A 72,089-nucleotide genomic window follows, 5' to 3' on the forward strand; every position below is an offset into this window, starting at 1 on the left:
ATCTCTTAAGAACCTCAGATAAATTGGACAAGCACCGCTCGAATGAATCACCAACCACAGAAAAATCATCCATAAAAACCTCTATAGTATCCTCCACCATGTTAGAAAATATTGACATCATCCATTTCTGAAAGGTTGCGGGTGCATTGCACAACCCAAACGACATTCTTCTGAATGCAAAAGTCCCGTATGGACAAGTCAAAGTGGTTTTCTCTTGATCTTCTGGTGCAATAGAAATCTGATTATACCCCGAATACCCATCAAGAAAACAATACCACCCTTTTCCGGCAAGTCTATCCAACATCAGATCCATCAAGGGCATAGGAAAATAGTCTTTTTCAGTCTATGAGTTCAGTTTACGGTAATCCATGCAAACCCTCCATCCAGTAACCGGTCTCATTGGAACAAGTTCATTCTTTTCGTTGGGGACCACAGTCATTCCCCCTTTCTTAGGTACACACTGAACCAGGCATACCCAACTACTATCGGCGATTGGATAGATTACTCCAGCATCCAACCACTTGATAATTTCCTTCTTCACAACTTCTTGCATAGGAGGATTCAAGCATCTCTGCTGCTCAATACTCGGCTTATGATCAGGCATGAGTTGGATTTTATGAGAGCAAATACCAGGAGGGATCCCAATAATGTCCGCAATGGTCCACCCAATAGCTCTTTTGAACCTTTTTAGTACCTTCACCAAACTCTGAACATGTTGTTCATCCAGGTCTGATGCAATGATTACCGGCAAAGTGTCACCATTTCCTTAGAATTCATACCTAAGATGAGGTGGGAGAGCTTTTAATTCAACTTTTGGAGCTTCCACTATAGATGGTTTAGCGGGTGGGGACTCGCGATTCTTCATATCAAGCTCAAATTTCTTCGGTTTAAACCGAACATCACCTCGGTCAAGAGCTGCGACTAATGACTCATATTCTTCAATGCAATCGCTATCAAAGTTCATTATCACTGTTGCTAATACTTCGACACCTATACGTTCTTCTATTTGTGTCTCTAATGTCTCACCCATGTTGTAGGATATAGCAGATGCCGATTGGAGCTCACCACTCTGCCTCATGGACCTACAAATATTAAAGGTCACTTCCTCACTGTTTAACCAAAATTTCATCTGCCCCTTTTTCATGTATACTAAGGCTTTCCCGTTGCTAGGAATGGCCTCCCAAGGATAATAGGCACTTCAAAATCAACCTCACAATCAAGAATAACAAAATCGGACGGAATGATGAATGACTCCACTTTTACTAGCACATCATAAAGTATCCTTATGGGCCGTTTTATTGTTCAATCAGCCATCAGTAGCCGCATCGCAGTGGGCCTTGGGTCACCCAAACCCAAGTTCTTGTAAATCGAGAGGGGCATGAGATTTATGTTTGCCCCTATATCACATAATGCTTTCGCAAAGTGTAATAGCCCGATTGTACAAGGAATAGTGAACGCACTCGGATCTTCTTTCTTTTGGACCAGAGATCTTGTAGCAATAGCACTACAATGCTGCATTCTATCATCATCCTCAAAAGTAATCGATCTTTTCTTTGTGACCAAATCTTTCATAAACTTGGCGTAACCGGGCATTTGGTCTAAAGCTTCTACCAAAGGGACATTGATAGAAAGTTGCTTCAACATTGTTATAAAACGCCGATATTTGCCATCCTCAGTCTTTTTCACTAATCTTTGAGGAAATGGGGGTGGTGGCCTAGGCATGAGAGTTACCTTTTTAGGCACTTCAGCATCTTCTGCAATGTTATCCTCTAAATTAGCATCAACATTTACCACGTTATCAGTGTCTTTTGTCGCCTCATTCTCATTAGATTGCATAGGTGGGTCAATGGTTTGCTTGCCACCGCGAGTAGTAATTGCCATACAATGTCCATCATTTTTCGGATTTTGGACAGTGTTGCTATGAAGAGTGCCCGCTTGCCGAGTGTTCACAGTTGCAGATAATTGGGCCAATTGTAACTCAAGTTGCTTAATCGATATTGCATGTGTATGAAATTTTTGCCCAATACCCGCTAAATCATTCCTCAACTCTTTATTGTGCTCATCACTAGCATCGAACCTCGTCATCATTTTATCCAACATATCCTCAACTCGCGACAAACTACCTCCACCATCCGTAGGAGTAACTTCACGATTTTGAGGTGGAAAATAGGGTCCATTCCTGTCATTTCTATTACCATAGTTACCCCTGTTGAAGTTTTTGTCGCGATTGTAGTTTCCATCTCGGACATAATGACCCTCACGATTGTAGTTACCATAGTTCCGACCTTGGTTCCCTTGACCTTGGCGCCAATTCTCCTGATTAGAGTCTTGGTCACTTGGTCGGAAACCCCCCATCTGTTCATTTACTGCATATGAATCCTCCTCATAATAACACTCATCGATTGGAGGTGGTGGTTTAGCCAAGTAGTTGACTGCATTAATCTTTTCTTCACCCAAGTGACATGTTTTAGTACCAACCCAAGCTCAGTTCTCATCTGAGCCATTTCTTCACAAATATCATCTCTGGCTGGGTTGTGAGTGGACTGCACTGCGAAGGTGTTTCTCCCTGTATCGGACTTCCTAGTACTCCAAGCTTTGTTGTTACAGGAGATTTTCTCTAATTTCTCAGCGATCTCAGCATAAGGGCATTCTCCATAAGATCCACCTGCTATAGTGTCCAACACCGCTTTATTGTTATCATCCCGTCCCCGATAGAAGTATTCCTTTAGTGACTCATCATCAATACGGTGATTTGGAACACTTCTCAAGAATGAGGTGAATCTATCCCAAGAACTACTAATTGACTCTTCAGGTAGTGCCACAATGTTATTCGCCCTGTCTTTGTGGTTTAATTTCTTGGAGACCGGATAGTAGCGTGCTAAGAAGACATCCCGTAGTTGGTTCCAAGTGAAGATGGAGTTGTATGGGAGCTCAGTAAACCACATAGCAGCCTCTCCCGTCAGTGAGAGAGGAAACACTCTGAGACCTATTACATCTAGATCCAAATCAGGCCTCCCCACACAACTTTTACACACTGCCCTTACCTTAGCTATATAGGCATGTGGATCCTCAGAAGGTAGCCGTGAAAACAAACCTCTGGCAGTGAGCATTTTCATCAGACTACTAGTTACCGTAAAAGTGTGGCCTGTGGGTAGAGGAGGCAAAACCAGTGGCCCATCCGAATATTCTATGTTATCATAGCCTCTGTAGTATGCTTGGGGCCGTGGAGCGGGATTCTGTTTCCTCTGTTGATGTTCACCCGGAGCATCGGGTAACATCTGACCGTGAACATCAGCCGGAGCTAGGATGTTCTGGTTTGGATCCTCATCATTGATTCCCAAATTACGATTCATGTTTCGCAGTGTACGCTCTAGGTCGTGATCGTAGGGAAACAACGGTTCTCTTCCTCTCCGTGTTTTTGGCATACAAGGAGGATAGTTCTGAAAAGAAATCAAAAACAATTTATTTTTTGAAATATGGGTTGAGGCTGTGCACCTCATTTAGCCCCCCCCCCCCTCCCCCGCGTTTCCATGTCAAGTATGTTTTTCTACATGATTGCTATAGTTCGCGCAACAACCACCAAATTCCTGGACGTTTTGATTCTAAGACTTCTTTAATGACCTATATTTATTATAATTGAATTATAAACAATTTTAAAACTATGAAACTCTCATGTTAGGCTCTTGATTAGGATTTAGACATTCGGAGTATTACATTATCCCTTCCTTGGGAACATTTTTCTCCGAATGACGCTAAAATTCTTTAAAAGGAAGGAAAACACTCAAAACTAGGTTCCTAACAAACAACAACATATCAAAATATGACTCGATAAAAATCAACATATCCACATGGACTTTTACACAATGCAACTCAAAACATCATTTTCATCTCATAGGAGTTCAACAGTCATTTCATGCTTATTAATTATGCCAAGGCTTTATTCAACACATATGGACATAGTAAATACAATTCATTAATGAACAATATACCAAAATTCATAACATAAACTAAACACAAGTAAAAAGAAAAATTATCATTTTCTAGGCATAAAGTTCTATGTCATTCACTGTTACATGCACCTCTTTGCACAACTTGATCAAAAATAAAGGAAATTTCAAATAAAAACATTATTTTCACTACAAATATGAATAACTAACGTTAGTTATATAATAAATTAGGGTAGCAGTTGTCACGGCCCGGATTCTTGAATACCAATTGTAACAGGCGTTGTTGACCTCTCAAAGGTCACAAACAATCCTCCTCTTTCATTCATCACATTCATCTAGTTCAATTTGTGGAAAATTTAAAACGTTTTAAACTAATGAATTATACATAGACTTCATATACTTCTTACATAGATACATCATATACTAAGTTAAAGGTAAAGGACAACCATCTAACAATTGCAGAATGAATTCAAATCCATGTCCTAGTAGTTTGCCAAAATGGCCATACTACAAAGAACCGAATAAATGTATGAAAAAAAATCTAGGGAAAACATCCAATTATGTCTACTACTAGGCTAGACTAAAACATTAGCATCCTCAAAATCAAGAGGACCTACCAAAATGGTCTAGAGAACGCTGATGTCCAAACCGCTGCAATGAGTCTTCAATCTTCTCTTTGACCTGCACCTTAAAAAATAGTAAATTCTATAGTATTAGTAAACCATTTGTACTAAGTATAGGTGTATGCACACATACACATAGGGGTATGCATGATAAAGGAAAACTCTTCCTAAAAAACATGCCATTTCTGGAAACTGCAATCATTAGACTTTCCTAATTCCTTAGTTGTTAATTGTGGTATGAATGTGATGTATTTTAATGTATCCAAATCACACAACTCATTTTCTATATTATTACAATACTTTGGTATCATTAACATAATTTTAGAAAATTCAAGTGAAGTTTTGAGATTCTGATCATGCCGAACCCGAGAACTCCTTTTTGGGGACATAGTTTATTTTTAAGTCTTTTTCTTCTTCTTGTTGTGTAGCTAAACAATTCCTTTGGTCATATGTTTTACCTACAATTTAAATGATTCATTGTTGTTTCATTCCCACAATGAATTTATGTAAGTAACCCAAGGATTGAGGAATGATTTCACTATCTTACAGTGAGTCATTCATTACTTTATGTATTCATTAACTTTTCATCAACCAGTCTCTATTGATTATACCACTTATTCATCATTTTCATATCTGGGAAGTTATGAAATTTTGAGTTACTATTATGTTTCTACTCCCCTTTATTGGTACCATATAAGATGTCATTGTAAGTCATTCTAGTTTGGCTTTGCCCGTTATTTTCTAAAACTTCATTAATCTGATATTGGCAATTTGACATTGTTAAGCTATTATTTATGGCTAACTTTGAACATATGTTCCATCATCAGCATCCTTTCTTACTTTTATAGAGACATAATTAGGAATAAGATCATGAAAACTTAACATGAAATCCAGTGTCTTCCCCACACTAAAAAGAGATGTTTCTCCGTTCTAAATAAATCTAGATCATGTGAGTTACTCATTAAATGTAGTGTCTGACCCACACAGAAAAGGGATGATTCCTGTCTAAGGCGAATCGATCTCAATGTTCACTCCACACAGAAAGGAGCATCGCACGACTATAGTGAACGAAGAACATATCGTGAGAATTAACCGATATAGATCATGTGAGCTAAACATAAAATTCATTGTATTCCCCACGTCGAAAAGAGGTGGAATCATTGCCCAAATTAAACCGGACATACCTAGCCCGCTTAGTTGGAAACCACCGGTTAGTTTCTTTTTTGGCTAGACATAGTTTTGATATTAGGGACTTGATGAGACTACTTATCCACCATTGCAATAACCTTGTATCATGAGACTTACACATGCAAGCACATTCTCAAACTAGTCTATCGGTGCTGTGCTAACTTTAATTATCTCTTAGAGTTGACTCAATCATTATGGAATCTCACTTCTATTTTGAGATTTACTTACTCTTTTGATGACATGTCATCCTTACTTTACATTGATGAAATGTGAATTGCCGTTACATAACATACTTTCTTTATATTGATTAAATCTAAATTCTCCTTACATAACATCTGTAGGTGCTAATGATACTAGTCTAACACATTATAACACCTTCATTCATGAGTATTCTTTTAACGTAATAGCTTAGGTGTACGTAATACTTGTCTCACTTACTTTAACACCCCATTATGGTCACTTAACTAATTTATACCACTTTAAATATGTTATAACTCATGTTAATTCTTTACTTTAGTGTAGTCGCTTTATATCACCTTTTATGGACGATGAACACTTTTTTCAATGAGTTACATATGTTCATAGTTCATTCTTTTAGAGCAAGTGGGAGCTATCCCAATGAATGGCACGCCCTTGGTTATGGATTCATTTAATTACATTAGAAGTTCTTATAATATATTTGATACTCTTACTACATAAGACTGACATATGATAGTATTGGCATAAACATTTGGTTATATATTACATAACAATTTTTGTTGGCATAGGCAAATTTTAAAATCTTTTATACTTGGTTGAATATATATTATTCATCATCCTATATTTTAATTATTAAAATATATTATTTCCATTTTCATGCTCCCTTTAGGACAATATATTGTTAACCACTTTATTGGAATAAGCCAAAGAATCAGTTAAATTATGATTTCAAAGAGATCTTTTTATCCAACCATATAACATAGTTTTAGGCATAACATTTTAAACATATTGAAAAACATAATATGATTATTTAACTAACACAACATCATCAACAAGGCACATTTACTGTCATGACCAGAATCTAGACCCCAGACGAGACCGGCGTCGTTGACCTCTCGCAGATTGCAGACAAGCCTACTTATGTCATTTTTACATAATCTAGGTTAATTTTAGAAAAAAATTTGAAATTTTTATTTTCTTATTTCATGATAAACATTTTAAAATTAACATTATAGACGTTCATAAATCAACCATCTAATATAGAAATAATTTAATGAAACAAACAATTCATAGTTTCATGAGATGTATTCTTGCCAAAAAGGCATTAATACAATGTCTGAACAATAATTGAAAGAAACAATAGTGGAACATCTCCATTTGATATAGCCTAAATCTAAGATACATAATAACGGTAGACATCCACGAAATCACAGGGCATGCCAAGTCCGGATGTAAGCGCCACGTTCGGATAGCTGCAACGACAACCTGTAAGCTCTAGCGCCCATTTGTGTCTGCACCTAAAATTCTAGAATTTTATAGGATTAGTAAACACTTGTAAAAAGTATGGGTATATGAAAGAACACACCAAGGACATGCATAAGTATGAACACCTATTTCTTAACAACATGATTATGGAAAGTCAAGTCAGTGGACTTGCCAAACTGGGATTAGGAATGTTAGTGAACTTTCCAAATTTTGATTAGAAAAGTTATGCCATGAGAGTAACATGCATCATCATACTTATCATATTGCACACATCATATAACATCTTACACATAGCACATAACATATTTCATATAACACCTAACATCTTTCATATCATTCATTCATATGCCATGAGACCTTGGAATCAGGGACTTGACATTAAGACTTTCAAAAATAACGGCTTAACATATGGGACCTCAACTGGGGAGCCTTCTTTAGCAAACACAGAGTCTTCTTCAGTCATTCATACATACTTTATTTCATTTCTTTCATAGGCTAGTGTAAACAACAGCTATACCTAAGATGTAGTTTAAGACTTTCATCGGGTTCGTTGTGAAATGATCAAGAATGAACTTGTGTCATTACTTAAGTCTACCTCAACTCTTGATCATCCTATCCTAACACCTTTGGTATCATTCATTTAGTTAATAGCGTCATTTGAGGCCGGCCTCATTCATTTATTGGGAACTTAAACTTTACCCTACATAGATCATGTGAGCATCATAAAATCCAGTGTCTCCCCCACAATGAAAAGAGATAGAATCACCGACCAAAGTAACCCAAAACATACTAGCGTACATGGGAATTTAAACCCGCAACATCCCTCGTAAATATAAGGAGACCCATACCTGGCATGACGGACAGTCTAATCTCATAAGAGATATGTGAACCTCCGCCCTTCCCAAAAGAAGGCATAACCGCTCATAGCTAATCTATCGGTGATCAGTATAAAATTCCAATACATTCACTCATGCTTCATGGAAGCTGTCTTCTAGTATGAGGACATCATATCTAAATATGTAATTTTTCATCTCCTCATTAGTATTAATTGTGTTAATCTCAATACTTTTATTAGAGTGTTCATAGAGACTTGTCTCTTCATCAACTTTACACTCTCATAGGTGAGTATGTTTTGTTAACATTTACCTAGGCTCATTTAAGATTGCTGTCATCTTTTACATTAGCCTCATATAATATTTTCACCACATTCATTAACATTAGCACATTTCCTCTTCATAATTACTCACACCATTTTACGTGAATGTTCATTTCATCATATGCAAATTCACTTGGCCATTTAGCGTGTTTCACACTCTTACTTAACCCTTCTAGGGTTTCATCATTTCATTGTTCATTTCATCATTTTATTGTTTATTTCATTATTTGATTGTTTATTTCGTCATGTGCCAATGAACTTTGGCATTTATTTGTTGTACACTCTTACTTAACCTTTCTGGTTACATCATTTCGTTACATATATTTAGGTTCACTTATTTTTAAACGTATGCTAGACTTATGGGTCTATACATACAAGCCATGCATCTTCGTTCATAGTTTGTTTAAGAGATTCATTTCTTCCTAAGATTATGTGGTACAAGTCTTATGCATCTTGTATCTATGTCAAGATCTCGATTTCGATCTAAGTAGACAACGTTATTCTTGAATATTTTATTCATGTATGACTTATGTGTCAATACGGAATTTGAGCAAGGGAACCCGGTTTGAAATCCCTTGGACAACACTTACATTTTTCCTTTATTTTATTTTTATCCACACAGCATCAGGACCCAAGATCAAGCCCAAACGTCTTCATTTTCTTTTAATTCTTTTGTTTACATTTTCTATTTCTTGGCCGAGGGGTTGTGGGATCAAATCCCCACAGCCCTTCTAATTTAAATTTCTTTTTCCATGGCTTCTTCGAGTTGACCATGTGGTGTGGGATTGAACCCCCACAACCTCACTTTATTTTTTATTTGAATCCCCTTTTCCGCCTAGAGGTAGTGGGTTCGAGTGCTACACCTCACTCTTATTCTTTTTTAATTTTTCCTTAAACTTGACCGGGAGGGTGTGGGCTCCAATCCTACTCCTCTCATTTCTTATTTTCATACTTTATTTTCCAGCTAAGACCGTGGTTTGAATCCCTTTCACCACATTCCTTTTTACTTCATTATTTTCATTTTTTTTAACATGGTGAAGTCACGGGTTCAATCCTCCATGACCTCACTTGTTTTAATTCATTTTTCACAACATCTTGAACCTTCTTAACTAGACCGAAACTCATCATTTGAAACTGGAAAATTTTCTAGTTTCTCTTCAGCATCTTTTTATTAAGTTACACATTAGTTCTTAGGGAATTTCACAGTTCATTTAGAACGTTTAAGGTGCATATACGTGGATTCGATTAGCCAAGACTTTGTCACTCAATTCAGCCACATTACACTTCATATGAACATCACAATTTACATATGTTTGTGCACGTAAGATATCATACATAACATTACAATTTTTGAGCCTTAACCCGAGAACCCCTAGTCACGGTCACATTTTTGCACAAACATGCACATAACTTCGGAACACATTGGTTTTTAATTCGTACGATTTCAAACACACAATCATGAACATATTCGATGACACGCCTAATATCCTAGAAAACATACCCAAACTACGAATTATTGGGAGCTAGTGATAGGGACATGCAACGGGGAAACAACACTAGTTTTCAGACGGAATATACTGCATCTTAAGAGGTCTCTCGGGAAAGGGACCAAGCGAGAAGAGAACCATACCTTTTTGATGTTCAAACCTCTATTTTCTGCCCAAAAACTTCTCCAAACACACGTCCAACACCGAATGTTCAACACCCCACTTGATGGAAAACCTTTTCTTTGCCTACATGGTTGATTAACTTTTTTTTCTTATATTTTCATGTGAGTTCTTCATGTGTGAAGAACCTTGGTAAATTTTCTATTCTTGAATGTTATTAAGCATAGAGAAATGTTAATGAGAGAAGATAGATTGAACGTGAATGGTGAGATAGACGTGAGAGAGTGAGAGTTTATTAGGCTTATTAGTCTAGTTTAGGACTTAGTCAAATAAGGTTTTATTAAATGACAAAAAAATGATTTCCCTTTTATTTTAAATAATCAATTAAATAATAAATATTAACTAATTACATTAATTTACAAACATAAATTAAAACAAATTTAATTCATTGCTTCCACCTAGGTCGAACCCGGGTGGAGCAAGACTTCAGTCTAAGAGCCAATTTTTGGCCGTCTCTCTCCAAAATACCCCTCAAACATATTAATTAATTAATTAGTTATATATTTTGAGTAATTACAATACTACCCTTAGACTGCAAAAAAGACCATTTTACACCTAGACCCTCCAAACTTAATATTTGCCCTTTTTAAGTCCAGTAAAGACTCATCAAGGTAAATCTTCATATTCGAGAGCCCTATATTGTTGGACCCAACCTTTCCTAGATAAAATAACTCCCCAAGTTAGATGTCTTGGATTGTGTAAGGGTTAAGAGGTTTGGTTCTATGCGCATCAACCCTTGTGAATTCGATCTAATCATAGGAAATCTAAACACATTAAGAATTACTTAGCATATCCATTTTTAGGGTTGTTATATTATCCTACCCTTACGAATATTCATCCTCGAATGACACTACTAAATATCTAGGGTAATGCCAGTCACATCATAACATAGTTACTATACATAATCAAGCAATAGAAACAAAAAATGGAGAGATAAGGAAACTTAGACTTAAGAGTATGAAGTCTAACCTAAAGAGCTGAAAAGATGGGGGTAGCGGGATCTCATATCGGCCTTGGACTCCCATGTAGCACCCTAAAAAAGATCATTCCTCCACAATACCGTCACTGTTGAAATCTCCTCGTTCTTCATCCACTTGACCTGTTTGTATAAAATCTCAACATGTACCTCCTCATATTACAAATTTTCATCAACCACCAAACATTTAAAAGGTAGAATCAATAATGGATTGCCTAGACACTTCTTCAAGATAGACACATGAAAGACTGGATGAACAAAAGGTAGTTCTGTAGGCAATTCATAGGCTACCTTTCCCACATGCTGTAGAATCTCATATGTCTCAACATACCTCGAACTCAACTTCCCCTTCCTTCCAAAACTCATCACCATTCATAGGTGATATTTTCAAATAAACATGGTCACCAACATCAAACTCTAAAGGTCATTTTCTATTGTCTGCATACGACTTGTGCCGACTGTAAGTAGTAGCGAACCTGTCCCAAATCACTCTGACCTTCTCTAAGGTATCATTAATTATATTTGGCCCAAAATGAATGACTCTCCAACCTCAAACCAACCCGTGTGAACCTGTTTTAATCGTAGGCATTCTCGATACATTGAGAATTACAAAGCATATCCATTTTAAGGGTTGTTACATTTAAAGTAGGTATATACCACAAACCGTAATCATCTTCATACATAACAATTTCTAACACATCTTAACATAGTATCATTCTCTTAACCAATCTTGGTCCATGACTTTAGTGTGACATTCTCAAGACAGATTAGACAATATCATGTTAATATTTAATGAATTTAACACCTTCATAACGTCACAATAGCAGCAATGCAACATTTGTACAAACACATCAACACGTAAAACAATTACAGATGTAATAAATACGTTGTTGATTCATGATTCACGTTTTAAGCACTTAACTCTATACAATCACAACTTAATGGGTTAATCAAAATTCATAATTAAATAACATTACATATAAGTCAGCCAACACCACATACAACCAACATGATCTCTAACCTATTCAACATGGAATTGAAAAGGATACTAGGGACAAAGGATTTCAACGAGAACAAGGGAACAACCCTAGTTTCCAATATCTTTGAATCATTTAAAAGAAAGTTCTCTTGAAGAAAGAAGTCCAGGAGAGATTAAGTAGAACTTAATCTACGAAGACCACCTTGAACAAAAACGTGGAGAAACCTTGAATTAACCTAGGAGAATCAATGGAATTTTCTATTATTCTTTGGCTCGCTTGCTTACTGTTTTGCGTCATGTATTTGTTTAAGTTTGAAAATGATTCTAAGCCTTAGGAACTGATATTGACTCCTTCAACCTAGGGTTTAATAAGTTACATAAATAAAATAATTAATTAATTAAAAGGCTAAATTAATTAATTAATGGACCTAGTTTAATTACTAAAGTACCCCTAAGTCATTAGAACCATGACTAACTATTTTGGGACATCCTAGGTTAAGTACTAGGATATTCTTGAATTATACTAGAATAGTTTAAGAATTTCGGTTTGAAAAATTTAATTTAATTAATTAAATTTGACAATTTATTTAATTAAGTGACCTACGGTAATTAACAAAGTACACTTAAGTCGTTATAACAATAACTAACCCTTTGGACCATCCTAGGTTAGATACTAGGATGTTTCTTGAACTAGTTACTAGGTTAGTGTAAGGATTTCGTTTTGACAATTTAAATTTATTAATTATTCTGGAAATTGCTTTGTAATTTCGGTTTTATCCATTTAAATGAATTAATTAAGATTCTAAATAAATTAATTAAGCAACCTAATGTAATTACTAAAGTATCCCTATGTTTTTTGGACCGTAACCAACCTTTTGGACCATCCTAGGTTAGGTACTAGGTTGTCTCTTCGACTAGTTTCTAGGTTAGTGTCACCCGGTTAAGTCTTAGTTGGTCGGTTGAACTAATTAGTTTATTTCATTTGGTTGTTTAATAGGCATGTAGTTTTCTGGAATGTCGGCCTTGTCCTCCCATGTTGCACCCTTAACTAGGTGATTCTCCCATAACACCTTTACGGAAACCACCTCTTTATACATTATCCTCTTCACTTCTCTATCAGGGATTTGAACCAGAACCTCCTCATAAGAGAGGTTCACTGTAACACCTAGACCTTCAATAGGAAGAATGGACTCGGGATTACCTATACACTTCTTAAGCATGGAAACGTGGAATACCGGATGAACCAAAGCAAATTCACTAGTCAACTTCACCTCATATGCAACCTTGCCAATCTTTTGCAAATTTTCATAGGGACCTACATAACGAGGACACAACTTCCTATTCTTGCCAAATCTAACCACCTCTTTCATAGACGATATTTTTAGATACACCTTTTCTACTTCTTTAAACTAGAATTCTCTTCTCCTATGGTCAACATAAGACTTTTGCTATCTATAGGCTGTTTTCATGCGATTCCTTATAATATGAACCTTATCCAAAGTCTTATAAATAAATTTGGGACCCAAAACTGAAGACTCACAAGCTTAAAACCATCCAATTTGAGATCTACATCTGCTAAAATACATGGCTTTATAAGGAGCCATAAAAATAGATGAATGGTAGCTAATGTTGTAAGAAAACTCAACCAAAGGCAAGTGTTTATCCATATTTACCTTGAAATCAATAATAAAATCTCTAAACATATCCTCAAGGGCTTGAATAGTACGCTTCGCTTGACCATCCGTTTGAGGATGAAAAGCGGTGATTGACTCTACCTTAATACCCAACCCCTTTTGGAATGACCTCCATAACCTAGATGTGAATTGTTCATCCTTATCTTATATAATTGATAAAGGAATAACATGGAGACAAACAATCTCATCTATGAAAATCTTTGCATAATCCTCCACCAAGTAAGTAGACTTGACGGGAATAAAATGAGCGGATTCGGTCAACCTATCCATTGCAACCTATAAAGAGTCATATTGCTTTTGTGTCAAAGGCATACCTACCTCAAAATCCATATTAATGTCTTCCCACTTCAAAGTAGGAACTTGGATTTCTTGAAGTAAACCACACCGACTTTTGGTGTTCGGCTTTCAGTTGTTGGATATTTGGACACTTTGCAACAAATTCCTCTTTGTCCTTCTCCACACCTTCCCCCCAAAACACCTACCTAAGTTCATTGTAAGTGTTTGTCAAACCCGGATGAATGGAGTAACGGGATCTATGATTTTTCTCAAGAATCTGGTTCCTCAAGCCATCTGCATTAGGAAAACACAACCTTCCTTGATACCTCAAGTCATCATCCCCCACCTAGGGGAATGACTCAATAAACTTACCAATTATCTTCGACTTCAACTACATCAATGGTTTATCAAGGTGTTTCTTGGATTTCATCTCAAGCACATAAGACGACTCAGAGTTATCATGAACCATAAATCCACCATTCGGAGAATCGTCCAATCTAACACCCAAACTGGCCAACCTTTGAACATATTTCACTAGGTATTTCTTGCATTCTTCTACATGATACACACTACCCATCGTCATACGACTTAGACCATCTGCAACCACATTGGAATTGTCGGGATGGTAAGGAACTCTTATGTTGTAATCTTTCATCAATTCCAACCACCTTCTTTGTTGGATATTCTACTTTTTTTCAGTTAACACATATTGAAGACTCTTCTAGTTAGTATATTAATCGACATGAACATCATACAAGTAATGTCTCCATATTTCAAGTAAAATATCATTACCTTTAACTCAAGATCATGAGTTGAATAATTTTTCTCTTGCACCTTAAGGTGTCTAGAGGCATAGGCTACTAACTCTCACATGTTTCATATGCACACACCCCAAGCCCACTCGGAATGCATCAAAATACACAATGAAGCCCTTGGTACCCACCGATAAAGTCAACACCGGAGAGGAAGTACGCCTATAATTCAAGATCTAGAAACTTCTATTACATGCTTACAACAACTTAAAATTTCAAAATCTTTTGAATCAAAATAGTCAAGGTATATGCAATGGATGCAAAACCATCCACAAACCTTATGAAATAACCCACTAGACCCAAGAATTTTCTAATGTCGGTTGGAGTCAATGGTCTAGGTCAATTTTTTACCACTTAGGTTTTCGTTGGATCAACCTCAACTCTCTCTCAAGAGATGATATGACCAAGAAACGCCACAGACATCAACCGAAACTCACATTTTCTATACTTGGCAAATAATTGGTTTTCCTTAAGCACTTGTAACACCATCCTCAAATGGTCTATGTGTTCACCCTCATTTTTTGAGTATAAATAGATGTCGTCAATGGAAAAAATGACAAATGAATCTTGATAACTCTTAAACACCCTATTTACGATATCCATAAAAGCCTCCGTAGCTTTAATGAGACCAAAGAACATTACTAAGAACTCATACTGACCATATCTAGTTCGAAATGTTGTTTTTGGTATATCCTTACCTTTTATCCTGAGTTGGTGATACCCTGATCTCAAGTAAATCTTAGAAAGATAGGTTACCCCTTGTAGTTGATCAAAAAAGTTGTCAATTCGAAGTAGAGGATACTTGTTCTAAGGGACCCATCCTTCTTCATAAACAAAACTGGAGTACCCTATAGAAAAATACTAGGTCTAATGAACCCTTTGTCTAGTAAATCCTTGAGTTGAACCTTCAACTCTTCAATTCGGCTGGAGCCATCTTACAAGGAGGAATTGAAATGGGATTAGTATCAAGTAGAAAGACAATACCAAAGTCAATTTCCTCTACGGGTGGGAATCCAGGAAGATCATTAGGAAAGATCTACGGAAATTTTCATAAAATAGGGACTAACTCAATGGGGGATTTTTGGCGTCTAAATATTTTACACTTTAAATTTAATGTAGACACCCTTATGAGATCATTTTTGGGGCCTTAAGACAAGAGACGATACGACCTCTAGGAATAGAATTTCCCCTTCCACTGTAAAACGAGTATATTTGGAATGTTAGACTTAACTATTCTAGTTCTACAATTAATAGAAGCAAAAAAATCATGCAACTAATCTATCTCCAAAATGACATCAACATCGATCATAGCAAGTTCTACTAATTTAACATGAATAACTCTATTGGGAAACACTATAGGACAATTGCTATACACCCTCTTTGAAACTATTGACTCACCTACCATGATAGTTACCATGAAAGGTTCATTTAGAATATCAAGAAAAATATAAAATCTTTAAACTAAATAGGGAATAACAAAATATAATGTATCCCCCTGATCAATTAAGCATATGCATCAATAGAGAAGGATTATAACATACCGCTAACCACATCGGGAGAACTCTCTTGTTCACCGCTAGAGCAAAGCTCATAAACGATTCTTCTTTGGCAGATCCACATCAGAACCACTAATTTTTAGCTTCCCACTAACTTTGTCCTTCCCCTTCACATTCGGGAAATATATAACGTTGTGGACACTCTTGCTACACATAAAGTAGTTGTCCGTCCCAACAAGGCAATAACTATAATGTTTCTTTCCACACTTTCCACAATTTGGCTTCTTGTTTATGATCTAGTACCTCGTTTCTTTTGAGACATAGGGTTAGACACCTTATCTTTAAAAGCCTTGGTAAATTTTGTACGAATTTTATAAGAAAACCTCTTCTTGAACCTAGACTTCTCTTGAATGTCAAGTCTATCCTTTGAAGAACCACAATCAAAATACCTTGGCCTCTTGGCATCCCTACTGTTTGTCTTAAACCTTGTCTTTTCAATTTCTTGACCATGAACCATGAGACTTGAAATTTTCAAATTATATTGTAGCATAGCCTAATGATATTCTTCCTTCATGTCATTTGAAACCCCCCTCACAAAGCAACTCATTTCATCCCTCGGGTCGAAAACCAAAGAAGGAGCATACTTTGACAATTTAGTAGATTACAAAGAGTAGTAAAGTACACTCATACCTCCTTGGAAGAGGTTGACGAATTTCTCAACATTGGCTTCCCTCATCTCCCTAGGAAACAACGTATCAGGAAAATCCTTCTTGAAGATCTTCTATGTCAGTGGTCCACCTCTTAAAGGCCTATTATCTCTCTATTGGACGTACCAAGTTTGGGCCAAATCTTTGAGTTTGTAAGCAGATATCTCGGCCTTCTCACTAGTTGTCAGGCCCATAGCATAGAGAATCTTCTATGTGTCATTACTGAACTCTTGGGGGTCTTCCTCAACTTTGGAAACATAGAATGTAGGGGGATTCATCCTTGTGAAATCCCTCAAATGGGAGGCCATGGTACCAACATGTTGGTTTGCTCTGTGTACAACCTCTTGATTAGCTTAGACTGTCATGGTTTGTGCATGGGTAGTAGTAGCTCGGTCAATTTGGAGAAAGGAAGCCCTTATGTCCTCATCTATCAAAGGAGGAAGATTGACTAGAATTTGGTCATCATTAGCAATTTCTTAAAGAAAAAGGACTTGATTGCCTTGGGGAGGAACTCCTACATTGGCAATCTCTTTATCAGGTCTTCCAGCGGCTGTTCTCCAAGTATTCGTTGCCTATAATCACAACAAAAAGGATCGATTCTAAGGGAACATAGAGCCAAGACTCTCGAGGCGCGACATAGATTTCCAAGAAAAGGAGAGTTTCCGAAGCATCTTAAAATTTCCTATTCATAAGTGTGGCATGCTTCATAATTATAAATAAGAATCTACATAGACGTGGTTATGTGAGAGATCGACTCTAAATATATTCAAAATCATGCTTTGGTACCAATTGTCACATCTAGGGAGCCTAAAATGTTGGGGAAAAGGGAGAAAATAGGGTTAGCGAATCTCGTGTACTAAGTATAGGAACATGTGCATATACTACATAAAAAAGAAGCTAAAAAGGGAAATTTCACCAAAGTATGCAATTTACTTTGAAAAGTCATATGCACATTCAACAACTAATACAAGTCCATATTACATATTCCTCAAATCAAGACCATATACATTTCAAGACCAACAATACTATGTCTAGTCAAGTAAACACTCATATAAAAATTATTAAGCATATAGTCAAGACAACTCTATCATCAAGTCATAACATGCACAATCATGAATAAGAGTTCATAACATCATAATTAAAGCAAGGACACTACTCATTAACCCTCATTAAGTCCACTAATACAATGACTAAGCAAATCCCCATAACCTTACTCAATCAAGTAAATCCAACAACAACCTTAACCAATGTGTAACTTCACATTCTATATCATTTAGACTAATCAGTATCATAAATATAGACCATACAAAAGTTCATAAGTTAAACTAATACCATATAGTATCATCAAAACGAAAGATCATATGTATATATATTTATATATATCACTTATATTTATTATCGTATGCATACATAAGAACATCTCTAAGACCTCCCTTAAGGCTAACTACTGCAATGCATAGGTAGAGACCATAACCATTACTAGACTATGCTAAAACCCTTAAGGAGTCCTAGTTAGAGTTCCTTCCATCACTTCATTTTACCTTTTGGGAACATCATGCCTTAATTAACATACACCACATGAGATAATGTGGAATCCTATGTCACGGATCCCTACACCGAAAGAAGGCGGACTACATGAACATTGCTTCTATTGTGGATCCACTAGGTAGTATTCCTATAAAAGCAACATAGTACAAGAACTAGGAGATGTAGTTGGGACTCTGTTTATTCTACGTGCATTGTAGTCTTCAATGTAATGAGTATATTACGGATCCTACCTTCTCTTAGTGGGATGAGACACTCCTAATTCTAGTTCACTCATATGTAAGCTAGAGTGCATTTTGAAATACCTTTTAATACCTTTATTAATCATTATAGCCTAATATAGGTCATAGTATCTATTATTTATATAATCATTATCATCATATCTCAATAATAATTGCATGAGTATTCTTCTTTAATTACAATTCATATATGTGAGGTTAGCACATTTACATATCACATCATAATTAGGCACATTGGAAAGTTATGGCCATCCTTAAAACATTTAGATCTAAGACAACAAATCACAATCAATAGTTCAAGACATTTCAATTCAACATCATACCAACCCTATCAATCTTATCATAAGGTATAACTTAATAGAACATCATCACTTAATCACAAAATAATCATACTCGAAGTAAAGAATTGAGATCACAAGACTTACCCCAATCTCCTTCAAATGCAATCATCAAGGTCTTACCATAAACAATTCAATTGAACCAAAGAATCGGTGTATTACCATGACACAATAGTATTCAATACAATAATGAATTCAATTAAATTAATACACAACAATTCATCACTAGTTCATAGCCTTGAATTAGAAACGTAGATCATGTTCATAATCTACTTCATAAGCTAGGTCAATTACCCAAGCACTAGAATAATTGGATTACAATATATTATAATCTACTCATAAATTGGCATAATAACAACATATGTAGTAGTTCACACACTAACCAAGCCAATTGTATAAATATTATACAATTCAATTCAAGATCACAACCTAAGAATAAGGGGAAAAGGACATCTTTTACAAAATAGGTCAATGCATAAAAAAATAGTATAATTCATTCATAATATATTTTAATCTACTAAAAATAACCAAAAGGAACCATAAACAAAGCAATTCACAAGATAAATTTCGTATTGGAAGTAAACATACTTGAATTTCATACTTTCGAAATCAATATGAAGGAACTCTTTGGGGAAAGAAATCCCAAAGATGAAAGGAATCACATACCTTCCTAATTGGTGAAATTTGGTGGAAAAACCTTATCCTTTTAATACCTATAACCTTACTTTACTACGTCTTCAATGGGTTTTCTTTGGGAGAGAGAAAGAAGAGAGAAGGATTAGAAATTTTTGTTTGGGAAATTATAAGAGTTGGGTTTAGTCTAATTATGTTTGGGGTCTTTATAAGAGTCATTAGCTAACCTAATTAGGCCTCCCTTAAACCCTAACTAATTGACTAACCCCTTAAATATATTAATTGAGTTAACTAAAATAACACAACCAAACATAGACCTGGCCTATTAGACCCCGACTGACAAGTTGTATTTCAGACGACGGGCAGTATGGCCTCCCTAATGAATGTCCGTAGTTTTGGTCAGAGACATTCCAATAAGACCCTTTAAGAATTTTGTCTAAGTCATTATCGACATATGCATCATAACCCCGTGGATTCACCTACGGCTCGTCACCTTCAATCTGTGGGTGAACAATGCCTCTTGGTAGCTTTTTGCCAAATTGCAAGGGTCCTCCTCAAGGGCCCTTGGTTGGTCCTTGGGCATTAGTACCCAGAAGTTTTGATTATAAACTAACTGTAATACATGTTAGACACCTTACCACCAAATTTCATCATTTTTTGACCGCTTAAACTTAGACAAATAGGCTAAGGCACCCTAGCACCTCTTGAACTAGTTTCCGGACGTTGTGGACGTTCCATTATGTTTTGATTCTAAAATTTCCTAAATGAATTATATAAAATATGATTGACTTTTAAATAGTGATTCAACTCATAGAATATCATGTTAGGCTCTAAATTAGTCTTTAGACTGTCAGAGTATTACAAAATGAAAGAGGATTCAAGGGTGAAACACCATACCTCGATTGAAGATTATCCATGAAATCGATGAAGAATCAAAAAACAAATCAAGATCCTAGAATCAGCCATTCTCCTATAATTAATAGAGTTTCAAAGAGCTCTATTTTGGTCTTGAGTTTTGATTTTGAATAATAAACTCAAATCTACGTTTTAGGCTTGTAAAGTAATTTAAAATACCTAAAAACACATAAATACAGCCCAAGACTTTATTTGGATGCTAGATGAATTTCCCAACGTAACCCATCCTTGGTCGAGACACCTGTAGAAAATTGTTGGTGTCAATCAACTCTCAAATCCACGACCGACGACTAGACAATGGGCCATCCTTCAAACCGTCATTTTTTTCAGAGGCTGGTCATTTGGGGGATTAAAATCCCACTAATTATTTTGGAGCAACGTCCCCCATCGATAGGGCATACACAAGACGATATGCCGTAGAGTGTGCTCGTGGTTTGGGATTGCTTTTTGGCAGTGTCATTCTAAAGTTTTGGTCTTCCTCAAGGACCCTTAGAGTGGTCCTTGGGGAGTTGTGCCCAGAAGTTTCAACCCTAAACACGTTCATCTAGATATTAGGATCCTCTCTTATACATTTGAACTCCAAAAAGAATGTAAAACATGCAAAGGAACACTAGAACGCACAATCACGTCTAAAGGCTAACTTTCGAACGACTTGGATGTTTTTAGATGTTTGACTTCAAAACTATTCCAAACTCTACATGCTGAATTCTAACACTTAAATTCAAAATTTTAATACCTCATTAACTCATCATACACATGTTAGGATCTATTTAACCTTGTTTATTTTTAGGGTAGTTACGACCGCAGCGTCAAGGCTCACTCAACTCGTATTGGGGCTCGTTGTCCTTTGACCAATGGCCTGGTTTTGTAACCCCTCTTACATAAATATTCAAACTCAAAACCAGGACCATTATAATGGACCTATGGAGTATCCTTTACAATCCGTCTAGTAGTATTTTGGGGAGGGTCTTCTCTTTGGTAACTTGGGCTAGGTGTTGTTGCCCTCTCACTAAGACTTATCTTAGCTAACTATATTTTAAGGTTTTATAGTATGTTGTGAACCACCAGTTTTATCACTGATTTTGTCTTGTCTATGGTTGTCCTGCAGTAACTTTTGGTGAGTTAAAGTTCTACTCGGTGATTCGTCGGGAAGCTTTGGGGAGTACCAACCTTGATTTTCTTATGTTTCTTTAGCTTTTCTATTATTTTGTTACTAGCAATGCCCCATCTTTTCTATTTTTCCTTTATTTCTTCAAATAACCATTTTAAAATCAATTTAGAACATAAAACATGTATTGAGGACACTAATAAAATTGCATAATAAGCCTGAACTAGTCAAATCCCTTATTCATCATCATCCACCCACCAATGTTTACCAATTAATGTAAATGATTTTCAAATTCTAATTTCTTGATAACACTATCTATAATATACCATTCTCGGTGATATTTGACTCTAATTGTTATTTGGGCATTTTTATTGGCCACGACTGGAGCTGTCATGCCCTAAACCTATACCCTGGATATGATTGGCATTCAAAGACAATTGTTGGCCTTGAGCGGACCCTTTGCGTGGCTTACTTACCCAGCGGAACAAAATATGCATAATTAAATAATAATAAATAACTAAACTAATTGAGAAAACTAAGAATGTGTTAAATAGTTAAACTTTAACTAGTAAAAGTTTGCAACCCAAGGCTTAAAAATTATAAAGGTAATGAAAAGAGTACATGATTAAATTATGACTGTCTACCTATGAACCCTTGTAAAACATAGATGCATGTGTGGATAAACCCCACAACATCCTAATAAAGAAAATACATACACCAATACAATGATTCCTCTTTAATGTAAACAGGCTGACCAACTAAATCTAGATTGCTTAACTAAATCAACGATGCACTAAATCATGATATAAAGCAGGCCAACTTGCTTCAGAGCATTGAATGTATGAGTATGCGAGTTGAAATGATAAAACAACTTAGTCTTGAAAAAATAGTAAGAAGGATCATTTACCTTTGCTCTGCTCAACTCATGAATAACATGACTCAAAATTACAATATCATTTTAACATAAACCAATTTAAATGCAAGTGTAATATAATGAAAAGTTGTTTGAAAATATGTTGCAGATTGTGAAAGTATACAAGGATACAATTAACTTTGACGTGTATATAAGAATACAAATAAAGTGATGTATATATATATATACATTTTAACTTCTATGAGAATTTACTTAACCGAACACCATCACTTAAGAGCTAAAGTTATGATATAACAAAACTACCTCACGCTGCCAGCACATCCTATACCTGGCCAAATGTATAAGACCTGAACTGCCTAATGGATCCATTAGTATACTATGAAAAAGATTCATATGAAAAGCATAACCCTTTAAAACTTATAGTGGCTACATGGTTTCATGGAGATGTGATTTATGTGAATTCATGCTCATCTCATGTTTGGTGCTCAATAGTACTAGTAAAATATACTGGCTCTTATGATTCTAAAGTATACTTCTTCTATGGTTTTAGATTCATTCTCAAAAACATAGCTCAATGCTATCTTGGAAATCTAAGTTTTCCTGTGTGCTACATTTTATAAAACTATTACTCTTTTCTTAAAGCTAGCCTGTAAGCTCTTTGGAAACTAAGCTTCCATTCTTATTTAAATGTGAGAATATTTTTTTTAATCTCTTTTGGAATACTTAGTCCTGATATAATTTTAAAGAATGAACTTCAACTTTCCTCTTTATTTTTCACTCTTTACTCTATACTTAGCTTGAAGGTTGAGTCTTAAAAAAAAGTTAAAACATGTTTAAAGACCGAGTGAAACTCGTAAAAACATTGCTTTAACTTGATTCTTAATTTCTAGATTCGACTCATAACTTCTTTAACATTGATCATAATTTTTATTATGGATTAAAGGTTTATGAACTATTATTTATGAATGATTTCATGTTATTTAGATGTACTTTAGATTGTTGAATCAACTAAGAAACGACGACATCACTTAAATACTAGTACAAAAGGTGGAGGAAAGAATGGGGGTGAATGGGAGTCTTTGTCACTTAGAGAGGCTTGGGGCACCAGACCCCAGACATCAGAGGCAAAGTTTGGGAGATCTGGCTTGCACGACGCCCAAAGGCTCTAAGGACAAAGATTATCCTATGGGGATATGGCAGCCGCGACTTTTCTCCTTTGTTTTTATCCCTAAACCCTCTAAACATCCATGGTTCTTTCCCCAAATACGTAGGATTATTAACAACGTCAATAAAAATAGATTCAACTTTAAAATCAACCCGAAAACACGAATCAAATTGAAACTAGGAATTCAACAACTAATCTAACTAGAAGTCAACAAGGTTCTTCAAGAACATTATTCTTTATTACTCACACAATTCAAAAAAATTTAATTGAATCATGTATTGTGTGTGGCTTAACAGACCACTAAAAGATATCACATACCTTGATAGACATCACCCTTGATGAATTCCACTAGCAAAGCTTGACGTTCTTAGACAATTCGTAAATTCTCACCCTTTCTTTCTTCTTTTCTCTCTTCTCCGACCCTTAAGTGTAATCCTAACTTTCCCAAACTGATCTAAGACCTTTTCCCTAAATAAACCCCCAAAACATAGTGGGAATTTAACTGGTGAAAAGGCTATTTTTCCCTTCCTAAATCCGGATTCGGAGTTTCCTCGATCAAACAACCAATTTTTGAATGATATAAATTACTCATACGATATAGAAATTGCGTAAACTCTACGATGTTGAAAAGATTATTTCGAGGTCTTTCCAACCATATCTTGAAGATCCTCAAACTCATCCTTATAGAAAAGTTCTGGCTGTTTAAAATTGACCAAAACTCACTTTCTTAACATAGAATTTTTTTCCCAGATTTTCTCTTTTATTTCAAAAATTTATTATTTTTAGTTTCTTAACTTATTTTTTGCTATTTAAAGGTGCAAGATGTCACAATATATCCCCCTTAGGAACATTTCGAATGAGAATTCTTTCACTAAGATAAGAACAGTAATCCTCAAGTTCAACACCCAACAAACAAAAGTAATTAATGACATTCTTACTTATAATTTAGATAGTACTAAGAAGAAAAATAGTACCTTGATCTACATCTTCTACGGAATCAAAGAGATGTCGATATCTCTTTTTCATATCCTCTTTAGCTGCCCAAAAATCTTATCAAACAAATGCCTTCAATGAACATCTGTTTAAGATTTTAACGACTCTACGCCATTTTCAACCGTTCCTGAATCACCTTCCCCTTCTCCATAGCCTGGTGAACTAAATCTGGTAAACCATGCAATAGATATTTTTCATCTTATCCCGTAAAGGTTTTTATAAGGATCCATTTGGATGCTAGATTGGAAGTTATTATTGTAAGAAAATTCAATGAGAGGTAGGTGATCATAAAAATTTCCTGTGAAATTAATCCAGCAAGCGCTCAACATATTTTTTAAGGTCAAAATAATATGGTATGCTCTCTTGTTAGTCTGAGGATGAAAGGCACTACTCAAGTTCACCTTTGGAACAAAACATTTCTGAAAAGATTTCAAGAATAGTGTTGACTTCCCTCAGAAGAACATTCACCTATGGTTCCCCATGAGATGTTGACTTCCCTTTGAGGAATATCCACTCATGGTTTCTCATAAAACGAGTACTCCAAAGCCTATGGGCATGGAGTGGGTCCAATTCGTATATCTTAGTTCCATAAACTATGCTTGCTCCATAGGATCTACAAAGTGATTTCACCAAATAATCTAGCATGTCTTAATGTTCTACCTTGGTAGGTAGAGCACCTCCTATCGGTGTAACGATCTAAAACACCAAATTCCATGTAGCACCCATGATATTAGTGTTTGTTAAGGCTATATTATCCCTAAGGTAAAATGGATAATATAAGTAAAGTAAGGACCCTAACTAGGATAAACTAAGGGTAGTTGCTTAGTGTAGGTGGGTGTATTGGACATCACCTATGCATTGCACAAGTGGCTTTTGAGTGAATTCCTAGGAAGGTGTTCTAATGTATGTGACTATGTTTATGTTCCTTATGCATTACTTTTTAGTATTGTCTACTTGTTGTGAAATAAAGTGATAAGGCTTGTGGTCTTATGATAGGTTTACTTAGTATGTGTGAGGTTATGGGGATTCACATGTACATTGCACTATTATACCTAGATTAGGATTGTAAGTAAGGTCTTAGGTTAAGTGTATGTGAAGTATGTGCCTTGTTATACGAAATGATCCTATTGTTATATGTGTTGAGTTGAAAGGGTGTATGTGTAGTTTCATTGTGGCCTTAAGGTGATGCATTGCATCAAGTATCACTATAGGGTTACTTGGGAGGATAAGGAATTATGAAGAAAAGGATTTATTATAAAGAGAATATAGTTCCCTATAAAGAAGGAATATGCTTACTTTAATGTGACTCTAAAACGCCTTAAATGCAATGTGTGATTTAATATGATTGACGACCATTGATTATGCTTATATGAAGTATATGAATTGAATCAATTCTATCGTACCATAGTTTTGTGATCATTTTTTCAAAAAGGCATGAAGCATGATATTCTGTAAAAGGTCCCTTTTAAATGCATTTTTTGTATGATTGTCATACTTAGTACATTCTTGTACTAACTCCATTTTTCTCTACCTTTTTACACAAAGTGTAGGTTATGGATTATGAAGGGATGAATTTAAATGGTGATTATCTTGATATTTGATTCCCAAGTTCAATTAAAGGGGTCCTTAACTTCAAGGATTTCCAATGTTAAGTTTCTATAAAGTTTTGTAATAGTTTAGTTTAAGAATTTATGTTTAGTGGGTCATGTCCCTAATGTAATCTAATGATGTTGAGTCTAATATGGAAAAGACACCTAGAGTCTAACTATGTAAATGTGGTATTTTATATATAATAGAAGTGATGTTCTAGCATATGATGTGCTTGAATTTTTTTAATTTTTTTGTTAATTTACCTATGAAAATACGATAAATGATAAAAATGGGCTTGTATATGACCTACGAGAGGTAAACTACACCATGTTACTTCTAGGGTGTGCTCCCTGGTCGTGACAGGTTTCAACAAGTAATCCATAGTTGATTTAAAGCTCTCATGACCCCAACGATAATTGTTGAAAGCCTCAATATACCGAAATAAACTCACCCATTAAAGTTGTATGTTGATGTTGAGATCCTTCGTCAAAAGTACATTATGTGTGAACCAAAGTAAGCAAAATGACTACTTGTGCTTCCTTGTTGTATCCTCGTGTTCCAACAAATATATTAAGTAACAAAAATTAATTTTGTGCCAACAAGGCACATCAAGCGTTACTCTGCAGTTGTCTGTGATTGTCGTCTTTCTTCTTCTTTTACTCCTTTCATTCTTGTTCGTGGCTATTTTTTCACAATGTATTCAGGGACGAGCTCAAAAGCAGGATAACATTTTAATCCTAAAATTATGGAAAAATCTCGTATGCCAATGAAGACTGGCATGCCACAATAATTAATCAAAATCTCATTCCTATTTTTGAGATTCTTAAAAATGAACCTTCTTTTAAGAAGTTCATAGACCATTATCATTTGAAACGTACATTATTATTCTCGGGTAAATCAAGAAAATTACCAAAACAACTATCCATAAAAAATTCTTCCAAACTATTTCTCTTGAGGATGACCCGGAAGGTGTTGAAAGGTTTTCCCATGCCTGACCTCATTATGCTATCCCCAGTAGCATAAGGCTACAAATACACAAGCAAGTGTCTACATTAATAATTATGATCCCATCATCATCCTCAACTTCAATTTTTTGTTTCTTCTTCAAGCACAACAACTTCTATATTTTTATGTTCTTCTTCCTAAACAACTTCTTATTTTTTCCTTGTTCTTCCTCCTCTTCTGTTTGTTTTCCCTCTTCTTCCTCAACTACTTTTCTATTTGCTCCTTAATCTTTCTCCTCAATTTCTATTTTATTTTGCAACGACCCTCAAAATAAACTTGGATTATCGAGAGACTCACAAGGGTTTAATGATTATCGAGAGGTCACTTTGTAGAGTTTCGAGTCAAAACGTCAAACGATGATAAATATAACTTCCAAAACCATACCCTAGAAGTTAGGGTACAATCTTAAATTGTAACCGGCGTCGTCGAACTTTCGGAGTTCTTACACAAGCCTCTTTCATATCATTCATTGCATATGCATAGTGAAAAGTAGTGCGGAATTAAAATTTTTCACAAAACAAAATATAGTCTTCAAAATCTCTTTCATATAAAAGTAATAGGAAATAGTAAGTCTCAATCTAATCATCTTAAAACACAAGAATACTTGGGACACGGCCCATACTTCAAAATACGAATATAGAAATACTTAGTCTAATACAATACTTCAATAATAAACATAAAAGACATATATGGTCTCGAGTCAAGTAAGGACATACTTCAACTTCTCTTGAACGATCTTCTAAGTGCAATTCTTCACTTCTCAAAGCTCCTCATCTACCAAGAACTATATAGATAGATAGATAGATAGATAGATAGATAGATAGATAGAAACATGGAGTTAGTACTACCACATGTACTAAGTATGGCTTTATGCATAAAAATCACGAAAACGGACTTTATTAGAAATATGCATCTTTTAATTTAAAAATTATATTTTATTCATAATAACATCATTGGTAAAATTAGAAACACATAACATATTTCTAGCATGTAATTTCATCACTTAAAGTCATCCTAAGATTCACCTAAGTCACACAAAGAGAGTCAGCCCATACACCCTCTCTAGATGTGCCTAAACGACCCTTAAGATTGCCTATAATGAGTCATATACATACTTACAAAGACATCATAAACATAAAGGTAAGATTCTTCTACCAAAGGTGGACTTTAAGTATCACTTGAGTGAGTTGTGAAGCGACCGCCGAGAGAAACCCTTACACACACACTTAAGATATCCTATAGACTCCCTAAGACAGAATCATGCTCACTAAGTCACCAACACAGATGATATGACATTCTCTTCTGAAAGGCTATCAAAACACCTATTTAAGTATATCAACAACATAATGTCCACAGTGACCTCTTCAAGATTTCCTTAATAGTCCTTAAGACTACCTAAGGCTTTGATCATGTCCACAAAATAAACCAACTTCTCAAACTAGAGTAATCCTCAAGACTTCAAAAGATAAGAGATGTAGATATCACCCATTATGCCTTTTTTACACTTTAGCTAAGGAATCCTTAAGTCACTTTAGATTAGGTACTCATTTATTTACATACTCCTTAACATAAGTCATAAGTTCATTCGTTCATTAAGACTCATACATCACATAAAGGATATTAAAATAATGGTCTTAGACAAGACCTAGGAACTCTACATAACACCTTGAAAGTCTAGTGTGCAATGTCTTGATAGCGTCCCATACAACCACCTAAACTCCATTAACTCCTCAAATTCTAATAGGTATTCCATATGATGAGAATAGTCAATAACCAACATATACCATGATAGATAGACATGGAATTCGGAGTTCTATCCTGCTACGATGAGGTTGTTCTACTTGCCAATGAAAGAACTTAGACACATCCCATGTAGGCATATGGTTAAGGAATATGAAGGAAATACTTTGTATTCTAGTCTCATAATTAACTAGAACTACTTTCCCTTACTATAGTCACACGGTGCTAGCCTTGGTTCTAATAGAGTAATTCACACACTAGGTAATAAAAGGGTTCCATAACAAGTTCATAACCCAATCACATTTACCCTACCAAGGAAGGCCCACTGGGGCTACCTCTTAATGGCGACAAGAAGCTCATGATGACTTTCCTAATGATAAATATGATGTCATTCCAATTAACTAACTTTAAGTCCATCATTCCTTTACTTTGAAAGATACCATTACGCCTTACACTTCAATCAATCTTAAGCTTACCCTTAAGTCAAGGTTTGACCAAAAGAGACTCTCATAACATCATTAAAGTCACATGTCATTCATACACTCAAGACTAAGAGTTCTAACACCCTAAATCAAGACATCACATGTTCATAATCATATATACATCAAGCAAGGGACACAAGTCATCCAAGACAAGACATCACATACTTCACTTCTAACACATACTACAAGTCATTCTAGAAACAACCTAACATCTTCAAGTCATACTATGTATCATCATATTATCATTAATGTACTCCACATATACTCACAAAGCCAAGTAGGAATAACCAAGACTTAACCCTAACACCTTACTTATAATGGCAAGTCAAAGTCTAACATGATCATTTATGCCTACATAACTAGAAGAATATGTATATGACTATATAATTTCACATGTAGATTGATAATGTCATGCTTCACATAATCAAACTACACAACTAGCCAAAGAACTTCAAGTAGTTTATAATAAGGCCATGCTCATAATATTGGATAAAGTAATGCCGACAAGGCCACATCAATAGCAAGTAAAACACATAACACCACCACCATAAGTGGACAATACCAATCACAATAAAATAGAAGTATATTAAATATCAAATTAAATAAATCCGGTCAGCATACCTTTATTTCTTTATTCACACTTCAACTCAATGCTAAATGGTCCGATTCAACATCACTAGGTTCTTAACCAAGTCCATTACCAACAATTCAAGCAATAATCTCAAAACACAATGAAATCTCTATCAATTCAATCTATTTTTACCAATCTAGAATCAATTAGATAACAATTGAATATAATTATTATATCATTAAAAACCCCATAAGAAACAACATAACATTTCATCAATATTAGCTTAATATCAAGTAACCCAAATTATAGTAAAAAAAACAAGGGTTCATCCAAATTCATGGGTTCATAGGTAATTTATGTTGAAATCATCAATAAAATATCAAGTAGATCATAATTCAATATTTAGAAATCATTTATGCAAGAACCCATGGTAGAATCATGAAATTGGACAATTCACTTCAGAAAACATAGAAAAATATGTTGAGAGTTCGGATTCCTTAATGAAACGAGTTTCAAGGATCAAAATCCATAACTCAAGGATGATAATTCTTCACTTTGATGAAGAATTTTGACACAAAAACTCCTCACGAAGTTTCCTCTTAAAGTTGGACTTCAATTGAGGTTTTGGGATTTTTTCTAACTGTTTGGGTTTATGATTTTGAAAAATGAGGTCGTCCATGTGATTAACCTTCATATAATTAATTAAAATACCCAAAATACCCATAATAAACCTTACATGACTTAATTTAGAAGTGGGGTGAATTTACCAATTCACCCCTAACATGGCAGCAGCACCTGACGTCTACCCTTGATGGGTCGTCACAACCATGATAATGTGTCACATCCCTCCGTCAGTGACTACAATTTCTGGACAAGATTCCTTTACCTACCATGGTTAATTTCCCATTGACGATACCCTTTAACAGGGCATCAACAGGCCTACGAGCCGTCGACTGTTCTGCCGTTTGACCTCCAAACTTCACGAAACTTCAAAAAATGCCTACAAATCATATAATAAATCTATCAAAAACCTTAAAACATCATGAAAAAAACTAAACACATAGAACCACAATTTAAACATTTAGGCGACTTATTCGTTGAACGTCGTCCCTTGACATTTAACTTCCAACACCTCTAATACTTTAGATACTGCCTATATATTATATTTTATACATATTTAGGAACTTACAAGATCAATACCAACATGTTAGGCTCTAGTTAAGCTAGGACATCTTTGGGGTCTTACAATCTCCCCAGATGGACATCATTCGTCCTTGAATGACACTTGCCACTTTCTTAACACCTCCAACAATAGAGACTACAATAGAAGAAAATGATAAAACCATAAAACACATAATCACAAGAAAACATCAATTTCACATAGTCAATAGATTCACAACACAACAAGGAACTAAAAAAAATAATTAACTCATTATGCTACAAAACTCACATTCTTCATTCAAAATAGTAAACAATCATTTTATACTCAATCCCTACTCTTATATATTAGTTGTAACAACATTACAATATTTTTAGGCAAACGAATCAATTAGTCATTTTCTCAAAAATATGGCAGCATGCAGTTTTTAAAGCGACAATGGTTTTCAAGCAATTTTTTTTCAAAAATCAACATTTTAAGCAATTTATGATATAAACATAATAATATGCAAAGTAACATCATATAAACAAATCATAAAACACAATCATGACTTTATAAAACACACAATGCAAGAAATTAATGAAATTTAATTTCAACCAAACTCCTAAACATCATGCACAAGCAACAAATTCAAGAACTTCTATCCTATCTATAAACAATACTCCCCACTTAGAAGGAACTCATATCTTATAAAAATAAAGAGAACTTACCAACATCAACATAACTCTCCTTCTTATCCCGATTCTCCACCCTAGAACGGAGTGCATAGAAACGCCTTTTTGTTGAAGCATCATCTTTTGGAAACTAGGAGCAACTTGTTTACCCTCTCTTCCTCTAGAAGAAATCATAGGACAATCTCTAATTTTGTGCCCATCTTTACCACAACTAAAGCAACTCCCTGTACCCAATAGACACTCACCCTAATGTTTCTTGCCCCATTTTGCACAAGTAGGCTTGCCATCCTTGGAACCACCTCCTTTCTCAACCTTGAACTTAGCACTCCTAGATTTTCCTTGAGATTGAACCTTCTTCTTAAACCTAGTTTGCTCTTGATCACTATCACCACTCCTTTCCAAACTTCTATCCATCCTACTAAGTTTAGACTCTTCAATTTGTTGTGCATACACCATAAGTCGATCTAGGGTCATATCATCATGCAACATAGCGGTACGACATTCTTCCACTACTAAGTCGTCTACCCCCGTGACAAAACGACTCATTTCATCTCTTTGATTGGACACAATAGAAGGGGCATACCTACACAAAGTTGAGAATTTCACAGAGTACTCTTCAACACTCATAATGCCTTGCTTGAGATTGATAAACTTTACCTTAATTTTTCTCCTCTCTCGGGGAATGTACATACTAAGAAAAGCATCCTTAAATTATTCCCATTAAGTAGTACCCGATCCTTCCGGCCTATTATCCTTCCATTGAGTGTACCAAATTTGATACACATCCCTCAATTGGTATGAAGCCAACTCTGTCTTCTCCTTAAATGTAACCCCCATATCACTCCATCAAGAAACTCCTGGGGATCTTTGTTTACCTTAGATCCAAGAAAGATAGGAGGATTCATCCTTACAAAATCATTCAACCTAGATGTCATTGTGATCTCCACCACTCTAGGCATCATATTCAAATTAGCTTGCATAGGCACGACTCGGGTTATAGCAATCAAAGCCTCTCTAATCTCCCTATTAGACATCTCTGAAACCTTAATGCCTCCTTCCATATTAGGAATTGGATCACCTTAGGGAGGCATTTCGGCATCTTGAGCACCTTGAACTCCTTGCCCACCTTGATGAACTTGCTTAACTTGATCATCTTGAGAAGTAACCTCCTCATTCACCCTCTCCTCTTCCAACCTACTAGCGGTCATCCTTCTAGAATTTATCTCCTATAAAACACAAGGAAACTCATAAGAAGGATAATCATAACATTTACTCTAATGTACGACATATGAGTTGAAAATAATGGAAACTCTATCGATCTAAATCCTCTCGCCCATAGATATATCGCAACGTACACTGATGGTCAAGACTCTACTAGACCTGACTTGATGAGACTTCATTATTCCTTAAACTACTTTCATCATCCTAAGCTCTGATACCAAGCTTTTTCACATCCCAAAACCATACCCTAGAAGTTAGGGTACAATCTTTGGATTGTAACCAGCGTCGTCGAACTCTTGGAGTTCTTAGACAAGCCTCTTTAATAACATTCATTACATAAACATCGTTAAAAGTAGTGCGGAATTAACAACTTTTCACAAAAGAAAATATAGTTTTCAAAATCTCTTTCATATAAAATTAATAGGAAATCCTAAATCTCAATCTCATAATCTAAAGACACAAGAATACTTGGGACACGGCCCATACTTCAAAATACGAATATAGAAATACTAAGTCTATTACAATACTTCAATAAGAAGCATAAAAGACACATATGCCCTCGAGTCAATTGAGGACATACTTCAACTTCTATTAAACAATCTTCTATGTCCAAGTCTTCACTTCTCAATGCTCCTCACCCACCAAGAACTATATAGATCGATAGAAGCATGGAGTTAGTACAACCACATGTACTAAGTATGGCTTTATGCAATAAAATCATGAAAATGGACTTTATTGAAAAAATGCATCTTTTAATATAAAAATCATATTTTAATCATAATAACATCTTTAATAAATTTAGAAGCACATAAGATATTTCTAGCATGTAATTTCCTCACTTAAAGTCATCTAAGGATTCACTTAAGTCGCACAAAGAGAGAACGTCCATACACCCTCTTAGATGTCCCTAAACTACCCTTCAGATTACATAGAATGAGTCACATACATACTTACAAAGCAATTATAATCATCAAGATAAGATTCTTCTGCCAAAGATGAAATCTATGTCTCACTTGAGTGAGTTGTGAAGCGACCACCCACACAATCCCTTACACACACACTTAAGATATCCTATAGACTCCCCAAGATAGATTCATTCTCACTAAGTCACTAATACATAGATGATATGACATTCTCTTCCCAAAGGCTATCAAAAGACCTACTTAAGATAATCAAGAAGATAATGTCCATAGTGACCTCTTCGAGATTTCCTAAATAGTCCTTAAGGCTACCTAAGTCTTAGATCATGTCAACAAAATCAACCAACTTCCCTAACTAGAGTCATCATCAAGACTTCCAAAGATAAGAGACAAAGAGATCATCCCTTATGCCCTGTTCACACTTTAGCTAAGGAATCCGTAATTCACATCGGGTTAGGTATTCATTTATTTACACACTCCTTAACATAAGTCATTCGTTCATTTCTTCATTAAGACTCATACATCACATAAAGGACATTCAAATAATAGTCTTGAACAAGACCTAGGAACTCCACATAACTCCTCCAAAGTCTATTGTGGAATGTCTAGATAGAGTCCCATACCATTAACTAAACTCCATCAACTCCTCAAAATCTAATAGGTATTACATATGATGATAATAGTCAATAAACGACAAAGACCATGATAACAAGACATGGAATATGGAGTTCTATCCTACTGTGATGAGGTTGTTCTACTTGCTAATGGTAGAACATAGACACATACCATGTAGGCAAATGGTTAAGGATTATGAAGGTCATACTTTGAATTCTAATCTCGTTATTAACAAGAACTACTTTCCTTACCATACTCACTCGGTTCTAGCCTTCCTTGTCATAGAGTAATTCATACATTATGTTCATATAAAAGGGTTCCGTAACAAGTTCATAAGCCAATCACATTTACCGTACCAAGGAAAGTCCACTAGGTCTACCTCACAACGACAACAAGAAGCTCATGATGACGTTCGTAAGGATTATTACGATGTAGTTCCATACAACTAACCTTAAGTTTATCATTACATTACTTTGAACGATACCATTACGACTTACCCTTCAATCAATCTTAACCTTACCGTTAAGTCAAGGTTTGCACACAAGAGACTCTCATAACATTATTTATAGTCACATTTCATTCATACATTTAATAATAAGAGTTATAAAATCCTAAATCAAGGCATCACATATTCATAATCATATATACATCAAGCAAGGGACAAGTCTACAAAGACAAAACATCACACACTTCACTTTTTACATATACTACAAGTCATTTAGAAACAACATAACATCTTCAAGTAATCATATATATCATAATAACATCATTAATATACTCCACATAGACTCACAAATCCATGCAGGAATAACCAACACTTATCTCTAACACCATATTCATAATGTCAAGTCAAAGTCTAATATGATCAATTAAGTTTACATAACAAGAAGAATACACATATGATTATATAGTTTCACATGTAAGTGGATAATATCATGCTTCACATAAAAAAACTACACAAATAGACACATATCATCAAGTAGTTGTCAATAAGGCCATGCTCATAATATTTAATAATGTAATGCCGACAAAGCCATGTCAATTGCAAGTAAAACACATAACACCGCCTCTATGAGTGGACCATACCAATGACAATAGAATCAAAGTATAATTAATATCAAATTAAAGAAATCTGGGAAGCATACCTTAATTACCCTATTCACACTTCAATTCAATGCTAAATCGTCGAATTCAACATCACAAGGCCCTTACCCAATGTCACGACCCAAATTCGGGCCGCGACTGACACCCACACTTTCCCTCCTATGTGAGCGAACCAACCAATCTAAACCTTAACATTTCAATGTAATAACAACAGAAAATAATGCGGAAGACTTAAACTCATTAATAAAACCAATTCAATAACTATCAATATTCAACATCTATTATTCCCAAAACCTGGAAGTCATCATCACAAGAACATCTACTTTAAACTACTAAATCTAAGAGTTTCTAAAAGCTAAAAATACATAAGAAGCTAGTCCGTGCCGGAGGTTCAAGGCATAAAGACATTAACGAGAAGATCAAGTCCAAGCTAGAAGCGTTATCTCACCCTGAAGATCCGGTTTGACGAAGACTGGCTTGAGTTACTGTTGAGTCGAAGATGACGGCACGTTTGCTGCACTCCACAAATAACAATAAGAAAAACATAAAAGTAGGGGTCAGTACAAAACACGGGTACTGAGTAGATATCATCGGCCAACTCAAAATAGAAAACAGTATGTATTAGGCAATATCATAAAATCAACTAATATCCTTAGCATGCAGCATTTATAGTTACCATAACCCTTGGTTACAACACCAAGCACATCAATGAGGACTCACACCTCCTCATCATACTCATTTGGGAATTTAGTTCATTAGATTGGATATATTATCATATTTCAAGATTCATTATCTTTATTCCCCTCGTGTCGGTACGTGACACTCCGCTCCTCAATATACTATCCTGGTACCGGAACGTGGCACCCGATCCATATTCTATCCTGGTGTCGGAACGTGACACCCGATCCATATATTCTATCCTGGTACCGGAACGTGGCACCCGATCCATATTCTATCCTGGTGTCGGAACGTGACACCCGATCCATATTTTCTATCCTTGTACCGGAACGTGGAGCCCGATCCATATTCTATCCTGGTGTCGGAACGTGACACTCGATCCATATTTTCTATCCTGGTACCGAAACGTGGCACCCGATCCATATACTATCCTGGTGTCGGAACGTGACACTCCGATCCTCATATACTATCCTGGTACCGGAACGTGGCACCCGATCCCCTAATCTCACCACTTTCGTTCATAAAGCCTTCTTTTATACCAAGGCATCATCATTAACAAGTAGATTAGGGTTTCTTTTCAAGATTTGGGATTCAATAGCTTCATCATGCTTATTTATTCACAATTACATAATCACATCATTCATGCAGGCATACAATTAAGCATATAGAAGGTTTACAATACTACTAACACATCATTCGCTAATAAGAGTTTACTACGAATAGCATGAAATAACCATAACCTACCTCCACCGAAGAATTGCGATCAAGTACGTTAATCCTCAAAGCTTGGTGTTTTCCTCTTCTTGTCGATCGTTCCTCTCTCAATTCGTTTCTCTTTCCTTCTCTTTGTTCTTTCTAATTTTCTTTATTCAACCCTCTTTCTTTTACCATAATTAATATATAATTAAGAATAAAAGATGGCAATAATACCCCACTAATTAACTTAGGAATACCTCTTTTAACCCCCAAGAATTTGAGTTATTAATATAAACCCACGAAATCTATAATTAAGGAAAGAATAGTCCAAAAATGTCCCTTAAAATGTGTAAGGAAATCCGATTCTGCCTGGGATTTGCGCAGAGTTCAGAGACCCAAATTTCCACCAAGGGTCTGTGACGGTCCGTCCTGCCATTCCGTCACAAAGTTCAGAGAGTCGTTCCCCGTACCAAATTCTCAAGAGTTGAAGTGTTTGGAAATGGTGGATCACGACGGTCCATCGTGCCTATGACGGTCCGTCCTGCGTGTCCGTCACAGAGTTCAGATAGTCGATTTCAGCACCCAAATTTCAGAATTTCTAAGTGTTTAGAAACGAGACCCTGCGACGGTCCGTCGTTCCCATGACGTTCCGTCGTGGGGTCCGTCGCTTCTGCTAGTTTTTCCAGAATTGAAGTCTGTTGCTCAAAATGACTAAACGGGTCGTTACATTAGATACCAATTTACCCATCGTTCGTCCCCGAACGATCAAAAGAAGGAAAACAAGGGTGAAAAGGAGTACCTGAATCTGTAAACAGATGTGGGTATTTTTCTCGCATATCCGCCTCCTTCTCCCAAGTGGCTTCTTCAACCAGTCGATTCTTGCATTGCACCTTGATGGATGCAATCTCTCTTGACCTCAACTTGCGAACTTCTCTATCTAAAATAGCAACAGGCTCCTCCTCATAAGACAAGTTCTCATCAAGCAAAACTGAATCCCAACGGATAATGTAATTCCCATCCCCACGGTATCTTTTCAACATCGACACATGGAATACCGGGTGTACTCCGAACAGCCCTTGAGGCAAGGCTAACTCATAAGCCACCTCCCCTACTCGCTTAAGTACTTCAAATGGTCCAATGTACCTTGGACTTAGTTTACCCCTTTTTCCAAACCGCATCACCCCTTTCAAGGGCGAAACCTTCAGCAAGACTTGTTCTCCCTCCATGAACTCTAAGTCTCTAACCTTTCGATCTGCATATTCTTTTTGTCTACTTTGCGCCGCTAGAAGCTTTTCTTGAATAGACTTCACTTTTTCCATCGAATTCCTCAAAAGGTCAGTACCCCAAGTCCTAACCTCAAATGCATCAAACCAACCAATGGGAGACCTACATCTCCTACCATACAATGCTTCGAATGGAGCCATATTAATACTTGACAGATAGCTATTATTGTATGAAAACTCCGGTAAGGGTAGAAAGCTATCCCAATGACCACCAAACTCTATCACACACGCACGAAGCATATCCTCCAACACTTGAATCGTCCTTTCAGACTGACCATCGGTCTGAGGATGGAACGCAGTACTAAGGTCCAACCTAGTACCTTATTCCGCATGCAATGTTTTCCAAAACTTAGAAGTAAATTGCGTACCTCTATCTGATATGATGGATAGTGGAACCCCATGCAATCGCACCACTTCCGAGATGTAAAGTTTGGCTAACTTTTCTGCATTGTAAGTCACCTTGACCGGAATGAAATGAGCAGATTTAGTTAACCTATCAACAATCACCCAAATGGAGTCATACTTACCCATTGCCTTCGGAAGACCAACCACAAAGTCCATTGCAATTCTTTCCCACTTCCATTCCCGAATGGGCATTCTCTGAAGTGTTCCTCCGGGCCTTTGGTGTTCATACTTTACTTGTTAACAGTTTGGACATTTGGCAATAAACTCCACAATGTCACGCTTCATTCTACTCCACCAAAAGTGTTGTTTTAGGTCACGATACATCTTGGTTGCACCCGGATGTATAGAATACCTTGAACTATGAACCTCAGTCAGAATAGTGTTGATCAAATCATCGACGCGGGGTACACATACCCTTCCCTTGATTCTCAAAACACCTTCCTCATTGATTTGTGCTTCCTTAGCCTCTCCTCGCAATACCTTATCTTGGATTCTTCTTAGTTTCTCATCATCAAACTGTTTTCCCTTAATTTTGTCAAGAAAAGAAGATCTTGACTCCACAAGAAGCCAACAATCCTCCCTTCTCATTTACTTCTAATCTCATCAAGTCATTAGCTAGAGTCTGAACCTCTCTAGCTAAAGGGCGTCTAGAAGCTTGCAAGTGAGCTAGACTTCCCATGCTTCCCGCCTTTCTACTTAAAGCATCCGCCACAACATTCGCTTTCCCCGGATGATACAAAATAGTGATGTCGTAGTCCTTCAGTAGTTCCATCCATCTCTTCTGTCTCAAGTTCAAATCCTTCTGAGTAAAGACATACTGAAGGCTACGATGATCCGTAGAGACCTCACACTTAACCCCATATAAATAGTGTCTCCATTGTTTTAATGCAAACACTACCGCAGCCAATTCCAAATCATGAGTTGGATAATTACGTTTATGCACCTTTAATTGCCTTGAAGCATAAGCAATAACACTCTTCTCTTGCATTAGTACTGCACCCAAACCAGAATAGGATGCATCACAATAAACGATGAAGTTCTTACCCTCTACTAGCAAGGTAAGGATAGGTGCGGTAGTCAACAAAGTCTTGAGCTTCTGAAAGCTTTCCTCACATTCGTCCGACCATACAAATGGAACATTCTGCTTAGTCAAGTTCGTCAATTGGGAAGCAATAGAAGAGAATCCCTTGACAAATCGACGGTAGTAGCTAGCTAACCCAACAAAGCTCCTTATTTCTGACACATTAGTAGGTCTTACCCAATTCTTCACTGTCTCAATCTTAGAAGGATCCACCATCACTCCATCCTTAGAAACCACGTGCCCCAAGAAGGACACTGCATCTAGCCAAAACTCACACTTAGAGAACTTGGCATAAAGCTTTTTCTCCCTCAACATTTCCAATACCATTCTCAAATTCTCTTCATGTTCCTTCTTGCTCTTTGAGTATACCAATATATCATCAATAAATACGATCACGAAGAGGTCCAAATATGGCTTAAAAATCCCGTTCATCAAGCTCATGAACGCAGCAGGGGCATTCGTAAGACCAAAATACATCACTACATATTCGTAATGCCCATACCTCGTTCGAAAAGCAGTCTTTGGCACATCCGTTGCCCGTATTTTCAATTGATGTTAACCGGATCTCAAATCAATCTTATAGAAGACACAAGCACCTTGTAACTGATCGAACAAGTCATCAATGCGGGGAAGAGGATACTTGTTTTTTATGGTTACCTTGTTTAGTTGTCTGTAGTCTATACACATTCGAAAACTCCCATCCTTCTTCTTTACAAACAAAACCGGAGCACCCCAAGGAGATGCACTTGGTCTAATAAAGCCTTTGTTCAATAACTCTTGAAGTTGTGCCTTTAACTCTCTTAACTCCGCGGGAGCCATTCTATAAGGGGGTATAGAAATGGGGCGTGTGCCCGGTTCGAGATCAAAACAGAAGTCAATATCCCTATCCGGTGGCATACAAGGAAGATCTGCAGGGAACACATCCAGAAACTCACGAACTACTGAAACCGACTCAATCGAAGGTACTTGGGTAGTGTCATCCTTGAGATGTGCCAAGAAAGCTAAACACCCTTTACTAATCATTTTCTTAGCACGATGAAGGGAGACGATGCGGACCGGATTGGAAGTGTAGTCACCTTCCCACACTAACGGGTCTATCCCAAGCTTGGCTAACGTCACCGTTTAAGCATTACAATCCAAGATTGCAAATTGCGGAGAAAGCCAAGTCAACCCAGAATTACATCAAAATCATCCATTTCCAAGATAACCAAATCTACATAAGTGTTGCTCCCCACAAAGATCACCAAACAAGACCTATACACCTTTTCAACTACCACAGATTCACCCACCGGAGAAGAAACACGAATAGGCATATCAAGAAATTCACAATGTAAATTTAGACCATTAGCAAATGAGGAAGATACATAAGAAAACGTGGATCCAGGATCAAACAATACGGAAGCCATGCAATCACAAACCAGAAGATTACCTGTGATGACAGCATCAGATGCCTCCGCTTCAGACCGCCCAGGGAAAGCGTAACAATGGGCCCTATCGTTCGTCTGTTCGTTGCCCCTACCATGTTGTGATGTGGTGGTCCCAGTTTGCCCATTACCTCGGCCGTTTTGGTGACCACCATTTCCTCGACCACCACGTCCTCCAGAATAACGGCCTCTGCCATGACCATCTCTACCTCTATCATTTGGAGGTGTGTAACTATGTTTTGGACAATATCTCTTAATATGTCCAATCTCCCAACATCCATATCACTCTCTGGGTTCATGCATAGGTCTCTCAGAGAAGTGTTGACCGGTCGGAGGTGGACCCCCAACTACAGTCTGTAGTGAAGACTGAATTTGTCGGACTGAGTAACTTCCCGAACCCTGTCCTCTAGTGTAAGTACCATTAAACTCACCTCCCCTTCGAAACCTTTTTGATGTCGATGTCGTAGTTAAGTCGTCTGGCTTCACTCCTTCCACTTCTATCATAAAGTCTACCACCTCTTGGAAGGATTTTGCCGTTGCCGCTATCTGTAAGGCCGAAATCCGTAATTCTGACCTCAACCCCTTCACAAACCAGCGAATTCGCTCTTGGGGACTGAAACATAATTGAGTGGCATATCTGGATAGTGCGCAAAACCTAGCCTCGTAAGCATTTACCGACATCCTACCTTGCTCTAGGCTCAAGAACTCATCCTTTTTCCTATCCCTCAAAGTTCGGGGGATATACTTCTCCATAAACAAGCTAGAGAATGAGGCCCAAGTCATAGGTGGTGCCTCTGTTGGTTGACACTCAATATGTGACCGCCACCACATTTTGGCGTTCCCTTGAAACTGATAACTCACGAACTCAACACCAAACCGTTCTACTATACCCATCTTGTGTAGTAGCTCATGACAGTCAACCAGAAAATCATAAGCATCCTCCGATTCAGCACCCTTGAAGACCGGAGGTTTCAATTTCAAGAACTTACTGAAAAGTTCATGCTGATCATTTGTCATTATAGGCCCAGTAGTCAGACGTGGAAATGTGCCTATGTCCCATGAGGCATCTATACGAGGAGCCCTAGTGGCTGCATGTTGTACTTCTGAAACCGGAGGTGTTGGCGCAGAAAACACTGGAGGCGCCAGACCTTGATCAGACAACCCACTGAGATAGGCGAGAACCTGATTGATCATCTCTGGGGTAGGTTGGGGTGGCATTTCCTCATTTTGCACTTGTTCAGTTTCCCCATCCTCCCCTTCTCTTATTACCTCCTTAGTCAGTGGAGGAGTCACTGCCCTAGTATCAGATGGGCTAGGTGCTCGTCCTCTTCCCCTAGAGGACGTCCTCCCACGACCTCTACCACGGCCCCTTGCTGCTGTTCTTCCTCGAGCTACAGCCCCAGTGGCTGGCTCAGACGCTTCTTGTCTTGCCGATGTTTGTGTTGGCGTAGTCGTTGCTCTAGTTCTAACCATCTGCTAAAGAGAGTGGAGATGGTCAGATACCAATTCGTATCGCCTAGATACCAATTGGACTCAAGTAGTTGCACGAAAGAAAGAATGAAAGAGTGAAATTTTCCTAAAGTCTTATAGCCTCTCAAGGAAAAGTAAAGGCGTCCCCCTACCATTCCTTAAGACTCTACTACACCTGTTCTTGTGTGATGAGACCAACGAACCTAATGCTCTGATACCAAGTTTGTCACGACCCAAATTCGGGCCGCGACTGGCCCCCACACTTTCCCTCCTATGTGAGCGAACCAACCAATCTAAACCTTAACATTTCAATGTAATAACAACAGAAAAATCATGCGGAAGACTTAAACTCATTAATAAAACCAATTCAATAACTATCAATATTCAACATCTATTATTCCCAAAACCTGGAAGTCATCATCACAAGAACATCTACTTTAAACTAGTAACTCTAAGAGTTTCTAAAAGCTAAAAATACATAAGAAGCTAGTCCGTGCCGGAGGTTCAAGGCATCAAAACATGAAGTAGAAGATCCAGTCCAAGCTAGAAGCGTTAGCTCACCCTGAAGATCCGGTTTGACGAAGACTGGCTTGAGTTACTGTTGAGTCGAAGATGACGGCATGTTTGCTGCACTCCACAAATAACAAGAAGAAAAACATAAAAGTAGGGGTCAGTACAAAACACGGGTACTGAGTAGATATCATCGGCCAACTCAAAATAGAAAACAGTATGTATTAGGCAATATCATAAAATCAACTAATATCCTTAGCATGCAGCATTTATAGTTACCATAACCCTTGGTTACAACACCAAGCACATCAATGAGGACTCACACCTCCTCATCATACTCATTTGGGAATTTAGTTTATTAGATTGGATATATTATCATATTTCAAGATTCATTATCTTTATTCCCCTCGTGTCGGTACGTGACACTCCGCTCCTCAATATACTATCCTTGTACCGGAACTTGGCACCCGATCCATATTCTATCCTAGGGTCGGAACGTGACACCCGATCCATATATTCTATCCTGGTACCATATTCTATCCTGGTACCGGAACGTGGCACCCGATCCATATTTTATCCTGGTGTCGGAATGTGACACCCGATCCATATTTTCTATCCTGGTACCGGAACGTGGCACCCGCTCCATATTCTATCCTGGTGTCGGAACGTGACACCTGATCCATATTTTCTATCCTGGTACCGGAACGTGGCACCCGATCCATATACTATCCTGGTGTCGGAACGTGACACTCCGATCCTCATATACTATCCTGGTACCGGAACGTGGCACCTGATCCCCTAATGTCACCACTTTCGTTCATCAAGCCTTCTTTTATACCAAGGCATCATCATTAACAAGTAGATTAGGGTTTCTTTTCAAGATTTTGGATTCAATAGCTTCATCATGCTTATTTATTAACAATTACATAATCACATCATTCATGCAAGCATAAAATTAAGCATATAGAAGGTTTACAATACTACTAACACATATCATTCGCTATTAAGAGTTTACTACGAATAGCATGAAATAACCATAACCTACCTCCACCGAAGAATTGCGATCAAGTAAGTTAATCCTCAAAGCTTGGTGTTTTCCTCTTCTTCTCGATCGTTCCTCTCTCAATTCGTTTCTCTTTCCTTCTCCTTGTTCTTTCTAATTTTCTTTATTCAACCCACTTTCTTTTACCATAATTAATATATAATTAAGAATAAAAGATGGCAATAATACCCCACTAATTAACTTAGGGTTACCTCTTTTAACCCCCAAGAATTTGAGTTATTAATATAAACCCACGAAATCTATAATTAAGGAAAGAATAGTCCAAAAACGTCCCTTAAAACGTGTAAGGAAATCCGATTCTGCCTGGGATTTGCGCAACCTGTGACGGGCTGTCGTGCCTGCGACGGTCCGTCCTGCAGGTCGTCGCAGAGTTCAGAGACACAAATTTCCACCAAGGGTCTGTGACGGTCCGTCACACCTGTGACGGTCCGTCCTGCCATTCCGTCACAAAGTTCAGAGAGTCGTTCCCTGTACCAAATTCTCAAGATTTGAAGTGTTTTGAAACGGTGGATCACGACGGTCCGTCGTGCCTATGATGGTCCGTCCTGCGTGTCCGTCACAGAGTTCAGAGAGTCGATTTCAGCACCCAAATTTCAGAATTTCTAAGTGTTTAGAAATGAGACCCTGCGACGGTCCGTCGTTCCCATGACGTTCCGTCGTGGGGTCCGTCGCTTCTGGCAATTTTTCCAGAATTGAAGTCTGTTGCTCAAAACAACTAAACGGGTCGTTACACCCAAGACCATAACCAACAATTCAATTAATAATCATAAAATCTAATGAAATATCTATTGATTGAATATAGGTTAACAATATAAGATAAAATTATATAACAATTAAATATAATGCTTATATCAGTAGAAATCCCATAAGAAGCTACATAACATTCATCAATATTAGCTTAATATCAAGTAACCCACATTATAGTAAAAAAACTAGCGCTCATCAAAATTCATGGGTTCATAAGTAATTTATGTTGAAATCATCAATAAAATATCAATTAGATCATAATTCAATGTTAAGAAATAATTTATGCAAGAACCTGTGGTAGAATAATGAAATTGAACAATTCACTTTAGAAAACATAGATAAAAATGTTGACAGTTGGGATCCTTGATGAACTGAGTTTCAAGGATAAAAATACATACCTCTTGGATGATAATTCTTCACTTTTATGAATAATTTATACACAAAAACCCCTCACCAAGCTGCCTCTTCAAGTTGGACTTTAATGGAGGGTTTGGGATATTCTCTAAGTGTTTGGGGTATATGATTTTGAGGAATGAGGTCTTCCATGTGATTAACTTTATATACATAATTAAAATACCCAAATTACCCTTAATAAAACTTGCATAACATAATTTATAAGTGGGGTTAATATACCAATTCACTCCTAACTTGGCAGCAGCAGCTGCGCAAGAACAGGTTGTGCAACGACTGCCCGTGCCGGACCATCACAGCCACGACGTGGTGTAACAACCATCCTTTGTTGTCTACAGTGGATCTACAAGATTCCTTTCCCTCCCATGTTTAAGTCCCCATCGAATACACCCTTTGACGGTGCGTCGATAGGCCTATGAGCCATCGATTTCTCCATCGTTTGGGGTCTGCCTTGGACTGCCATGCCAACAGTTTTGGGTCCTTCTTAAGGGATCCTTAGATTGTCCTTGGGGATAATTTCTTCTAAGTTTCCATCCCAAATACAATAGTACATAAGTTTAACACATATATAATAAATTTCATCCAAAAAAACACGTAAAACTCAACGAAACTCGCCTGGACGTCATGGTCAACTCAAGGCATGTCTTTTGAACGCCTTGGATGTTCTCGGTCGTTTGACCTCCAATCTTCAAGAAACTTTAAAAACTGCCTATAAATTATGTATTAACTCTATTAATAACCTTAAAAAATCATGAAACACATAGAACCACATTTTAGACATTTAGGTGACTTATTCGTAGAATGTCTTAGTCGTCCCTTTACATTTTTTTGACTTCCAAAACCTCTAATACTTTAGATACTGACTATATACTATATTCTATACGTATTTACGACCTTATATAATCAATACCAACATTTTAGGATCTATTTAACCAAGGTCATCTTCTTGGTCTTACAATCAAGACGTCCATAAACACGTGTTGAGTGTGTATTAGTGTGTCGTGATTGTTGTATGTGTTTTATTGTGTTGTTTGGAGTCTAAAATTAGTGGATGACTTTAACACGTGTAAGGACATGTTTACGGTCAAAACCTTAACACTTTGAAATTTTATAACTTAGTATAGAGTCCTACATGATGAATTAAGATTCCTAATAGGGTTTATAAGCATAAATTAGTGTATTGAAACTAAGTAGGAACTGTTGGAGACAAAACTTCAAGAAACATCCATCCCATCTGGAGACTAGTGAAATTGATGCTAGTGTGGCTTGGCATGTTTCAAGGTGTTTTAAGAGTCGGCACTTGGTCAATTTTTGTAAAGAGGTATTAAACATGTATTATAGTGTGTTTAAGGTCGAAAATTTCAGGTACGAATCCCCAAGGACAACCCTAAGGGTCCTTGTAGAGGACCCTAACATTTGACCACAGAACTGTCTTTTGGAAAGTATGCAACCACGAGACCAAACAACGAGATGTAGTTTAATCAACACTCCATCGATGGAGTTTTGGGTTGACACTTAGTATATTTTCATGAAGTATCCAAAAACACACTCTCTGATCAATATGACGGCTTGTAAGTACGACGCCGTCATTTTGTCAATGCCCCGTAGGCGGGGGTTCGTCGTTCGAGAATTAACGGTTAAGGGATGCTTAATTAAGTTATTTAAAGGACTATATATGGACTAACCCTCATTAAACTAACTCAACACCCCATTATTCCCAAATCCAATTCTCTCCAACTTCTCTCTACTTTTTCCCTCCATTCCAAGATTCCATTAAAGATCAAGCTTCAAGGTTCAATAGGTCTGCAAGACTAACGTTTTATTCATAAATATTCATGAAAATCTTAAGGCATTTAATATATTCACTATTAGGATCTCTTTTCCCAAGATGATCTTCAAAATTTGTTTTTAATGATGTGTAAAAGATGGATTTTCTTCTAATGTCGTGAATGATTGTAAGTCCCCGAAAAGAGATATGGTGTCTAGAGAATAACATGTTTTTATTATGTTTCTAAGGTCCTAAAATAACATATAATATGGTTTATATTCAGTGTGTAAATTTTGATTTAATTTTGAAGTCGAACGTCTAAGGACGACCATAACGTTCAACGACTAGTCGCCTATGTGACTCTTATGTCCATGCGTGTTTATATTCTGTATGTCATAATCTTATGAAGTCTTAAAATGATTTATAATTTTTTTTAATTGTATTATATGGAGTTTCTAGAAGTTTGGACGATTTTCAGGTGTGTTTTTTTGGGTAAAACTTATTTTGAAGTTCTAAAACTTTTTAATGTACATATTTACGTTGTAAACATCAGAGTACAACTTCAAAAGGGCCTCGCAAAAGGATCCACCAGAAGGACCCAAGGTTCTTTGAGACACTGCCTTCGCAGTGTCAATCGACTGACCAAACAACGGCCTTTTGGTGGGGTCTCATTATATAAAACTTAGCATTTTCAAGTTTCAGCCAAATACCAGGCAAATGACCAATCAATAGAAGCCACAGACAGCCCATTGACTGACCTATGATCCGTCGATGGTGCCTTGCAACTTGTGCCTTGCGCACTGTTTTATTTGAGGTGTGAATGTAAAATTAATGACACATCCTAAACTGATTCTAATTGGTTTATTTATATACTTTTGGGTGTATATAATTCATTTAACACGTAATTAACTCATTCCAAATCCTCTCTCACGAATTACACATTTTCCTCCAAAATATTCTTCCTTGAAACCATCATTGTTGGTTAATCTCAAGAACAGCTTGAAGCTTGAATCTTCATCGATATATCATCAATTTTTAATGTTTTACAATTTTATAAAGGTATGGTCATCCTTCATCTCTTATTATCCTTCCATCTAGAGAGTTAATCTCAAAGTTTTCATAGAAAGTTTATGATCAAAGTTCTTCTTCGTTAATGTAACCATGGGTTCTTTCTTAAATTGATTTTAAAAGCATCATATGAATGCATTGATGATTATCTACTGATTATGTCGTAATATTCAATCCTATTGCTTGATGAACCCATACTCTTTCACAAACTCGATTTTATCCTATGTATGGCTTTATGATCTTGATCTTATGAATAGAAATTTGTGATTTAATTATGTTAATATGATTATTTCTACTGTATTTTATATATATTTATGGTGAATCGTTGATGAATTATCCATGTGAATCCATGTATATAGATTTGAACAAAACTAGCCTATGTTCTATGTGTTCACTGTAAGTTTGGATTCATGGTGATTGTCAAAGATTTCTATTGGGTAAAGATAATTGTAGATACTTTCTTAAGTTAATATCATGAATAAATTTTAGGTATGAACCCTTATTGATCGAATCAAAGGAAATTTGGTATGAGTGGCCTACATGCTTTAGCCTATAGATAGATGATTCTAGCAGGAATATTGTGAGATTCAATTATGTTAAATTGATGGTTAAATACTTCCTGTGATGTAATATGGTTATGAAATATATGCAATGGATCTATTGTGGATTAATGCATGATATTTTGAATGGGATTAACATATGTGAATTTATCCTCCATGAACTCTTAATATGAAGCAGTATAGTAGGATCTCGTCAAAGCTATGATTTCTTTAGATTACTGCCCTTGATTGGTGGTATTGACGAAATATTACTTAGAATACATTCAAGTGAAGTTAGTTGATGGTCTATGTCCTTCTACATTCTAGCATGTTAATGATATATTGTACTACTTGTAGCATGACCTTGTAGTAGCTTATACTTAACTTCATGTATGATTATGGTACCTTAATCTACTGCCCTATAGTTGATTTACTTATAAAAGAGTAGTAATGGTCCATGATGACCAAAGGCTAAAGGATTGGTAAGAATTCCTCTACCCTTCTACTTCTCTATTTCTTTATAGTAATATTGAGGAAGCCTTGTATGAAAATGTGTGGTATGATCCACTTATGGTGGAGGTGTTTACTATATTTTCATTATATATGTGTTGACAATGGACTTGAAGGAAAATTGATGAATATTTGGACAAGGGTATGGGACTTTGCCTATGCATTGCACATGTGTACCTTAATAGGATAGTTCTAGTTTTTGTTTCTATACGTATGAATATGTATGTATGAACATTTGTGTCTTAATATGTTATGTGAAATGTTTGTTCACACACATATATATATATACACACACACATGTATGAATACTTACTCAAGAGAGGGGCCTTGGATGGTGTGTTCATGTGTACCCTAAATTAGATGATGTTTTACATATGCTATGTTCATGTTAAGGGATTCTTTACATGATTTAGGTTGATGAAATTTCATCTATGACCTATGAGGTAAGCATATAAGGGGATGACTCTACTAAACCTACGTTTTGTAAGTAAAAATATAATAATGGTTTTCAATAAAGGGAACTTAGCTTAACACTGAGAAAACTTGAATATGAGTGTGTGTCACTTCCAACGGTAGGAAGGTAGGTCACCATAAAACTAATGGGGTGGATAGCCTCATGACCCAAAAGAGTGTTAGAGTGATGTTTACATAAGTGAATAACTACAAGGCCTAATATGGCATAGAGAGGGCTTTCACGTGTACCCTCAAGTTCCATAACTATGTTGCTATAATAGGATATTTTTTAGATGATTCACCTAGGAATCTATGTTATGTTTGGTTCTAATTTGGCCGGTAGACCTCCTTTTTTTGGTGTGGGATTTATGACACTGGATTCCATGTTTAGTATCACATGGTCTATGTCGGTTTGGGCTATAGTTTCCCTAAAGAAAAATGGACAATGGATGTAATATAGAATGACTTAAGAGAGGTTACTTAGGATAGTTTGAAGTAATGAACTCATCAAGAAATTGCACAAGTAGCTCCGTATGATGTTCGAGGAAGGTGTTCTAATGCATGTCACTGTGCATGGGTTCCTTATGCATGACATTGTAGTATTTGTCTACTTGTAATGAAGATATGCATGATATGAGTCTTTATGCATGATGTCAATCTTGTTGATCATATGATTAAGGTCTTGCTTGACATAAATGAAGTGGTCTCATCTTACTATGTTTATATATGACTTGGATGTAAAGGCTTGTGGTTTCATGATAGGTTTACTATGTATGTGTGAGGTTATGGGGCCTTATATGTAAATTTCACTAGAATACTTAGATTGGGTGCATGAGTTAGGTCTTATAAGGTTCTACGTGATGTAAAAGAAGTATATGCGCATAATGACTAGGAGTTCACTATAATGTCTTTTTTGTCTTGGCATAAATATGTCTAAGTTGCACTATACTTCTATGATGGTATGTGTTGTCTTGTATAGATTTTATGTATGTTTTATTGTGGCCTTAAGGTAATGCATTGAACTAAGTATCACTAGAGGTTACTTGGGAAGGTTAATAATAAAAAAATAGTTCACTGTTAAGGGAATTGAGCTCATTTTAAAGTGACTAAATTATGTAATATATTTGATAAGTGATATTATTAAATTATTGGACTTTGAATATGTTTATATGAAGTATGTGAATGATATAAATGCTATGGTATGAAGGTTTCATAAATATTTCCTCAAAAAGGCATGAAGTATGATAAAAAAAAATGTCCCTTTTAAATGCATTTTTTTGCATGGTTGTCATACTTAGTCCATTCTTATACTAATCTCATTCTTCTCTAATTTTTACACAAACATTAGGTTATGGATGCTTAAAGGATGTCCATTATTGAGGAGCTTGATATGTGATTCCAAAGAACAAGGAAAGGGGTCCTTAAGTTCCAAGGATTCCCTACTCTTGTCTTAATGTAAAATTTATTAAAAGTTATATAGTTATGCCTTATGTTTTAAGGGTTGTGTCCCTAATATATTCTAAGGTTGTTGGCTAAGATGGCAAAGAGACTTAAGGTCTGAATATGTATTATGACTTATATTTTATATGTATACGAAGTGATGTTGCTAGCATATGATGTGCTATGAAAAGTAATAAATTTTCCACTAAATTTACTATGTCAATGTGATGAATGATAACTATGGACTTGTATAAGATCTCCGAGAGGTCAAGCATGCCATTTTGCTTCTAGGGGGTGCTCCCCGGATGTGACAAACGTGGTATTAGAGCACGAGATTTTAATGGTGGTTTAGGGTAAAAGAAGTCTCATGTTGCCACGTATAGTAAAGTCTTGCATCATTTGTGGTGAGTCGCGACACATCAAATGGTACAAGCGGCTATAGTATGATAGAGTTTCCCTTCTTCACCAGTCTCATCGTTCCATAGAACTTAACTCTATTAGATCTCTCTCTTATGGTTTCTTGTCCCGTTGTCTTTTAGATTTGATTGCTTGGATGAGCTTGATGCTTATGGGAGAAAAGGTGAGTTGAAATTCTTATCTTGGTTTTATCTTTTCAATGAGTATGTGTGAAGGTGTATTTTTGCATGTTTTGATGAAGTTATGCAATTTATGTCTATATATGAAAACATATGTGAAATATCATGTTATGTTGAAAAAAATGTATGTCATGATATAGTTAAATCATCCGAGAATTATTTATGACATGAGTTTCTTTTGTGATGTGTTCCTGTATGGTTTTACATGCTGGTAGACTAATGCTATGATTTGAACATGAAATGCTTATTTATTACCTATGAAAGCATGCAACCCTAAGAATATGCATTTAAAGGTGTTTAATGTTTTCCTTTGTATCTATCTGGTCCATGATAAGTTGCCTAGTATGGGTTTGAGTAATTTGTATAGACTTGGTCTTAGGTGTGATGATAAAGTGCTTACCTTTGTAATGTTTTGTATGGCATATTGTCATTCTTTCCCGTCAACTGCCTAAATATGAATTTTTGGAATGTTGAAGCATGTTCATTGTAGTAATAGGCAATTATTGTGAGATTTATGGGAAATCAACTAAATTATTCTTTGACTAGAAGTTGTCGAAATGTGTATATAATTGAAGCTTATGAACATGATAGTAAATGTAAAAAGGAGAATTGCTATTTGGAATAAAAAAAATGAGAGTCTTATGGCATGATGAGTAGTAGAAATATTTATATGTTCTTGTTGTGTTGTGAGTCCCTTGATGTTGTGGAATTGATGTTTTCCTAGAATTGAGGGTAGTAGTCTTATTTTTGTACGGTGATGATATGGGTTTGATTGACCTAGAAGTTACCTTACTTTAATATTGGAAGAAAAGAAAGAGTCCTTAAGGCTAAGTCTCCTCTATTCTTTCCCCTAATGATGTATGACTTTTGTGTTAATTGTATTGTACACAAACCTAATATGGTTGAATGAGATGACATAACTGGATAATTGGGGATAAATCGCCTAGGTGATGAAGCTTAGAATACCTTGGTGTTCCTATATTAACTAACTGTAAATCCCTTCCAAATTTGTAATCACTTTTAAGTGATGAAAATGAAGGTTGTTTAGTTAACATCCTTTTAAGGTTAGGTTAAGTTGCTCTTAAAATGGGTCTACCCTAAGTGTGGATGGTGATGGAGTAGTAAGGTTGTAGATATTTTCTACCTTGTCCTTCTATTTTTAATTGAACTTGAATCTATTGAATTTCTAGTAAGCTTGTTTATCAATGGAGTTTTCCATAAAGTATGAATTGCATGAACTTTATATGTTCGGTATGTATTGATTGACATTACTTTGAAGATATTGTAAATATTCCAAAGTTCATGCAAGAAATTTTCTGATAAAAACCATGTTTTACTCATGTTAAATTGCATCTTGATATGCTAGTTTTGCATTTGACTTCATGAGATAAGATAAGAAACATGGTAATAGTCACTTATGCGGTGAACTGTTTAGCCTTCTAATAAAAGGTTGAGTCTCTTTAAAGTGAAATATGTTGAGTCTCTTGAGAATTATGTGATCTATATGATTTGGGATTCATAATTGTAGGCTCATTCTTGAAAAGTGAAAGCATGTTTCTCTATGTTCTCATGTGTGTACCTATGATTCATGTTATTCTTCTCAAATATTCTTATCGTGAAGGTGAGTACTATGTCAGCGATATAATTTTCATGAAATTACTTCCGATTTGTTGTGATTTACTTGGTGTTACTTGCCACTTAGGCTTTACTAGGAATAAAACATGAGAATGTCTTGGTTTAAAAGTTGAGAATTTCTCATTTTAAGAGGAAATTTACATTGTACCTTTCTTAGGTGAGAAATCATGATACATATAAGTGTGTTAAGTTTAAGGGAATTCCCCCATGGACACCACTATCCGTGGTATGGTTGAGTATGACCTTCATGGCACTAGGTGTAACTAATAAAGATATTTGTTGATTAAGTTAACTCAAGTCTATGTGCATTGAAGTATGAGTGCCTACTTGTTTTGAGTATTGTTGAAATCTGCCTATGTGTGGCCTTGCAAGATGATCTCTTAACGAATTGAAGTGTAATGACCATGTTATGATTTGGAGAAGCATGTTCCTCCTATGAACATGATAAGAGCCTATGTCTTTGACGTATTAAAGAGTGAGAGAGTAATGGTTTTGCTTGATTGTGTGCATTGATTGCTAAAACGATTTGATGTTGTTATAAAGTTATCTATGATGCATTGAAGTCCTTGTTGTGAATCAAGATCCCTAGGTGTCATTCGAGGACGAATGTTCCTAAGTGAGGGATATTGTATGACCTCAAAATGAGGTAGGGTGTATAGATACTAACATGTTTTTATTAAGGTTCTAAGTTCCTAAAATGACTTATAATATGGATTATAGAAAGTGTGTAAATTTTGAAGTGATTTGAAAGTCGAATGTCAAGGGACAACCAAAAGTTCGACGACTCGTCGCCTATGTGCCTTATGTGTCCATATTGTTTACATACAGTATATAATGAGATTATGACAATTTTCAAGTGTGTTTTTTAAGTAAAACTTATTTGGAAGTTCTAAAACTTGTTAATGTACATATCTATGTTGTAAACATCCGAGTACAACTTCTAAAGGGCCTCGCAAAAGGATCCACCAGAAGGACCCAAGGTTGTTTGAGACACTGCCTTGCCAGTGTCAATCGACTGACCAAACAACGGCCTTTTGGTGGGGTCTCATTATATAAAACTTAGCATTTTCAAGTTTCAGCCAAACACCAGGCAAATGACCGAACAACAGAAGCCACAGACAGCCCATTGATTGACCTATGATCCGTCGATGGTGGCTTGCAACTTGTGCCTTGCGCACTGTTTTATTTAAGGTGTGAATGTAAAATTAATGCCACGTCCTTACCTGATTCTAATTGGTTTATTTATATACTTTTGGGTGTATAAAATTAATTTAACACGTGATTAACTCATTCCAAATCCTCTCTCAGGAATTACACATTTTCCTCCAAAATATTCTTCCTTGAAACAACCATTGTTGGTTAAGCTCAAGAATAGCTTGAAGCTTGAATTTCCATGGATAAATCATCAATTTTTAATGTTTTACAATTTTAAAAAGGTATGGTCATCCTTCATCTCTTGTTATCCTTCCATCTAGAGAGTTAATCTCAAAGTTTTCAAAGAAAGTTTATGATCAAAGTTCTTCTATGTTAATGTAACCATGGCTTCTTTCTTAAATTGATTTTTAAAAGAATCATATGAATGCATTGATGATTATCTACTGATTATGTCGTAATTTTCAATCCTATTGCATGATGAACCCATGCTCTTTTACAAATTCGATTTTATCCTATGTATGGCTTTATGATCTTGATCTTATGCATTGAAATTTGTGATTTAATTATGTTAATATGATTATTTCTACTGTATTTTATATATATTGATGGTGAATCGTTGATGAACTATCCATGTGAATCCATGTATATATATTTGAACAAAACTAGCCTATGTTCTATGTGTTCACTGTAAGTTTTGATTCATGGTGATTGTCAAAGATTTCTATTGGGTAAAGATAATTGTAGATACTTTCTTAAGTTGATATCATGAATAAAATTTAGGTATGAACCCTTATTAATCGAATCAAAGGAAATTTGGTAAGAGTGACCTACATGCTTTAGTCTATAGATAGATGATTCTAGCAGGAAAATTGTGAGATTCAATTATGTTAAATTGATGGTTAAATACTTCCTGTGATGTAATATGGTTATGAAATATATGCAATGTATCTATTGTGTATTAATGCATGATATTTTGAATGGGATTAACATATGTAAATTTATCCTCCATGAACTCTTAATATGAAGCAGTATAGTAGGATCTCGTCAAAGCTATGATTTCTTGAGATTACTGCCCTTCATTAGTGGTATTGACGAAATATTACTTATAATACATGCAAGTGAAGTTAGTTGATTGTCTATGTCCTTCTACATTCTAGCATGTTAATGATATGTTGTACTAGTTGTAGCATGACCTTGTAGTAGCTTACACTTAACTTCATGTATGATTATGGTACCTTAATCTACTGCCATATACTTGATTTATTTATAAAAGATTAGTAATGGTCCATGATGACCAAAAGCTAATGGATTGGTAAGAATTCCTCTACCCTTCTACTTCTCTATTTCTTTATAGTAATATTGAGGAAGCCTTGTATGGAATTGTGTGGTATGATCAACTTATGGTGGAGGTGTTTACTATATTGTCATTATGTATGTGTTGACAATGGACTTGAAGGAAAATTGATTAATATCTGGACAAGGGTATGGGATTGTGCCTATGCATTGCACATGTGTACCTTAATAGGATTGTTCTACTTTTGGTTTCTATACGTAAGAATATGTATGTATGAACATGTGTGTCTTAATATGTTATGTGAAATGTTTGTTCACACACATATATATATACACACACACATGTATGAATACCTACTCAAGAGAGGGGCCTTGGATGGTGTGTTCATGTATACCCTAAATTAGATGATGTTTTACATATGCTATGTTCATGTTAAGGGATTCATTATATGATTTAGGTTGATGAAATTTCATCTATGACCTATGAGGTAAGCATATAAGGGGATTACTCTACTAAACCTACGTTTTGTAAGTAAAAATATAATAATGGTTTTCAATAAAGGGAACTTAGCTTAACACTGAGAAAACTTGAATATGAGTGTGTATCCCTTCCAATGGTAGGAAGGTAGGTCACCATAAAACTCATGGGGTGGATAGCCTCATGACCCAAAAGAGTGTTAGAGTGATGTTTACATAAGTGAATAACTACAAGGCCTAATATGGCATAGAGAGGGCTTTCACGTGTACCCTCAAGTTCCATAACTATGTTGCTATCATTGGATATTAGTTAGATGATCCACCTAGGAATCTATGTTATGTTTGGTTCTAATTTGGCCGGTAAACCTCCCTTTTTTGGTGTGGGATTTTATGACACCGGATTCCATGTTTAGTATCACATGGTCTATGTCGGTTTGGGCTATAGTTTCCCTAAAGAAAAATGTACAATGGATGTAAAATAGAATGACTTAAGAGACGTTAGTTAGGATAGTTTGAAGTAATGAACTCATCTAGAAATTGAACAAGTAGCTCCATAGTAAGTTCGAGGAAGGTGTTCAAATGCATGTCACTGTGCATGGGTTCCTTATGCATGACATTGTAGTATTTTTCTACTTGTAATGAAGATGTGCATGATATGAGTCTTTATGCATGATGTAGATCTTGTTGATCATATGATTAAGGTCTTGCTTGACATAAATGAAGTGGTCTCATCTTACTATGTTTATATATGACTTGGATGTAAAGGCTTGTGGTTTCATGATAGGTTTACTATGTATGTGTAGGGTTATGGGGCCTTATATGTAAATTTCACTAGCATACTTAGATTGGGGGCATGAGTTAGGTCTTATAAGGTTCTATGTGATGTAAAAGAAGTATATGCACATAATGACTAGGAGTTCACTATAATGTCTTTTTAGTCTTGGCATAAATATGTCTAAGTTGCACTATACTTCTATGATGGTATGTGTTGTCTTATATAGATTTTATGTATGTTTTCTTGTGGCCTTAAGGTAATGCATTGAACTAAGTATCACTAGAGGGTTACTTAGGAAGGTTAATAATAAAAAAATAGTTCACTGTTAAGGGAATTGAGCTCATTTTAAAGTGACTAAATTATGTAATATATTTGATAAGTGATATTATTAAATTATTGGACTTTGAATATGTTTATATGAATTATGTGAATGATATAAGTGCTATGGTATGAAGGTTTCATAAATATTTCCTCAAAAAGGCATGAAGTATGATAAAAAAAATGTCCCTTTTAAATGCATATTTTTGCATGGTTGCCATACTTAGTCCATTCTTATACTAATCCCACTCTTCTCTACTTTTTACACAAACATTTGGTTATGGATGCTTAAAGGATGTCCATGATTGAGGAGCTTGTTATGTGATTCCAAAGCTCAAGAAAAGGGGTCCTTAAGTTCCAAGGATTCCCTACTCATGTCTTAATGTAAAATTTATTAAAAGTTATATAGTTATGTCTTATATTTTAAGAGTCGTGCCCCTAGTGTATTCTAAGGTTGTTGGCTAAGATGGCAAAGAGACTTAAGGTCTAAGTATGTATTATGACTTATATTTTATATGTATACGAAGTGATGTTGCTAGCATATGATGTGCTATGAAAAGTTATAAATTTTCCACTAAATTTACTATGTCAATGTGAAGAATGATAACTATGGACTTGTATAAGACCTCCGAGAGGTCAAGCATGCCATTTTGCTTCTAGGGGGTGCTCCCCGGATGTGACAAACGTGGTATTAGAGCACGAGATTTTAATGGTGGTTTGGGGTCAAAGAAGTCTCATGTTGCCACGTATAGTAAAGACCTGTATCGTTTGTGGTGAGTCGCGACACATCAAATGATACAAGAGGCTATAGGATGATAGAGTTTCCCTTCTTCACCAGTCTCATCGTTCCATAGAACTTAACTCTATTAGATCTCTCTCTTATGTTTTCTTGTCCGGTTGTCTTTTAGATGTGATTGCTTGGATGAGATTGATGCTTATGGGAGAAAAGGTGAGTTGAAATTCTTATCTTGGTTTTATTTTTTGAATGAGCATGTTTGAAGGTGTATTTTGGCATGTTTTGATGAAGTTATGCCATTTATGTCTATATATGAAAACATATGTGAAATATCATGTTATGTTGAAGAAAATGTATGTCATGATATAGTTAAATCATGCGAGAATTATTTATGACATGAGTTTCTTTTGTGATGTGTTCCTATATGGTTTTACATGCTGGTAGCCTAATGCTATTATTTGAACTTGAAATGCTTAATTATTACCTATGAAAGTATGCAACCCTAAGACTATGCATTTAAAGGTGTTCAATGTTTTCCTTTGTATCTATCTGGTCCATGTTATGTTGCCTAGTATGGGTTTGAGTCATTTGTATAGACTTGGTCCTAGGTCCTTTGTAATGTTTTGTATGGCATATTGTCATGCTTTCCCGTCAACTGCCTAAATATGCATTTTTGGAATGTTGAAGCATGTTCATTGTAGTAATAGGCAATTATTATGAGATTTATGGGAAATCAACTAAATTATTCTTTGACTAGAAGTTGTCGAAATGTGTATATAATTGATGCTTATGAGCATGATAGTAAATGTAAAAAGGATAATTGCTATTTGGAATAAAAAAAATGAGAGTCTTATGGCATGATGAGTAGTAGAATTATTTATAAGTTCTTATTGTGTTGTGAGTCCCTTGATGTTGTGGAATTGATGTTTTCCTAGAATTGAGGGTAGTAGTCTTATTTTTGTACGGTGATGATATGGGTTTGATTGACCTAGAAGTTACCTTACTTTAATATTGGAAGAAAAGAAAGAGTCCTTAAGGCTAAGTCTCCTTTATTCTTTATCCTAATGATGTATGACTTTTGTGTTAATTGTATTGTACACAAACCTAATATGGTTGAATGAGATGACATGACTGGATAATTGGGGATAAATCGCCAAGGTGATGAAGCTTAGAATACCTTGGTGTTCCTATTTTAACTAACTGTAAAACCCTTCCAAAGTTGTAATCACTTTTAAGTGATGAAAATGAAGGTTATTTAGTTAACATCCAGTTAAGGTTGGGTTAAGTTGCTCGTAAAATGGGTCTACCCTAAGTGTGGATGGTGATGGAGTAGTAAGGTTGTAGATATTTTCTACCTTGTCCTTCTATTTTTAATTGAACAAGAACCTATTGAATTTCTAGTAAGCTTGTTCATCAGTGGAGTTTTGCATAAAGTATGAATTGCATGAACTTTATATGTTCGGTATGTATGGATTGACAATACTTTGAAGATATTGTAAATATTCCAAAGTTCATGCAAGAAATTTTCTGATAAAAACCATGTTTTACTCATGTTAAATTGAATCTTGATATGCTAGTTTTGCATTTGACTTCATGACATAAGATAAGAAACTTGGTAATAGTCACTTATGAGGTGAACTCTTTAGCCTTCTAATAAAAGGTTGAGTCTCTTTAAAGTGAAATATGTTGAATCTCTTGAGAATTATGTGATTTTTATGATTTGGGATTCATAATTGTAGGCTCATTCTTGAAAAGTGAACGCATGTTTATCTAAGTGCTCATGTGTTTACGTATGATTCATGTTATTCTTCTCAAATATTCTTATCGCGAAGGTGAGTACTATGTCAGCGATATAATTTACATGAAATTACTTCCTATTTGTTGTGATTTACTTGGTGTTACTTGCCACTTAGGCTTCACTTGGAATAAAACATGAGAATGTCTTGGTTTAAAAGTTGAGAATTTCTCATTTTAAGAGGAAATTTACATTGTACCTTGCTTAGGTGAGAACTCATGATACATGTAAGTGTTTTAAGTTGAAGGGAATTCCCCCATGGACACCACTATCCATGGTATGGTTGAGTATGATCTTCATGGCACTAGGTCTAACTAATAAGGATCTTTGTTGATTAAGTTAACTCAAGTCTATGTTCATTGAACTATGAGTGCCTACTTTTTTTGGGTATTGTTGAAATCTGCGTATGTGTGGCCTTGCAAGATGATCTCTTAATGAATTGAAGTGTAATGACCATGTTATGATTAGGAGAAGCATGTTCCTCCTATGAACATGATAAAAGCCTATGTCTTTGATGTATTAAAGAGTGAGTGAGTAATGGTTTTGCTTGATTGTTGCATTGAGTGCTAAAACGATTTGATGTTGTTATAAAATTATCTATGAGGCATTGAAGTCCTTGTTGTGAATAAAGATCCCTAGGTGTCATTCGAGGACGAATGTTCCTAAGTGAGGGATATTGTATTACCTCAAAACGAGATAGGATGTATAGATACTAACATGTTTTTATTAAGGTTCTAAGTTCCTAAAAGGACTTATAATATGGTTTAGAGAAAGTGTGGAAATTTTGATGTTATTTGAAAGTCGAATGCCAAGGGACAACCAAAAGTTCGACGACTCGTCGCCTATGTGCCTTATGTGTCCATATTGTTTACATACAGTATATAATGAGATTATGAAGTCTTAAAACGAGTTATAATTATTTTTAATAATAGTATATGGAATTTTGAGATGTTGGGAGGTTAAACGACCAAAAAAGTCCAAAGCATTTGAAAGATAGCCCTTAAGACTCTCATGTGTGCCTTGATGGGGCCTAGCCTGTTTGGACGAGTTGTAGGTGTTTGTTTTGGGTGAAAATTATGTTAAAGGTTTACAACATTTTAAGGTCCATATTTACTTTTGAAATGTACGGATATGACTTCTAAAGGTCCGCGCAAAAGTACCTAAAAGAATAACCCGAGGCTCGTCGAGACACTGCCTTGGCAGTGACAATCGACGGACAAACGACGGCCAGCTTATCCACTAACATCCCTTTAGTGGGGTATTGTCGATGGACACTTAGCCTGGTCAAGTTTTAACAAAAGACCAGGCTAAGGACCAACCGATTGAAGCCACAGACGACCCGTTGATTGACCAACGGTCCGTCGATGGTGGCCTGCAACTGGTGCCTTGCACACTGTTTTATTTATGGGGTGAATGGGAATTTCACCCCACGTCCTAACCTGATTCTAATAGGTTTATTTAGATGAGTTTGGGTGTATATAAGTCATCTAAGATGTGATCAACCCATTCCAAATCCCCTCTCACAAATTAAACCTTTCCCTCAAAAATATTCTTCCTAGAAACAACCATTGTTGGTGAAGCTCAAGAGCAGCTTGAATCTTTAATTTCCGTGGATGAATCATCAAGTTTTAGAGGTTTTAAACTAGACAAAGGTATGGTGATCCTACATGTTACACCCCAAAATGAACTAAGGTGAACTAGATCCTCGTGGTTTTTTCATAAGTAAATTTTAAGTTAAAATAAGTTATATTAGTGTTCTTAGGTAGTGTGTGAAGTTTGGTTATGTTTGGAGGTCAAACGTCCAAGAAAGTTCATGACGTACGGAAGGTGTGCCTTAGGAAATGTTCTTGCGTCTTTTTGTGTTTGAGTGAGTTTTACGTGTTCATTTTCCTTGAAACTACGGTGGGATGTTTCTAAGACCTAGAAGAATTAGTTTAGAGTTTTAACGCCTGGGAACGACCCCACCTAGGACCCACAAGGGGCCGTTGTTAAAGGGCCGAAGACTTGGACAAAACTGCCAAAACCACTGCTCAATCGACGAGGCAGTCTACTGGGCGTAGGCCCATCGATACCCCGTCGACTAGGGACTTAGTCCTATACTAAATGTACCAGAATCTGAAGTCATCGACGGCCAGTAGGACAGGCCGTCGACCAGGCGACGCCCCATAGCTTTGGTCGTCGATTGACTCCTCCCACAAGTTGTTGAAGTTGCTGCCAACTTGGGATTTTGTATGTAAATTCACCCCAAGTTTTTTATAACCCTAGGTAAATAATTTTATTTTTTTTAAGTTATATTAATTTAGTTTTAAGCCCTAGACCAAGACAATACCACTCACTTCAAATATTCAACTCCCTCTCTAAACAAAACTCTCCCAATGTCACTATTGAAGCTAAGACTGAAAGACAGCAAGAAGATCTGGTTTGGACATGTTCCTTCACAAAAATTAGTCGTTTTACTTAAATTTTAGGTATGGTATCCATCCTTGAACCCTCTTCCATTCAAGGAACCATTTCCAAAAGATTTCAAAATGGGTTACCAAACTCTATTTCCTTCTATCATTGGTTTAAGCATGCGTCTTCTTGTAAAAGTGTTCTAATTATTTAAATGTTATTATTCTTATATAGATATATCATTTTCGTGTTAAAAACCTAATGAATTCATGTATATGCATATTTCAAACTTTTAGCTTAAGAAATGGGTTAAATTAGCATGTTTGGATAAGGTATGAACTTTGGTTTCCTTATGTTGCTATCTTTGTTAGATACTGACTTAAGGGACTTATTATGATGAAATATTGTGAAATTTATTATAGTTGATAATTTCTTTGTTAAATGGTAACTTTTTTATATTGAATAGTTCTTATTGTAAATTGCTCTTGAGTGGTATGGTCCACCTTCTTGGTAGCGGTGTTTATTTGATGAACATGATATTACTTGGTATGTTTTGTGAGTGTGGCTTTGAAGGCCTAGTATATGAAATGAATTGATATTAAATTTAAGTCTTGTCTTGTGTTTTGTTAAGTTGAATAGCATGTTTGCATTAGATTATGACTAGGTAAAGCATATGACTTGGGAAGCATGTAAAGTGTGTAAATTTATGAATGTAGGACTAAAGCATGCATAGAAGCTAATGTTAGTTAAATGATGCTTATATGCAAGATGTTCTCACAAGTACACACACACTTAAAAAATGTATGAAGTTAAATTGAGTAAATAGAGGAGTTTTGAGGTGGACACTCTTCGTGAGTTGAGATGAACTGTTTAGTAGCAATCTCACTACATCCTAAGAGATTTATAAGGTAAGTCAGAGGATGAATGTCCTTCGTGAGTTGAGATGTTGTTTTCACTAGCTATCCTTAACCAAGAGATTAAAGTGTTTAGAATTCGTGGGGGTTATGTCTAGCATCGAAAGGATATGAAGAAGATGTGGTTACACTTCATGAGTTGATATTTTGTATTATAATGTATCTCTTGAGATGAGTACTCCTCGTGAGTAGAGAATGTGTACTTTGTAGCAATCTCCTTATCAATTAACTATGCGCCCGCATAAGTGTAGCTATAGGGAAAGCCATATAAAATATAAAAAGAATGACCTTACTCTAGGCAAGTGAGGATCCTTCATCCGATAGGGGTTATTGTGGGGATTCCATGTCTAGTTCTCATGGTGTATGTTGGTTAAGTTAAACTTCCACAAAATAATGGATCAAACTAAGTCTTCTAAAAGAACGTACTACTTAGGGTAGGTGGTGGTATGGGATACTATCTACTCATTGTACTTGGTAGGACCTTCTGAAAGGGAAGACTTGGTGCAAAACTAGAGTCGTCAATAAGGGCTAGGCCCGTTGGGCCGGCCTGGCCTTACCCAGAATTTAATAGGGCTGGGCTATGATTTTTGGAGCCCATTTAAGAAAATGGCTTTTTAGCCCGACTTGAATAAGCCTGCTTATTTATAGGGCTTGAGAAATATCGGTAGGGCCGGCCCATGGGCAACTAAAAATTAATTAAAAAATATAATATAATATTAAAATTTAAAAATAAAGAGAGTCCAAAATCTAAACAATTAGGTTAATATTTATTTTTAGATATTTATCCTTTAAGTTGAAAAAGAAATTAATAAGTATCAAGGAAAATGCACAAGTACCCCCTATACTGTGACCAAAATCCTAGATAGACACCTTTACTAAACTAAGGTCTTATTACCCCTTGAACATTTTTTTTTTTGTAATTTTATACGCCTTTTGTATTGTGTGACACTCTATGTGACTCCACGAAATTAAGGCGCTTCAGAGATATTTGGATGCCACATAAGTCAAAGAGGTACACAAAATTTACAAAAAAAGTTTAGGGGGGTAATAAAACCTTAGTAAGGGTGTGTTATTGGGATTTCGGCCATAGTCTTGGGGGTCCTTGTGCATTTTCGCTAAATATTATCAAGATAATTTTATTTGTGAATTTGATTAACAAGTAGTTACATTAAGGTCTCATTTGTTTCCATTAAGATTAAGACGTCTGAATTTTAATATGCATTTAACTATTAAGATGTGTAAATTTGAATAAACATATGAATATTAAAATATTGTCTCTGAATCTGAACACTAAATTATTGGGACATTTTATTTTCAATTTTTGAATGCACATATGAAATTAAACGTTATATCAATAAATATTATCAAAACCTTGTTAGTAAAATAGTTTTTGGAGATAAATTAATATTTTGAACATTTTTTACCGTAATAAGTTAATATGATTTATCTTTTAAGAACTCAACATCAAGTTAAATCATTAATATGACTATTTTTTTCTCTCAAAATACTTTGAGAATCTCATATAATAAAAATTTAAAATAATTTGTATAGAGTAGTAAATATATAGTTTAGGAAAATATTTTATTTTATTTTATTTTAGAAATTTATTATTGTTAACTATCAAATAACTAATACTTTCTTATTTTTTGAAACTGGGCTAAATATTATATCATGGGAGTGCTTATCAATTCAAATATATTGATTAATTTATGAAAGTAAAAGATGTATAGTAAGTTAATATGAATAAAGGAAATTATAATGGCAGGCATATAATTAAATATTAATTAAATAAGAACAGCTTTTATGAGTTTTTGTGATCTAGTTGAATTAAGATAGTAGCCTTATTTTTTAGTCTGAATAGTATTAAGGGTGTCTTACAGATCTAATTTATTTTGATATATCCAGACCCATTAAGAGACTTATAACGAAAATAAAACAAACGAACGTAATGAATTGAATCTGAATAATTATGATGCGGTTCTTTAAAACAAAAATACATTTAATGAGGCAAATCTGAATGATTAAGATTCAAACCCCATTAAGTTCAAACAAATGAGGCCTAACATAATGTAATTTTGTTTTACCGATATTTATGATAATATTTTTAAATTATAATTTATAATTTAATTTAATAATTATAAAAAATATATAATTTTTTTAAAAAAGTGGGCTGGCCCTCAAGCTTGTAGCCCACGTACTTGTGTTTTGGGCCGATCATTTTCTGGCCCACACAAAAAATGGGCTAGCCCGGCCTGACCCGTAAAATGTCAAATCCTGTATGGGTTAGCCCGGATGGGATGCGTTTGCCCATATTGATAGCTCTATGCAAAACCTTCAAAAAGAATGTACTTCTTAGAGTAGGGGTGGTATGGAATGCTATCTACTCATTGCACTAAGTATTCATTACGAAAGGGAAGACTTTGGTGGTTTGTTGGGTGTCTTTTAATGTCTTGCCATTGATTGACGGGCTTGTTTCTCCCGAGTTGAGTAAGCCGAAAGAGGTAGTCTTGAGGATTGCTTTGGTGTGTATTGAAGGAGGCACATGCATACTTCCTTCATGTATTACCTTAGTGAGTTTTAGGATAATCCCGAGGTAGGAAAATTCTTATGGATAATAAGTTCACTTTATCTTTTGCTTTGTCCTTGGAAGTTCACTCATTTAGGATAGGATAATTCATTGTGAGTGCCTTAAATGATTCATTGTTAATGTTGCAATTTGTTTACTGTAATATTTACTGGAGTTTACTGTAATTTTGGTAAGTTTACTTTAAATGGTCGTGCAAAATTATCAAATCTCTTATCTAAGTTTTAAATGATGTTCCTTATGATGTTTTGCTTCTATATTCTTGAATAGTTTACTCAAATTGCATGAAATGTTAGTTTACTAAAATGTCCCTTTTCGCATTTTTTTGCATATGCCATACTTTGTACATTATTTGTACTAACCCCATACTTTTCTATACTTTATAAGTAAAGGTTAAAGACTTTTTGGGAGATTCGAAGGTGAAGCTTGGGAAATTTAATTTCTCAAAAATTGGTATGTCCTCACATATTGAAGGGTATAATCTATTGTCTCCTAGTTTTACTATTAAGACTTATTATGTATTTGATTTCAATGTAAAGGGTCGTGTGCCTATAATATATATGTCTTGTCGTATGTTTGCTTGTGACGATAATATTTCTCAAGTATATATGTACGATTTCCTTTTATTAAATTATTCGTGAAAAGTTTTAATTCCGAACTAACTTTCATGCCTTATGTAATGAATGCTTGTTGAACGGCTTGTACAAGACCCCAAAGGGTCAAGTACGCCTGGCCATGAAATGAGGGTTCCTCCTAACTCTAGGGGGTACATTTGGGTCGTGACAGACTTGGTATCAGAGCATAAGATTATTGTAAATAGTGTAGGTTCTAAAAGTCTCACAAAACACATCTAGTAGTATCTTGGTCATTTGTGTGAGTCGCTACACATCCACAGACAAGAGGCTATAGGATGATAGAAGTTTTACTTTCTTCTATATTCTAATGTTGTGCCTTAGAGTTGAGTTATATAAGGTGTCTTCTCTAAACCTCTTATCTCTGTTTTTATAGGACATGAATATGATGATATCCATCTCTAGAAGAGAGGACGTAGGTGTAGCTAATGAGAGGATACCTCCTCGAGTTGACCAAGTTCCTATTGTTGGTCTAAAGGACGAGAATGGGGAGGTTCCCCTTCAAGAACCTCAAGTGCCTCCGAATACTCAAGTGTCTCCTATGCCTCAAACTCCTTTTGTTAAAGGAGATATGAATTATGTGGAGTTGAGGGCTGACATAATTAATTTAACCAAACTCATGATGGATGAAGCTCATATCATCAAAAATCACTTTGTTGCCCAAGCTAACTAAGGAGTTGGACCCCTACCAAATGCTAGTACTCCCGCTTCTAGAATTTGGGATTTAATGAGGATGAACCCTCTCACTTTACATGACACTAAGGTTGATAAATATCCACAAGGTTTCATAGATGAGGTTTTCAAAGTGGTAGATTCTTGGGTTGTCGATTGACTCCTCCCAAAAGCTATGGAAGTTGCTGCAAACTTGGGGTGTTTTATGTAAATTCACCCCAAGTATTTTTTAACCCTAGGCTAATATTTTTAATGTTTTTAAGTTATATTAAGTTAGTTTTAATCCCTAGACCTATATAAGGCCCCTCACTTCAAATATTCAACTCCCTCTCTAGAGAAAACTCTCCCAATGTCACCATTGAAACTAAGACTCAAGAAGGGTAAGAAGATTTGATTCGAATGTGTTCCTTCACAAAAATTAGTGTGTTTCCTTCTCTTTGAGGTATTGTTTCTTTCAAGAGCGGATTCTAGACCCCAGACGAGAACAGCGTCGTTGACCTCTCAGAGGTCGCAGAAAAGCCTATATACGTCATTCTTACTTCATCTAGGTAAATTTTAGCGAAAAATTTGAAAATTTTTGGTTCCTTACATGCTTACTAAACATTTTTTTACAAAGAAAATTATTCACCATCAACGATCTAACATTAAGATCATCAAATGAAAGAATCAGCGTATTATAACAATAAAATTTACTTGCAAAAATGGCACTAATGCAATGTCTGAACAAAATACAGAAAGAAACGCTAGTAGAACATACTCCACTGGCTCAATCCTAAAACTAAACTAGAATGTATATGGGCAAGAATCCTCGAAAGCATGAGGGTCTACCAAGTACGGATGAATGCTCGACGTTCGAATGATTGCAGCGAAGATCCTGTAGCTCTAGCGTAAACATGTGCCTCTGCCTAAAAATTTTGGAGTTTTATAGGGTTAGTACACACTTGTACTAAGTATGGGTATATAAAAGCACACACTAAGGACATGCATAAGTAATAATAGCTCTTTTCTAGCAACATGATTATATGCAAGCACACACTAGGGACTTGCCAAATTGATATCAGGAAAGGAAGTGAACTTTCCAAATTTTGATAATAAAAGTTATGAGATTTTAGAATTAGGATTAGGAAAGTTATTCCATGATATTAACATACATTATCATACTAAACATTTTGCACACAGCACACAAAACCGTACACATAGCACATATCATAATTCATATAACACATAACGTTGTTCATATTGTTCATTAGTATGCCATGAGACCTTGGAATCACGGACATGACATTAATACTTCCCAAAAATGAGGTCTCAACATATAGAACCTCAACTAGGAAGTCTGATTTAGCAATCACAGAGTCTTCTTCATTCATTCATACGTACTTTATTTCATTTCATTCATGGGCCTGTGTAAATACCAACTATACATAGGATGTAGTTTAAGACTTTCATCGGGTTTGTTGTGTAATGACCTAGAATGAAGTAATGTCATCACTTGAATCTAACTCACCTCTTGATTATCCTATCGTAACACCATTGCTATCATTCGTTTCATTATGTGCATAATTTCATGCTGTCCTCATTCATTCATTGGGAACATAACTTTATCCCACATAGATCATGTGAGCATCATGAAATCTAGTGTCATGAAATCCACACAAAAAAGAGGTGGAATTACCGGCCAAACTGTCCCAAAACATGTTAGCGTACATGGGAATTGAACCCCACCGGATCCCTATATTGGCAGTATAGGTTCGAAGACTAGGATATATAAGGATACTATACCCACCCTTCCTGAGAGAAGGCATCACCGCTCATAGCTAGTCTATCGGTGCTCAGTATAAAGTTCCATTACATTTAACTCATACATCATGGAAGAGGGCTTATATTATGAGGACATCATAGCTCAATAGATGATTTATCATCTCATCATTAGTATTAATTGTGTTAATCTTAATACTTTCATTAGAGTGTTCACAGAGACTGCTCTCTTCATTAACTTTACACCCTCATAGGTGAGTACGTTTTGGTAATATTTACTTAGCCTCATTTGAGATTGATCTCATCTTTTACATTAGCCTCATGTCATGTTGTCACCACATTCATCAACATTAGCACATTTTCTCTTCATAATAACTCACAACTTTTTATGTAAATGTTCATTTAATCATATGCCAATGCACTTGACCATTTGTATATTTCACACTCTTACTTAAACCTTCTATGTTTTAATCATTTCATCGAATGCCAATGCACTAGGACATTTATTGTGTTTTACACTCGTACTTAACCCTTGTAGGGTTACATCATTTCATTATATACATCTTAGGTTCACTTATTTTAAATATATGCTAGAAATATGGGTCTATACGTACAAGCCATGGGCCTTCATTCATATTTCGATTAAGTGATTCATATCTTCTTAAGATTATGTAGTACAAGACATATGCATCTTCTATTTATGCCAAGATCTCCATTTTGATCTAAGTAGGCAGCATTATTCTAGAAAATTTAATTCACGTGTGGCATTTGCATCTATACGGAATTTGGGAATGGAACCCAATTTTGAATCCCTTAAACAACACTTACATTTTTTTCATTTAGTGTATTTTGGTCCGCATGACATTGGGACCCTAGATCAAGCCCCAACATCAATGTTTCCTCTCTATTTCTCTCTTTTGAATTACCTCTTACTTGGCCGAGGGGTTGTGGGATTAAAACTTTCACAACCCCATTTATTATTAGTTTTTCAATTTCTCCGTCTCGATTTCGAGTTGACTATGAGGTTGTGGGATCAAACCCCCGCAGCCCCGGTTTATTTACTTTTATTCTCCTTCGTAAATCTTCCTAAGAGGTCGTGGGTTCGATTTCCACAAGCCTCCCCCTTTATTTTTCTTTTATTCACTTACTTAAATCATCCTAAGAGGTCGTGGGTTCGATTCCCCCCCCCCCCCTCCCTTTATTTTTCTTTTATTCACCTCCTTAATCTACCTAAGAGGTTGTGAGTTAGATTCCTACACATTTCCCCCTTTAATTTTCTTTTATTCTCCTCCTTAATCTGCCTAAGAGGTCGTGGGTTTGATTCCCACACGCCTCCCCCTTTATATTTATTTTATTCTCCTCCTTATATCTGATCCAGAGGTGGTGGGTTCGAATCCCACTCCTCTCATTTCTTATTTTTTTCTTTTAAGTTACATCTTCCAGCCAATAGCATGGTTTGAATCCCCTTCACCACCTTTATTTTTACTTCTTTATTTTCATGGTTTTAAACATGGTGAAGTCACGGGTTCAATCCTCCATGACCTCACTTGTTTTAATTAATTTTTTTCAACATGTTGAACCCTCTTGGCTGATCGAAATAAATCACGTCAAGGTGGAAATTTTATTTTAATTTTTTAGCATTTGTTTCATGAAGTTACACCTTTGTTCTTAGGGGAATGTCGTAGTGCATTGAGAATGTTTTAGGAGCTTCTTGATGTATTAATTCTTACAAGATATTATCCCTCAAATCAGTAACATTTCAACGGATATAAACATTACATTTACATCAGCATGTGTACATGAAATATAAACAACTATCATGCCATTTCAACTCCTAAACCATGAACAATATCCACGACAACATACACATACACACATGGTTACATTTTCGGAAACATCAACATAAGTCACATAATTCCAAACATACTTATAAACACATAATCATAAAAAGAACACATTTCATCCCTAGTTTTGTACCACCAAACAAAACCAACATATGATTCAATGGGAGCTAGTGACAGAACATGCAACGAGGAACCAACCTAGTTTTCGAAATAAATATTCTGAACCGTAAGGGTACTCTTGGAAAAGGGAACAAGAGTGAAGAGAATCATACATTTTTTACGTTCAAACCTCAACTTTCTTCTCAAAAAACCCCTCCAAACACATGTCCAAATCCAAGAGCTTCAACACCAACTTGCGGAAAAACCCTTTATTTGCCTAAGGCGTTTGATAAGTTGTTTGTTTATAACATTCATAGTGAGTTCTTCAAGTTTGAATAACTTTGGTTTACCTACTATTTTTGTGCGTTATTTGGAAGAGAAAAACGTGAGTGAGAGTGATAGAGACGTTAGAGAGAGATGAGCATGGAAGAGAAGAGTTTTTTTAGTCTTAGTAGTCCAGTTTAGGACTTAGTCAAATAAGTTTTATTTAATTATTAAAATCTTATTTCCTTTTAATTTAAATCAGATAACAAATAATAAATATAAATTAATTACATTAATTTACCGACTTAAATTAAAAAAAATTTAATTCATTGTTTCCACCTAGGTTTGAACCCAGGTGGAGCAAGACTTCACTTCAGGAGCCCAATTTCGGCCCTCTCTCCCCAAAATGCCCCTGAATATTATTAATTAAATAATTATTTATATATTTAGTTAATTACGATACTACCCTTAGCCTAGAAAAAGACCACTCCGTCAAGTAAATCTTCGTATTCGAGAGCCCTACATGGTTGGACCCAACCTTTCTTAGATTAACTAACTCCCCATGTTAGTTGGCTTGGATGTAGCAAGGGTTTCGAGATCTGGTTCTACGCGCATCAATCAGTATTAACCTACTCTAATCATTGGCATTCTAGACACATTAAACATTACTTAGCATATCCATTTTTAGGGTTGTTACATTATCCCCCCCCCCCTAGGAATATTCGTCCC

The 72,089-nt window shown here is 35.8% G+C and overlaps 2 protein-coding genes and 1 long non-coding RNA gene across 3 annotated transcripts; 1 reads left to right on the plus strand and 2 right to left on the minus strand.

The window, feature by feature from the left end:
• Positions 1-12,968: 12,968 nt before the first annotated feature.
• Positions 12,969-13,370, minus strand: LOC138348851 (uncharacterized). The gene has a single exon (XM_069298443.1). It carries the CDS (start codon positions 13,368-13,370, stop codon positions 12,969-12,971), a length of 402 nt encoding a protein of 133 aa, XP_069154544.1.
• An 18,892-nt stretch (positions 13,371-32,262) lies between these two features.
• On the minus strand, positions 32,263-33,077 carry LOC138348852 (uncharacterized). The gene is made up of 2 exons (XM_069298444.1): positions 32,848-33,077; positions 32,263-32,599 (listed from the first exon to the last, which is right to left on the minus strand). Exons 1-2 carry the CDS (start codon positions 33,075-33,077, stop codon positions 32,263-32,265), a joined length of 567 nt encoding a protein of 188 aa, XP_069154545.1.
• Positions 33,078-48,326: 15,249 nt separating this feature from the next.
• On the plus strand, positions 48,327-51,632 carry LOC109120360 (uncharacterized). The gene is made up of 2 exons (XR_002027817.3): positions 48,327-48,471; positions 51,331-51,632. It is a non-coding gene; the product is annotated as an uncharacterized lncRNA (long non-coding RNA).
• The last annotated feature ends 20,457 nt before the right edge of the window (positions 51,633-72,089 follow it).

The sequence above is a fragment of the Solanum lycopersicum genome, chromosome 5, assembly GCF_036512215.1.
Source record: "Solanum lycopersicum chromosome 5, SLM_r2.1".
NCBI classification, from domain to species: domain Eukaryota; kingdom Viridiplantae; phylum Streptophyta; class Magnoliopsida; order Solanales; family Solanaceae; genus Solanum; species Solanum lycopersicum.

Excerpts from the sequence above, each read along its gene's own strand:
- LOC138348851 (XM_069298443.1), bottom strand. The coding sequence starts at position 13,370 with ATGAAAGAGGTGGTTAGATTTGGCAAGAATAGGAAGTTGTGTCCTCGT.
- LOC138348852 (XM_069298444.1), bottom strand. The coding sequence starts at position 33,077 with ATGGAAGGAGGCATTAAGGTTTCAGAGATGTCTAATAGGGAGATTAGA. Across the intron at positions 32,600-32,847 it reads CTTGATGGAGTGATATGGGG|GTATGCCCCTTCTATTGTGT; the intron begins GTTACATTTAAG and ends AACTTTGTGTAG.